The sequence below is a fragment of the Bos taurus genome, chromosome 5 (assembly GCF_002263795.3).
Source record: "Bos taurus isolate L1 Dominette 01449 registration number 42190680 breed Hereford chromosome 5, ARS-UCD2.0, whole genome shotgun sequence".
Classification (NCBI taxonomy): Eukaryota; Metazoa; Chordata; class Mammalia; order Artiodactyla; family Bovidae; genus Bos; species Bos taurus.
The window spans coordinates 118,610,381-118,681,620 of NC_037332.1; the positions used below are offsets into that span (position 1 = coordinate 118,610,381).

The 71,240-nt window shown below is 54.6% G+C and overlaps 2 long non-coding RNA genes across 2 annotated transcripts; one reads left to right on the forward strand and one right to left on the reverse strand.

The window, feature by feature from the left end:
• Positions 1–23,797: 23,797 nt before the first annotated feature.
• On the reverse strand, positions 23,798–28,268 carry LOC112446789 (uncharacterized). The gene is made up of 3 exons (XR_009494725.1): positions 27,997–28,268; positions 26,382–26,569; positions 23,798–26,006 (listed from the first exon to the last, which is right to left on the reverse strand). It is a non-coding gene; the product is annotated as an uncharacterized lncRNA (long non-coding RNA).
• A 1,397-nt stretch (positions 28,269–29,665) lies between these two features.
• On the forward strand, positions 29,666–35,361 carry LOC104972417 (uncharacterized). Its single transcript, XR_009494726.1, has 4 exons — positions 29,666–29,888; positions 30,477–30,599; positions 32,992–33,190; positions 33,995–35,361. It is a non-coding gene; the product is annotated as an uncharacterized lncRNA (long non-coding RNA).
• Positions 35,362–71,240: the final 35,879 nt, after the last annotated feature.

A 71,240-nucleotide genomic window follows, 5' to 3' on the forward strand; every position in this document is an offset into this window, starting at 1 on the left:
ATTCATTAATGTGTGTAAGGGCAGGGGATGTGGAGACTTAGCAACAAACATTGGCTCAACAAATGAAAAACCCTTCACCAACACAATTTCTAATTAGCCCACTATACTTATAGTTTTCTAACTTTTCTAAGGAACCTGTTTTTAGAGGGCTTAAAGCATCTCGTGCCTCTCACGGTTGGGAGGCTGTGAGCAATCACATGTGGCCAGACGAGCCTGTCAGGCAGGCTAGAGAAACTTCAGAGGAGTTTGTAGGTTAAAACACTCGTCACACCCAAGAGTTTTTATTGACTGGAGCTCTAGGTTAACTCCTTCTCCGAAAGAGGTGGTGGGGGACAGCCCCCCGTAAAGTCAGAGGTGTAGGTAAGAGCACAAAGTAGTAAAGTAGGCAGGCTCTGGTTATGGGGGTAGACGCTCGAGGATTTCCAGGGGGACTCCTGAGGCTCGATCCCGCCTTTGCGTATGTCGAGCCTCCTTCCTCATGACCTTTGTCACGGGCGGAGTACCTCACTCTGGCCCCCAACAATCCATGGAACGCTTCCCTGGTCTTTTCCCTCCAGGCGTTCCCTTCTCCGCTTCTTCTGAGTCCAGAGCCAGTCTGCTCCCCCAGCCTTGGTGACCTCACTCTTTCCTTTCTGGGCCAACCGGCCCTCCCTTCTTCCTTCACGTTTGTGACTCGCAAGACCGGCCAGCACCGCTGATGTCCATGACCCCTCCTGGCCTCTCCAGCTCCCCCCTGATTTGGGGTTAGTGACACCCTGAAAACTCCTGGTAATGTCCTCACCAGACGCCTCCCCAGCTGGGCCCAGCACAGAAAGGAAACCGGGGCTTTGTTAAAAACTGGGACAAAGTGCCAGTGGAGATGCTGACGTGGACAGGTGGTCCCTCCTCGCACGGGCGCGGTACCGCCTGCCCTCCTGGGCCTGGGGGCTCCCTACACTCAGCTGGGGGCAGGGAGAGGCCAGAGCTGCCCACCTGGGGGGCTCAGGGCCAGTCTGGCGGCGTCCCCCTTTGTCCTCACTGAAGGGGAGCTGGAGCATGCAGCCCAGCCAGGGCCCAGGGCCAGGACAGGAGCTGGGGACGGCCCCGGAGGGACTCGGGCCCTAGTGCCCAAGGCCTGCCCCGGAGTTGCTGTGCTTACAGCCCCGCGGGGTTCCGCTTATTATCAGGGATGTTTATAGGTAACCCTGAAATTAAGCACTTCATTTACAAAGGTCTTATTTCAGGATCTTGTATATTCATACAAATAATAAAAAGCAAATACTGGTGAGGGACTTCGGGTTGTGTGGCCACTTCGCCCCGGGACCTCGTGCCAGCTTCCTTCTCTGGGCCTTGGTGATGCTGCGCCTAGGAGCCCGGGGCCTTGGCAAATAACCTGGCACCTCTGAGCGGCATCTTCTATCAGCCAGCCGGGATCAGTACTGCCCGGCATCTCTTGGGCGGTGATGAGGTTCACGGCCCAGGACTGACGGGACTCCAGCGGGGAAATCAGGCCCCAGGCGGCTCCTGGTTCCTGTCCCTCCTGAGGGAGGAAGTCCAGCCCAAGTCAGGTCAAGGGCCGGTGGCCAGGGGAGCTGGGGCTGGCTTTGTCCACAGGGCAGGAGTTGGGTAGCCACGATGGCCCTGGTGTCCAGCCAACGGGCCACCTGCCCTGTTAGCCCAGGTGCCCAGCTAAGACTGACCATTGCTGGGGGTGACTTGGAGATCCCTGGTAACCAGCGGGCAGCTCTAATTCAGATTCAGGGCAGACGGTCATGAATTTTTCCCAAATGCAAATTGTATTAAAAATACCCATCCCTCTGGGAGGGCTCTGTAATAAGGCCATGAATCACGCCAGGATGCAGCATTCCAGGTGCAAAGCAAATATCTTGCTTGTTGGACAGAGAGAGGAAGAGTGTTCAGCTTGGGGAGGGCCCAGGGCCCACCCCACCCCAGCTGTGGCCCTCGGCCCAGGTAGATGCACTGCCCGTCCTGAGGAAGGGGCTCACACTCCCACTCCAGTGTCAGAGGGCCTCCCCGGACACCCCCTGATTCTAGATCTCCCCTCCAACGCTGTGCTGTCTCTCCTGGCAGCTGTTCATTCATTCATTCATCCCCTCCCAATTCTCCAGTGCTTCCTACAGACACAGCACCTGCTCACTGCTGGGCCCTGATCAGGAAAACCTGGTCAGTGTGGCCCTGATCCAGTGAAAGAAACCCAGCCTGTGGGAGGGAGGTCAGGGAAGCCTGCCTGGAGGAGGTGGCGGCTTAGCTGGAGACGAGGCGCTCCAGGGATGAGCTGTGGAGAGCAGGGAGGCAGCAGCCAGGCCTGTAGAGGTCAGAGGGTGGACACGGCCTGGCCACTGATCAGAGGGGGCCATCAGGCTGGTAAATTTCTGATGCTTCCTTCAAACTGCAGGACCTTTTAGTCAAATCAACACCCCCACCCCCCTCCACCCCCCTGCTGGAAGCCAGGACACAAAGCTGAAGGAGGAGGAGCCTCTTAGGGTGAGGCGCTCTTCCCTGGCTGGGCCGAGGCTGCCCTGGAGTCCTGGAACACCGGAGTCCCTGCACTAGGGGGCCCTGCGAGGGGGTCTCGGTGGCCCCTGCAGTGCCTTCCAGTCTGATCCCAGCCTGGAGGGGTGAGGGGTGCCCTGAGCAGGGGTGTGCTCTCTGGGTCTTATCCCATGCCTGCCTGGGAGGGGGACCAGCTCTTCCACCCCCCAGCATCCAGAGAGTCCTAGGGCAGAAGGCTCCCAGCTGGCCAGCCCCGGCCACACACCCACGCACCCACACACAAGCGCACACACACACCCCGGGAGTCCTGGCTGGGGAGCAACCCGCCCTCCTCCAGATGTCAGGCCCCTGCACCCTGGGCCCACCCCCCTGCTGTGCAGCAGGCCCACATCCAAGGTCGAGGACCAGGCGGGGATGCCCACCCACCCTGGGGTGTCCCCACCGCAGCTCACCATCGGGTGCAGCCACTGTGACCCCTGGGCAGAGCCTGACAGGAGGATGTCAGGCTATCCTTTCACTGGTGGGGAAACCGAGGCTCAGAGAGGCTGAGGAGCTTGTCCAAGGTCACACAGCAGCTCTCAGAGCAGGAAGGACTCAGAGTCCTAGGGCACCCAGGTACTGGGGCAGCAGCAACCCCAGGGCCCTGCAGGCGGCGGGGGATTCTGGTTTACGCCTAAGGGGCAAGAGAGACAGCCCTGCAGTCATCCAGGGAAGCCAGGGAGTCGTTTAGGGAGACTCAGTCGGGCCTCTCTTGGGTTGGGGGACTCAGAGTCCTGCCTGGGTCTCCTGCCCCCAGCTCCCCAGGCCCCTCCCACATCTCCCAGGCCCCTCCCCCAACTCCCCAGGCCCCTCCTCAACACCCGAGGCCCCTCCCACATCTTCAGGTCCCTCCCCCAACTCCCAAGGCCCCACCCACATCTCCTAGACCCCTCCCCCAGCTCCCCAGGCCTCTCTGATCCGGGATCACAGATAGGTTGACCCCTGCTTAGCTTCTCTTCCTCTCTGAGGTTGGGGACAAGCCAGGTCTGGCCACAGACAGGAGGTCTGGGCCCCAGAAACTCTGGACATGCAGAATCCAAGCAGGGTCCCCCTGCCCCTCCCTCCTCTCTCTGTGGCTCCGCTTCCTGGACACAGCAGTCCCCCCACCCTTGGGGGGCTCCCTCAGGCACCCCCTCGGCCTCCTTGAAGCCTGTGTGGGTGGAATGGTCACCCAGGTTTGGGACGAACGAGCAAGCCGGTGCCAGTACTGGCCAGGGTTCAGTCCTGCCGCATGGGTGCTGCCCTCGCGCTCTGAGCCCTGCCCTCTCCCCTCTCTCTCTCTCTCCCCTGCTCCTTTCCACCCCCACCTCCATCACAGGGACTGTCTTCAGCCCTCCTAATGCCATCTCTTGTCTCCTCTGTCATCTCTGGTTAATTAATTAATTGCTTTTCTCATACTTTTCAGGACACTCAAACTGCTTGGTGATACGTGATGATGAGAGATGTGAAGATAAACACCCAGCACAGCCCTGCCCCAGCCCTGTGTCTCCATGGATCCAGGAGGAGCCAGGGGCTCAGGAGAGCCCCTGCTGGTCACCTGGCACTGACTTCTGGGCAGGAAGACACCAGAGCCCATCATCCGGGAGGCCATAGCACCTGGGGTTGGGGCTCTGTGGCTTAGGCGTGGAGGAGTCACTGTGCCTAGCCTGGGGCCAGCGTGCGGTCAGCTGTGGTCAGTACTTCTGCTTGAACAAAAGGAAGAGTGAGCAGATGGATGGATGGATGAGTAACTGAACCAGGGGTTGACGAGGCCACGCCCAGTAACAGTCCTGATCAACAGGTGAAAGTGAAAGTCCTAGTTGCTCAGTCTTGTCTGACTCTGCGACCCCATGAACTGTGGCCCGCCAGGCTCCTCTGTCCATCAGATTCTCCAGGCAAGAATACTGGAGTAAGTTGCCATTTCCTTCTCCAGGGAATCTTCCCAACCCAGGGATCGAACCCAGGTCTCCCGCATTGCAGGCAGACGCTTTACCTACTGAGCCACCAGGGCAGCCCTGTCAACAGCCAGAGGTTCTAATCTCACCAAACCAGACCTGGGCATCTGACCTCTGCTATTTCTCACCGGTCAAACGAGGTGTGATTTCAGAGGTACCAGTAAGGCCACACGCTCCAGAATGTGTCCCTCCTCTGTGGTCACTTGCGTCTGAAACCACCATGACTGGGAAAATCTACCCTAAAAACGCAGCCGTCTGTGGGACCAGGGTTACCAGGCACTGAGAGCAGGGCGAGCTCCAGAACAAGGCACAGCCTCCTGGTCACCAAGCTGGTGAGCGAGGGGGAAGGCGTCTGGGTCCGGCCCGACGAGGCCCTCGGCGCGTCCACCCCTGGAGAAGGCGAGGCAGCACCGGTGGGGTGAACAGGCCACCCAGCACTGAGGGCCTGGTATCCAAGCTCTCAAGTCCTGATTCCCCGGGCGGAGGGAAGTGTCCCCAGAACCCCTTCCCACAGCTGCCCAGAGGGCAGCACACCCCCTGGGCTCCAGCTTGCCCAGCTCTGCGGCCCCACCCTTGTGGCCCCGGGGGAGGTGCCTGCTTGGGAGGAATCGTGCAAAGTCTGTGCTGAGGTCCCACCTCCCAGAACCCCATCTGGGAGCCCATTTGAAATGGGGTCGTGGCAGATGTACCATTTAGATGGTTTCCACGGATGGGGCAGGCGGGTGTGACGGGGTCCTCACAAGACAGGGGAGAGGACACGGGCTCGGGGAAGGAAGACAGGATCAATGCAGGCAGGGCTTGGAGGGGTCCTTGTGCTGGCCAGGGCTCCACGGGTGGCCGACAGGCAGGGAGGCTGGCCTGGGGCAGAGTCCCCTCCGCACCTCCAGGGACTGGCCCCGCCGGCCCATCCGTCTCCGGCTCCGGCCTCCAGGATGGGAGAGGATGGAAGAACGCTGCGGGAGCTGCTGCGTGTTGGATCGTTCGAGGGTGGCCGTGGGCAGCTCTCCCCGCACCATCCAAGCTCACCCCACGGGGCCCACCCCCAGGGTGCTCGGGGCCTGGGCTCTGCCAGGGCCCCGGGGACACTGCCGCACCCTCGCTGGAGGTCAGCAAGGATGCCAGTGCAAGTGCCTTCCTCGCTTTCAGATGGGGCTCCCTCCTGGGCAGCCTCCCTCCAATTCCCCTCTTCCCTCCTCCAGTCCCGTTTTAAATGGAATCCTAGATAATCAGAGCGTGAGGCCATCAGCCCAGCTTGGGAAGTGCAGCTCTGTGGAGGGGGACGTCACTGATGGAGCCCGCCTCCCACCGGGGAGCGGAGAGGCTGCCCTGCCGCCCAGCAGCCCCGCGTCCCACTCCAGCCTCATTGTAATGGGCACTGGTGTCCCCAGAGCCGAGAAACTGGGCCGAGGAAGCGCCACATGGCTGGAAGATGGGTTTCGCCCATTTCTGCTTCTTGGGCAGCTCCATCGGTGGGGCCGGATTGATGCCTACCAGCCCCCGGGAGGGAGGTCTCATCTAGTCTTCAGGAGGCGCAGCTCTGGGAGAAGGTGGGACCCAGCTGGCAACCTGCCTGTCCAGGAGGCCGGTCCTCCCCACTGAAGTGGAGGGGCTGGGACGCGAAGGCAGCCTCGGATTCCCCGGTTCGAGGGTGGGGGTCTCCACTGGTTCTGCTTATTCTGTGGGTCTGGGAGGATGAGCCTGGAGATCACACCTCTTTAACTGATGACCAGATTTGTGGCCAAAGGCGCCGAGCCTGTTGGCAGGTCGGCGGCCCTTTAAGTGGGATGGTCAGCAGGATCACTGTGGCCGTCCATGTGGCCCGCACCTGCCTGGTGTGCCTGGTGCTGTCCTGAACGCCCCCATCCATGAGGCAGGCACTGCTGGGGACACTGAGGCAGGTGGCTAAGACATCCCGGCCAGAGGGGCTGGACCAAGGTCTCGGCCCAGGCAGGCTGACCCCTAAGCCCATGCGCCCCAACGCTGAGCCTTCCTGCCCTGGGAAGCTTGCCCCACACGCAGGGCCCCCCAGCCCTGACCTCCACCTCCAGCCAGAACTGGGTTTGGCTCTAAGCTTCTGAAGGAGACCGTGCTGCACTCTGCGTCCCTGGGCTGGCCCAGGGTGGGGCCCGTCTCTGTGCACCAGGCGGCCACCTCACACCAGACCCGGCGCCTGGTGGGCGGGGAGACTGATCAGACGGCACCAGAGACGTCGGTGGGAAGCAGGGCTCCTGACCCCTCCTGACCCCTCCTCCCTGGGCGGCTCAGGAGGTGAGGCAGCGCAGAGTGTCCCCAGCACCACAAACCTGCAGCCCATCTTCAAAAGGGGGACTTGAGCCACGCTCGAGAGGGCCCCCATTGGTTCAGAGCTCTGCTGTCGGCCAGGAATTCTTAACCGTTTTACCTTTAAACTTGAAAGCGAGAGCACTCGGGCACGCACGTGAGCTGCAGAGACCAGCGCAGGGTGTGCGCCCACCGCCCCACCGCGCTGTTCCCGGAGCGGGTGAGCGACGCTCAAGGCTCCAGGCACCACGTGTCAGGTCTCAGCAGGAGTCGGTGTGTGTGCTGGGGGCACACTAGGGCTGCACCTGGGTGGCAGGAGCGGGAGGGGAGGGTACCAAGAGGCCCCAAAGGCCACGCTTTCTGAAACCAGAGCCTGCGTCAAACACAGGAGGAAGGCAGAGTTCTGATTAACAGCGACAACCAGGGGCCCCATCACATCCTCTCTGGTGCCCGTGTTGTGCGCAGATCAGGAAGCGAGCTGAAGAAGGCTGAGGCGCTTCGTGTCTCGTCGCCCCACCTGATGGACACAAACCGGGAAACCAGATTGTGTAGCCGCAGAGACTGCAAGGCAGTGCAGGCCAGTGAAACTCAGGCTGTAAGATTTCAGCCCTTCTTACCTAGAATGCCATTAAATGCAAGTAGAAACAGCAAGCAAGTGGGGAGAGAGGCCATGAAAAAAATGAAAAGCTTTCCATCTCTGTATCTTTAAAGGGATTTTTTTTTTCTTCGTGCTTTTGAACAAGATCCCTGCGTTCTCAGCTCACACGGGGCTCTGCAAATTCTCCCTTCCATTGAAACCGAGTCCCCTAAACTGAGCTCCCCTGCTGAGTTTATGATTAATCTCCCTACCTACAACTTTATTCCTTTTCTTGTCCTGTTCCTCTTCCCCTCAGGATGGAGGAGGATCAAGAAAGGGGGGAATGAAACCAAGCAAGACACTGCAGGGCCTTCCCAGGTACAAAGACCCCTCTGAGGCCCCTGTGTCTTATTTGTAGAAAATAAGGCTTTAGTCTCCCGGGCCCTCCCCGAGTTCCAGAGAGCAGTTGTTCAGTTGCTCAGTTGTGTCCAACTCTTTGTGACCCCATGGACTGCAGCACATCAGGCCTCCCTGTCCTTCGCTATCTGAGTTTGCCCAAACTCATGTCCATCAAGCCGGTGATGCCATCCAACCCTCTCATCCTCTGTCGCCCCCTTCTCCTCCTGCCTTCACTCTTTCCCAGCATCAAGGTCTTTTCCAATGAGTCACTCTTCCCTCCAGAAAAAGAGTTCGAGGCCACATCATTCCTCTTGAAGGACCCTAGTTAAAACTTGTTGCTTATCTTTCAGTTGTTCTATAGAAATTAAGACCCTCCCTACTCAGTGGAGGTTGGTGGCTACCTGCTCACCACAAGAACTAGACCCCAGACCGGTTGGGGCCAGAAGAAGGATGATGATTGAGGTTCCAGAAACATCACCTGTTACCTCACCCCCAGCCGTCAGAAGAAGGTCCACAAGCACCCTATGACCTTCTTCCCTAACACTGTCTCTGACAACCCCTGCCTGGAAGCATCCGGAAGCTCGGGCCCGTCCAACATGGAGCTGCCTCTGCTCCTCGCTCAGCACCTGCACACACACCCCTGCGTGCATGCGTGCGCACTCAGTCGTGTCTGACTCTGTGACCCTGTGGACTGTCCCCTGCCAGGCTCCTCTGTCCAGGGGATTTCCCAGACGAGAATACTGGAGAGGGTTGCCACTTCCTTCTCCAGGGGGTCTTCCCAACCCAGGGATGGAACTCTCATCTTTGGCCTCTCCCACACTGGCAGGCAGATTCTTTATCACTGCACTGCCTGGAAAAGCCAAACATACCCTGGCTTTGCTGCAAACGCCTGCTGGCAAGGCGTGGCTTTCTGCACCACGGGCACAGGCACTCTTGAGGGGTGCCTCACGGCCACGCTTTCCACCCCTGGTGAGTGGCTTGGTGCTGACCTGAGGATGGGGCGAACTATTTAGCATGTGTGAGGCAGCCTACACTGACACTTTTCAAAGGGAAATTTGGCCGGTGAAGAAGGAGAGACGAGAGGGGAGCGTGTCTTGGGAAGGAGAAGAGCTAGATGACAACTGCAAGGGGTTCTGACCCGTCGGGAACCTCCTGTTCTAAGGAAAGAGTCTGAGTTGGTCACCCTGCTCCCTGTGGTTCCAGCCAGGTCTCCCCACCGCGGAGGCCTGGATGGAGGCGGGTCGACCAGTTGGACGAGTGTGCAGATGTCCTGGGCAGAGATCTCCAGACAGAGGTTGTGGTCTTGAGGATGGAGATGAGCTCAGGCACATGCTGTTCTGAGGGCTGTTAGAAGCGGACCCTGAGCCCCTGTGTCTGGAGAGCGGTCACCAGGTTATGTTAGCACTCCACTGCTGAAGACTTTATTTTCCTTGTTGCATAAAAAGGGAGAGAAATGCCAGGTTTCCAGCAGTGGAGGAAGCAGAAAGATGTGGATATCCCTGCAATCCAGCACCCCCACTCCTCAAACTGCAGACGGGATAATGGGCCAAGATGAGGCGCATGATCAGACGTCTCTGGCGGGCACTTCGGCGTGTGGAGCATCAATCCAGTGTGCCCCCAGATGCCCCCCTCAGCGGGAAATTAAATAATGCTGAGTGACAGCTGACAGGCTCATCGCCCTGGAGCGGCCCCACCCTCCGAAGGCAGGAATCGGAGTCTCCAGCTGGGGTGGAAGAGCCAATTTACAGCCCATCCGTCAGGGTTCTGACACCTCGCTCTCCACTTGCCATTTTGTTAATGAGGAATCGCTCTCAAACCCTAAGAGGATGTTTCCCTCAAGAGGAACTTCCATGTCTCGGTGAAATTAAAACAACTCTGATGGGGATGCAGAGAGAATGCTTAATCGGCCTTTTCACCTTTAATGGCTTCAGGGGGTGCAACCAGAGGACCGTTCATCATCACACGCTCGGAGTCGGAGGAGGGCCGCCATTTCAGTGTGGATGTGCTCGGTGTCTGGAGCCTCAGAGTGTAAGGAGGGGCCCCAGAACTTGTGTGTTGGAGCCCAGGACCCTGAGCCTCCAGGACATGCCAGCAGGGATCCTAGACCTGCTTGAGGGCACATACCCACACCACATCTCAGCTGGCGGGCTGCCCCACTGCCCGCTCACCTCCCCTAGTCCTGGGCCGCCAGCTGGGCTGGACACTTGCTTCCTCGCAGCAGGTGTTTCTGTGATTTATCCTCCCACCTGTGGAGCGTGGTCACCTGATACTTTGGCCACCTGATGCGAAGAACTGACTCATTGGAAAAGCTCCTGATGCTGGGAAAGATTGAAGGCGGGAGGAGAAGGGGACAACAGAGGATGAGGTGGTTGGATGGCATCACCAACTCGATGGACACAAGTTTGGGTAAACTCCGGGAGTTGGTGAGGGACAGGGAGGCCTGGCGTGCTGCAGTCCGTGGGGTCGCAAAGAGTCAGACACGACTGAGCAACTGGACTAAACTGTGGAGTGTGAGTCCTGGTGTGAGTGCAGGAGGGAGTGTGTAAAGGATGGGCTGAATGAAGTCAACGGCAAGGACGGCTGGTGCCCTCACTGGCCTCACAGGCAGTGGGGGAGCAGGTGGGAGCCTCAGGAGCACTCCAGACCCATGGCTGACTCACCCAGTGGCCCTGGCCTTGCTTGCCGTCCTGCCTTCGCTAACTTTTCATGAACAAAGCCCTTGTTACCAGCACAGAGATTTCCCTGCAGCCTCCAGGATCTTGAGAGAAAGAAAATCTTGGTTCACCTGGGGGATTCATGGAGAGTGGGATGGAGGGGTAGCAAGGGGATCAGGGCCAGGGCCCCAGCCACACCCCTCCCCCAGGGCCCCTGTGCACCCCCCACTCACCCTCAGCACAACACCTCCATCTCCTCGTGGGCAGGGAAGGCTGCAGGAGCCACCTCGGCCATGTCAGGTTCCGGGGGCTGCTGGCCCAGAGCACAGGCCAGGCTTGAGCACCAACCCAGACGCTCCCGGCCTGGAGGCTGGAGTCCAGCCTCCAGGCGTGGGCCGGGCTGCGCCTCCTGAGGTTCCCAGAAGGATCTGCTCCAGCTTCTGGCCAGCTCCTGGGCCCCGGGGTGACTGGTGTGTCCCTGGCCGTCCTGCTGTGTGTAGGACGTCCGGCCCCTCCTCTTCCCTCTGTAAGCACCTGTCTCCTGGTCAAATTTTCCCTTTTCATCCAGACCCCAGTCCTACTGGATTGAGGCCCATCCCGACAACTTCATCTAAATTTGACTTTCTGCAAAGACCTTCCTCCCAAATGAGTCATGTTCAAGGTGTGGGGGGGTTAGGACTGCAGCATCTTCTCGGGGGAGCTGGGGGGGGCATGATTAAACCACAGCAAAGGACACCTGTGTGTCTTTGGAGGTCTTCCTCTTGTGGGCTTTACCTTTTTGCATTTAAAAGCCTTTTCTCAGTCCTGAAAAGGCACCTCTAGATTTCAGTGTACTGACTTAGTTTATATGTTTTAGTCTTAATATCCAGTGCTTACAAATTACAGATGAGAACAACATAGAAAGTGGATACATCTCACAGAGTGCAGATATGAAAGGGTATGGGGCCCAGACCCACTGCCAGCAGCTAGTAAGATGTGGACAGGCCTATAGAGGCCCTGCCCACAGGGCACGCAGGATGGTGGGAGTCTGAGCTCTCGTTTCTATCACCCATCTGGGACCTACACGCATACCTGGGGATGAAACAGGTCCCGCCTGGGGTCTCGGGAACATCCCTCGTGGGACCATGGCTTCCTCTGTTACCCCAAGGCCCCAGGAGCCCCGGTCTCTCCAGCTAAAGACCAGAGAAACCAGGCTGCTGCTTAGAACCCATGTTGGCCCCCTGCCTGCCCTCACGAGGCTCCATCACCATTTGTAAGATCACCACCCCCAACCCCCAGCTTTGCTCCTCTTCCGATGAACTGGAGCTGTGGGAGCACCATCCCCACACAGACTCCCAGCTGGGAATCCTCCAGGGGAGTGGAAGCAGCTCGGGTGGTTTGTAGGAGTTTGGGTGATCCTGAGAGATGCTGAGAGAGCAGAGACTGAGGGTGGGGAGAAAAGCGGTCTGCGAAGGAGTCTCAACCAAGACCCCAGACAGATTCTGGGGCTGCAGCTCTTTGCCAAGGAGGGGCGATGGCCAACCCCATCCCCTTCTCCCAGGCCTGTGAAGATGCAGCGGGGAAGAGCAGAGGGAGGGGCTTGAGGTCGCCTCTTGCACCTGCAGCAGCATCCGCTCACCACCAGGCGTGAACAGCCACGGGGAAGTTTGTTCTCCATGTAGAGAACCTCCCTGGCCGTTTGTAATGGCGGCCATCAACCCGCGATTTCAAATCTGAAAGTTAAATCATAGCCAATTGTCACAGTGGTCGTTGCCAAGGCACCGGAGCTGCACAATGGGTTTGTTCTAGGAAATGGCTCATTGGCGAAAATATTTTCTGCTCAGCTGAGAGCTCTGCTGCAGGGAATACAGCGCATGAATTTGAAACACAAATTCAGGGCATTCGTGTGCAAAGCCTGACCTTTCCCTGCAGCGCGCTTCGCAGGCGCGTCCGGCCACGTGCCTTCCCGTGAGCCTCCTGGAGCTCCTCCTGGCCATGTTGCTAACTTCAGCGCTCGCAGCTGGCTGCCCACGCCAGCACCTGTCACCTGGATGTTTGTGAGAAAATAGAAGGAGGTGCTGTGGCGGGAGGAGCAGCGCCCACTGAGAGCGTACACACACCGGGAGCCGTGATGGGATGGAGTCCGATGGGGGTGTTTGCAGATGCAGCCCCTTGAGGGGCTTGAGATGAGACCACGCTGGGCGATCCAGGTGAGCTGGAAATCCAACGCACATCCTGATGCGACAGGAGAGACCTGGGGGTGGGTGACCGTGTGAGGACAGAGGCAGAGACTGAGGGACGCGGCCCCAAGCCAGGGGACCCTGGAGGCCTGGATGCGGGAGGAGGCAGAGAGGAGCCACCCCTGGAGACGAGAGCTGCTTTGATGGGGCCGCCGAGAAACAGCGTGTGACAGCCTCCTCCTCCTGATGCCCGGCCTCGCACCACGACCCTGCCCCTGCTGTGGGTCAGACGGAACCTGGACCCAGAGAGGAAAACCTCGAGCAGCTGATTGGATGAAACATCAGGCACCACATCCAGAAAGAAACCGCTGGGTTCCAGACCCAGGAGCCGTTTCTGCCTGGGAGCGCAGAAACAGCAAAGCTCCAAAGGCTGCAGGTGCCGTGAAGCTTCCCAGTCCTGGTTCCTGGGGGACCCGCCACACCGCTCCCGGCCAACAGCCGCTCCCAGGGCCAGCCTCAGGGACAGTCTCTGGCCTGCTGTTCCTTCTGCCCAGGCTTTGCCCTCCCCGCATCCTGTCCCTGACCACTGAGGAGCCTCAGGAGAGGGGTCTGTGGAGCCGGGCTGCCCAGCGTGGGGAGGGGAGTCAGTGCCCATGTGGCAGGACACTCACAGCCCTGGCAGCAAAGAGTGGGCACTGACTCTGCCCCGGCCTCCCCCTGTGGATGGACGAGGTCATCCGTGAGGCGGCGTAACCGATGATGGTGCATCCACCCCCAGCTGTCCAAGCCTGGGTGCTAGAACCAAATACCGCTGGCTGGGGTGGGGCAGGGGGCTCAGAGTGTCTGGAGGCTGGGAGGCTGAGATGAGGGTCCAGTGTGGCCGGTTTTGGTGAGGACCCTCTTCCAGGTGCAGACCTGCCTTCTTCCATCTTCAAGGGGCAGGAGAGCGGATGAGCTCCATGGAGCTCCTTAGAAGGACCCTGCCCCCCCTCATGGGACCCCAGTCTCATGACCCAGTCACCTCCCATACCATGCCCCCCAAGGCCATCACACTGGGAGGGAGGCTTTCAACATACGGCTTCCGGGAGGACGCAGACGCAAGGCCCCCCTCAGTGCCACGTGTTTGGTGACGGGCGCAGGGAGCTTTAGACTCTGAAAGTGAGTCGCTCGGTCATGTCCAGTTCTTTGTGACCCCACGGACTGTACCCTGGCAGGCTTCTCTGTCCATGGAATTCTCCAGAGAAGAATACTGGACTGGGTATATCCAACCCAGGGATTGAACCCAGATCTCCCACAATGCAGGTGGATTCTTCACCATCTGTGCCACCAGGGAAGCCCAAGAATCCTGGAGTGAGTAGCCTCTCCCTTCTGCAGATCTTCCCAACCCAGGGATCGAACTGAGGCCTCCTGCATTGCAAGCGATTCTTTACCAGCTACACCACCAGGGAAGCCCTTGTAGATTCTACTTGTGGACAAACCACAGCCCAGACTCCTTCCTTCTCTCCCCAAACCCAGCCCACTCCTCAGAGCAGCATTTCCAGCCCAGAACAGCCTAACGGAGGGAGCGTGTGAGGACACAGCTGCGTTAGCACGGTGGAGCTCATAGGAGGTCAGGCCCTCCATGTTCACAGCCTTGTGTAATCACACGAGAACCCCAGAAGGAAAGTACATGATTCCCACATTTCACAGATGAGAGCCTGAAGCCCAGGGACTGAAAGCCCGTCCTCCAGACTCGGAGGTGGGGGCGGTGGTGGAATAGCCTGACTCCCAACCCTCCACGAGCAGCACCCAGGCAACAAAGCCGATGGAAGTCCCCACCTTCTCTGCTTCCCCCGGCTCATTTTCAGAATCTCCCAGCGCCCACAAGATTCCTGAAGCCCGTGAGCTGCCAAGAAGGGTGTTGGCTGACTATGATCAGAGGTCATTTTGCATAAAACCAACTGTGTCAGATGGGAAGCTGCAATTTGAATTAGATATTTCCGATTGGGCCTGAACCTCTGCAAATAAGAAGTTCTTGAAGAAGGGAGGGGTTCCCTGGGGCTGCAAGGATCCCCAGAGTGAGGAGAAACCAGGATTTCCGGGGGTGCTGGTGAACCTGTCTTGGTTAAAAGGCACCGCTTTAGGAGCAAGCCCAGAGCTTCTGGATTTTCCCACGTCTCCATCTAAGTGATTATCTAACCAGAGGGGCAACCCTGATGCCCAGAGCACCTCCAGGGAGGCTCAGCTTAACCTTCGCCAACGAAAACTAGGCAGCAGCTGGCCAGAGCAGAGCGCCCAGGCTGTGTGCTAAGAAAACACGGTTCCCACCCCCTCTGCCACCTCGTCCCCTAAGGGGACTTCAGTAAGATGGCAGCTTCCGAAATAAGGTCACCTCTGGCCTGTCCTGGAGCTATGCAGAAGTGACAGGGTAGCCAGGAGCCCCTCTGGGGTCCACGCGGGGTAGATCTCTTTCTGTCTATGCAGACATGACTCAGACGGTTGACCCCAGAACATGCAGCAGGAGTGTCCTTCCCTCCATCAAACCCTGCGAGGCCCAGCACCCTCACCCCTCGCGAACCGGCCTGGGTGGACACAGCCCTGGACTTTGTGCTGAGGCTCTGTCCTCACCTCCCCAGATCGGAACCTAGCCCGGGCTTCCAGGAGAAAGAGAACATTTGGACTCACAAAGTCTGTTCTCTCCTTCTTGGAAAGATGGGAAAATAAGATCTACACGCAAAGCAACAATGAAGTGCCTGGGGGCAGCGGAGGTTCCCCATCTCCCTGATGATCTCAACGACCCGAGACCTGGCCGGGGGTCTCCCTACAGACAACGAGAGTGAATTTTGGCATCCTTTGCCCCCACCCGTCTAACTTCAGGCTGGCCGGGTGGCGGCTGGCATCTCTCAGGTCACAATCCGTGAACCCCAGGACTTCCTCTCCACCTCTGCAGCCCAATGTCTATCTTTCTTTTCTTGGGCTGAGGTTTCTGACAATCGCAACACTGGGGATGGAGTGTCAATGATGTTCCCAATTAATCTTGCAGACTTGGGAGGGCTCCAGGCACCGGGTGGGTCCCCCGAGACCATTTGAAACAATTTTGTGTGGGGAAAGCACTGAGAACAAACCCTATAAACACTGCTCGTGGAAACACTCGGTCTCTGTAGGAGGAACATTACCCGCTTAGAAAAGAAGCCGCCCTCGTGAGCTCACAGGTCTGTGAAGGATGCCCACATTTCCGGGACTTTCTTCTGCTCAGCTGTTGAAGTTTTGAACAAAGTCCACGGCTCGTGTGATGCTGACATTTACATAACAAACCAAGCCAGGCAGCCTTCCCCTCTGTCCATGGCTGGGAAAGCATCCTTAGACGCATGTGCGGGCAGCGCGTGCAAACATCTGGGCGGACGTTTCCAGGCAGAGCTCCATTGCCGGCCCTGGGACTCTCGGACAGGGGGCGCAGGGCCAGCGTGGCAGCCTGCCCCGCCGTGCCCTCTGACAGCGTCCACCGGCAGGACGTGTGGGGGCGTTAGTGTTGAGCACACGCAGGGCCGTGCTGGTCAGTCCGTGGTCACGTGGCTGGGTCTCACCCCCATGTGGCACCGCAGAGTGCTGAGCCACTCATGATGCTGCAGAAGGAAACCCGCGGATGAGGCTCCCGGTCTCCCTGCAGACCTCGGCGGGCCGGCTGCACGGCCCCAACCATGGGCTGCTCCCACCTGCCCAAGCGCCTCACTCCCTCACGGCGCCCTCTCGACCTGGCGTGCCCCCTGCACGCTGGCCCTCCCCCTCACCTCCCGTGCCTGTGGGCTCTGGACGCAGGGTGGAAAGGGGACAAGACTCCCTGGGCACCAGCATGGTGGATGGGTGTGACGCACGTAACTCTGCTAGGCTCTGCAGATGAGCAGGGTTGATGGTTCCTGTACCAGTGCCATGAGGGCAGACATCTGAAGGACCCCCCCAACACAGACACACACACACACTCTTATACACACATACACACACATTTACACACATACACACACACACACTCTTATACACACATACATACACATGTATACACACATACACACACACATACACATGCACACATACACTCATACACACATACGTACACACATACACTTATACACATACACACATACACTTATACACACACACTTACACACACATATACACACATACATACACACATACACTTACACACATATACGCACACACATGCACGTACACACACACTTACACACAAGCACACTTACACAGAGATACACATGCAGGTACACATACATGCATACATGCACACACATGCATATACACACATACACACATACACTCATATATACACATACACACACAGATACACACATACACATGTACACACGTATACACATACATAGACTCATATATACACATGCATACACACACATACACACACGCACACACATATACACACACTTACACACACATATACATGCACACACATCACACACACACATGCACATACACACATACACATACAGATATACTCATACACACATATGCACACACATGTACACACATATACATGTGTGCGCACACACGCGCGCACACACATTCATATATCCACATGCATGCACACATGCACTTACATACATGCATGCATGCACAAACATATATACACACATGTACACACATGCACACAGACACACAGGGACATACACATACATACACATGTACACACACACATAGAGACTCATATATACACATGCATACATGCATATACACACATGCATACACACACTCACTCATATACATGCACACACACATACATACATACACATATACGCACACATGTGTACATACATATACACATACATACATATTACACACATACACTCCTTCAAGTGTCGTCTGCACATCTCCAGATACCTGGGCACACAGATCCAGATCCCAGTGACACCCCTCCTACAGGTGGGACCACTGCGAGGGGCAGGTGGGAAAGCGGGTCTGCAGCTGGCCGCTCGCATCTTGCCCACAGCGGGTCTTTGGGTGGAATGCCCTCCTTCTGGAGACCAGTGTGGTTTCAGTTTTGTCTTGTTTTTTTATTGTTTCCCTAACAGTTTGTATTGTGTCCATCTGGGAAGATTTGTTGTCTGATTCATCGGGAGGGTCCTGAGGCTTAGATGGTTGGGGACCCACCTTTCCTGCTGGGCCCTGGTCAAGGTTGCGTCTCCATCAGACGTCGCTGGGTCTCCTCTTAAGGCGGTTGGTTCCACACCCGAGCCCCATTGCAGATGCCCAGGAACGGGAGCCACGCCCTGGGGACCAGCCCAGCATCGTCCCAAATCCTCAGCCAGGTTCGTTCCTTCGTCCTCTCATCCTGAGTGGACCTCGCCGTCCATGGACCTGCAACCAGCCTGGACCCAGACACCCTGCAGACCCCGCTCAGCGGTCACGCTGTCGCTGATGACGTCAGATCTTCCACAGAGAATATGCGCGTTTCCTTCCCAAGTCCCGGCACAAAGCCCCAGACTCTGCTCGCCATGCCTCCACCATGGACACGACTCTGTCCTTCGGGGGTCCTGCGGGGCCCTTGGAGAACCTGCAGCCTGGCAGAGCAGACACAGCTGAGGCACTCGGGGAGCATCTGCTGGATTTGCTTCCGCATCAGAGACATCTGTCTGGTAGGATAACGCCTGGACCACACCTCAGATCCTCTGCCAGAGAGAAGGAGATGTCAGAGGCCAGCCTGACAGCCGGGAGACATGGTCTCCGTTGGCCGGGCCAGCGGCCCTTTGCTCTTCCTTGGATGGAGCCTGCATCCTGGCCCACCCCTGCCAGTCCCCAGGGCTTCCCACCATCACCCCCACGTCAGACCTCACAGTTCTGTTATTTTTTATGACAGATTGACTCTCTCCATTCTGTGCCTTTTCAGGGCTTTGTCTCCTGCACAGAAAAGCTGTCTGGGGAGCTGGTCAAAGCCCCTTCGGATCCCAAGGGGCAAGTACACACAGGTATGGGTTTTCACCATTTGGTGCTGAAAACATCGCTGCTCAGAAGTTGATGTGTGCCGTCAGCCTCAGACAGCAGCCGCGTGACCCAGACGTTTTCCACCCGCTGAGCTACTGGCGACGTTTGACATCCAAAGAGAAAGAGGCTCCTCCCGCCTCTGCTGCTGCTGGGGGCAGGGATCTGGGTGTCGGGCTTTATTTCCAGGGAAGGATCCCAGGGCCCAGGGGCATCCAGAACGGGCCTCTCCTCTTAGCTGCCAGGCAGGGGGACTGATCCTGGCTGATTCTCCCAACACTTGAAACAGATTAGGGTTCTCAGCTGGTTTCTGGTCTTTGCAGTGAAAACCCAGCACACAGGCTTTGCCAGCAGGAGGCTGTGTGAACGAGCCCCCCTCCCCACGACGAGGCAGTGATGCCGCCCTCGGTCGCGGTCCTTACGGGCCATCTGACACACGTGAGTGCTGGGTCGCTTCAGTAGCGTCCAACTCTTTGCGACCTCATGGACTGTAGCCCACCAGGCTCCTCTGTCCATGGGATGACCCAGGCAAGAATACTGGAGTGAGTTGCCACTTCCTTCTCCGGGGGATCTTCCTGACCCAGGGATCAAACCTGGGTCTCCGACACTGCGGCCAGATTCTTTAGTGTCTGAACCACTCCGGTGGATTCATTTAGTGTATCAAAGCACAGAAAAGATGTTGAAACTGTAGATGCAGGTGTGGGAAATGAGAGGCAGCCACATCACCAGGACCGAGGGGACACAAAAACAGTAAGACAGAGAACAAAACTCCCAGCTGGCCACCAGCACCGTCATTCCTGCTTTTGACGAGAGGAATATGCTTTCTTCATGGGATATTGTGTTTTCAGTGAGTCTAGTAATGAAATTTTTAAAAACCCAGTGATAGTGATCCAAATTTTGGCTAGGAAGCCTATTATTAAAATTGATAACAGCAGCCTAATGCATTCTAAGTCATGGGTACCGGAGATGATAAATCTTGGAAATTTGCATTGTATAAAAATGTTTTAGTCAATGGTTTTGTAGTCATGAAGATTATCTGACTCTCTGATTGGCGGCTACAGTGCAGAAGACTAAAGATGAGCACTGTCGGATGCCTACAGACCTCCGGGGAAGTGTTTGAAATGGAGAACGGCTTTCTTGTTCAGCTCTTGAGCATTTACTTTAATGACTTAGTACCATTTACCGTTTGGAATCTGCAGCCCCACGGGCACAGAGGCAGTGCCAGGCATGAAGCCACGGGCCCCGCCCTCCTGCCCACCTTCTCCACCACAGGAGATGAGCAGGGGGTGGAGGCTGATGGTGTGAGGGAGGGTTCCCATCGGCAACTTTCCACCGTCCGTGCCTGGGAGTCTTTGTGCGCTCACCTGCCCCTCCGTGAGTCCCCGCAGGGCCTGGGCGCTCGGCCTTCGCAGACCCGCTTGGTGTGTGTTCTGTTCTCTGCTCCGGCCGCAGTGGGTGCCCTTCCTCGGAACGAAAGGCTGAGATCCCCTTCCTTGGGTTCTCCTACTGGAGGACACACAGTTTTCCTAATTGCTGTCACCAGGCCACAAAGGTGACATTGTCTGTGATGACCAGTGTCTGAAAGTCCGTCAGAAAAGGCGAAACTCCAGGACGAGGAGAGCAGCTCACTTTATCCAGACTGCAGGTGGTCCTAGGATGAGAGGAAGGTGAGGGTGCAGGCGCCTCTGCCTCGCCTCTTCCTGGCCCGGGCGCAGAATCGCAGCTGATGCTCATCCTTCCGAGGCCAGCTGGCCGGGACGCACACCTTTCCCATGCTGGCAGCCTCCGCTCCTTCCTCCAGGGCCGGCCCAAGGAGCCTTCAGAGGCTGCTAGGATGCACCCTTGATACACAAGCCCACCTGGTGATGTCCGTTTTCACCTGATTCTCCCTGGAAGGACCTCCCCCAGAGGACACAGAAATGTCTCCAACATCCCTGGGCTGGTGTGTGCGTGCCCACAGCACATTTTAACCCAGGCTGCACATCCCCGCCCCAGATGGCCTGCCCTTGGCCCAGCCCTGTTGGCGTGTCCTCCCCAGCAACTGCTGGCATCTTGCTTTCTTTGACCTCACCCACGACAATCATAATTATGGAGGGTTTGGTGCTGACCTGTTTGGTCCTTGTGTCCTGGTCTCTGACTTAAGTGTGGATTCCTGGGAGTGGGCACAGATCTCTCCTGAATTTCAGTGCCAGCATCCAACTCAGGGCACAGCTAAGAGGTGGGGTGACTGCTTACGAGCATAGGGATTCTTCTCCAGGGTGAAAATGTTCTGGAATTAGATAGTAGTAATGATAGCCCAACAGGGAAGCCTGGCACACTATAGTCCATGGGGTCACGAAGAGTGGACACAGCTTAGGGACTGAACACAACAAGATATCCCACCTCTGTGAATGTGCTAAAACCGCTGAATTGTATGCTTCGGTGAATTTTAACATTAGTTCATTCATTCAGTCATGTCCAACTCTTTGTGACCCCATGGACTGCAGCACACTAGGCCCCCTGTCCATCACCAACTCCCAGAGCTTGCTCAAACTCATGTCCATTGAGTCCGTGATGCCATCGAACCATCTCATCCTCTGTCGTCCCCTTCTCCCGCCTTCAATCTTTCCCAGCATCAGGGTCTTTTCAAATGAGTCAGTTCTCTGCATCAGGTGGCCAAAGTATCGGAGCTTCAACTTCAGGATCAGTCCCTTCACTGAATATTCAGGACTGATTTCCTTTAGGATGGACTGGTTGGATCTCCTTGCAGTCCAAGGGACCCTCAAGAGTCTTCTCCAACACCACAGCTTGAAAGCATCAATTCTTCAGTGCTCAGCCTTCTTTACGGTCCAACTCTCACAAACATACATGACTAATGGAAAAACCATAGCTTTGACTATATAGAACTTTGTTGGCAAAGTAATGTCTCTGTTTTTTAATATGCTGTCTAGGTTGGTCATAGCTTTTCTTCCAAGGACCAACCATCTGCAGTGATTTTGGAGCCCAAGAAAATAAAGTCTCTCACTGTTTCCATTGTTTCCCCATCTATTTGCCATGAAGTGATGGGACTGGATGCCATGATCTTAGTTTTCAGAATTTTGAGTTTTAAGCCAGCTTTTTCACTCTCCTTTTTCACTTTCATCAAGAGGCTCTTTAGTTCTTCTTCGCTTTCTGCCATAAGGGTGGTGTCATCTGCATATCTGAGGTGATTGATATTTCTCCCGGCAAGCTTGATTCCAGCTTGTGCTTCTTCCAGCCCAGCGTTTCTCATGATGTACTTTGCATAGAATTAAATAAGCAGGGTGACAATATACAGCCTTGATGTACTCCTTTTCCTATTTGGAACCAGTCTGTTGTTCCATGTCCAGTTCTAGCTGCTGCTTCTTGACCTGCATACAGATTTTTCAGGAGGTAGGTAAGGTGGTCTTGTATTCCCATCTCTTTAAGAACTTTTCCACAGTTTGTTGTGATCCACACAGTCAAAGGCTTTGGCATAGTCAATAAAGCAGAAGTAGATGTTTTTCCAGAACTCTCTTGCTTTTCCAATGATCCAAAGGGTGTTGGCAATTTGATTTCTGGTTCCTCTTTCTTTTCTAAATCCAGCTTGAAGTTCTTGGTTCATGTAGATTTGAAGCCTGGCTTGGAGAATTTTGTGCATTATTTTGCTAGTGTGTGAGATGAGTGCAATTCTGCAGTAATTTGAACATTCTTTGGCATTGACTTTCTTTGGGATTGGAATGAAAACTGACCTTTTCCAGTCCTGTGGCCACTGCTGAGTTTTCCAAATGTGCTGGCATATTGAGTACAGCACTTTCACGGCATCATCTTTTAGGATTTGAAATAGCTCAACTGGAATTCCATCACCTCCACTAGCTTTGTTCGTAGTGATGCTTTCTAAGGCCCACCTGACTTCCCATTCCGGGATGTCTGGCTCTAGGTCAGTGATCACACCACTGTGGTTATCTGGGTCATGAAGATCTTTTATGTACAGTTCTTCTGTGTATTCTTGCCACCTCTTCTTGATATTTTCTGCTTCTGTTAGAGCCATACCATTCCTGCCCTTTACTGAGCCCATCTTTGCATGAAATGTTCCCTTGGCATATTTATACTACTAGATCTACCCTTTGAAATTGGTGAAATGAGCTCTTCAAACAGAAAGGAAATGGCAAGTGAAGGAAACTTGGAGCATTAAGAAGAGCAGAAATGTGGGCACATAGAACTTTATGAATTTGAGTTGATTAAACAAAAACAATAAATCTGTCAATAGTCAAACTATGACATTAAAAGTGATGAAGATAAAAGGACCTATAATAGTGAGGATTCCACACTTTACTTCAAGCTATAAAATGCTGATACAGGTCGAGTCACAAATGTGCATTGAAACACCCAGAGAAACTACCATAAAACTATACAAAAAGATACCCTAACACCACCATAAATCAATCTGGAATTCTGGAATTAATCTGGAAGTTCTAAATATGATCAAATGACTTAGAGGAAAGTTTTAAGAGAGAATGAGATATAAAGGAACAAATAGAAAATATCAAAGTGGCGCTTAAATGCCAACTGTTCAATAATTACATTAAATGCAAATGGTTTAAATATACACATAAAGAAATGGAGATTTTCAGCGTGAGTAAAAAGAAAACACAGTTCGACTATACACTGACTCCAGAAATTCTATATTCAATGGCGTAGAGAAGCCTGAGTAAGAGGGTGGAGAAGTGCACACCACGCACCGTGCGAGCAGCAGCTGGGTGCGAGCAGCAGCTGGGGAAATGGTGACGTCACAGCTAGGAAAACTACCAGCAATAATGAGTGGCACCAAACGATATAGGGATCAGTCTATCAAAGACTTGACAATCCTAGGCGTGTGCACACCAAGCAGAAAAGCCTCAAGATACAGGAGGCAAGAATGACCACATCCCATAGAACAAAGTTTAAAGAACTGACGTCGTAAGAATGTGCTCTTTGGCCATAAAGGGGTCAAACTAAAAATCAATAACACAAAGTTTTTAATGGTTAGAAATTAAACAATAGAATTCTAAATAATCTATAAGTTAAAGAGGAAGTCTCAAAATAAATTTAAAAAGACATAGATCCACAGGAGACAGAAACACAACAGGACAGAAGCTGTGAGGCAGTTAAACCAGTGCTGAGAATGAGGTTTGTAAGATCGGACGCTTACGTAAGAACCGACAGTCTCAAGTCAGCAGCTGAGAATGAGGTTTGTAACGTCGGACGCTTACGTAAGAACCGACAGTCTCAAGCCAGCAGCTGAGAATGAGGTTTGTAAGATCAGATGCTTACGTAAGAACCGACAGTCTCAAGTCAGCAGCTGAGAATGAGGTTTGTAAGATCGGACGCTTACGTAAGAACCGACAGTCTCAAGTCAGCAGCTGAGAATGAGGTTTGTAAGATCGGACGCTTACGTAAGAACCAACAGTCTCAAGTCAGCAGCTGAAACTACCTTAAGGATCTAGAAAAAGAAGCAAACTAAAGCCAAAAGAAGCAGAAGGAAATAATAAGTGGAGAAACCAATGGAATTAAATAGGAAAACAATAGAGAAAACCAATTACACAAAAATCTGGTTCTTTAATGATATTAACGAAATTGATCAATTTTTATCAAGATTGAAAAAAAATACAAGAGTACAAATGTAAAGAATAATCAATATTATAAGTGCAGTAGAGGATCTCACTACATATTCTATAGCCTTTAAATATATAACAGAGGCAGACTACAAACTACTCTCATACATGCAACAACTTAAAAGATTAACTCCTTGAAGCTGCAAAGTATTAAAATTCAGCCAAGATGAAATAGATAATCTAAACAGTCCTATAGTTCTTAAACATTATTACATTTGTAATTGGAAAGCTCCTGAGAAAGACATCTCCAGGCTCTAACAGTTTCACTGCAGAACTCTACAAAATACTTAAAGAAGAATTAATACCAATTTTATGCAACAATTTTGGAAAAAATAGAAGGAACATGTGGCTCACATCTTACGAGGCCAGTAAGACCTTGATACCAAAACCGGATATGGGCAGAGCAACATCAACAGCAAAACACATGGGCCAACATCTCTCATGAACTTAAGTGCAAAATACTCAACAAAACATTAGCAGGCTGAACTCAGTAAAGTATAAAAACATGTATAAGCCACAATCAAGTGGGATTTCTTCTATGTGTGAAACATCTGGAAATCAATGTTATCTGCCATATAAAGAAGCCAAAGAAAAAAAAAGCACATGATCACATCAGCTGATCCAGAAAAAAACATCTGACAATGTACAACGCCCATTCATGAGAAAAACCCTCAGCAAGTCAGGAATCGAATGGGATACCTATCGATAAGGAGCGTGTACCAAAAGCCTACCCCCAGTGTTATATTTAATGGTGAAATACCGATTGTGTTTCCCTTAAAATTGAGAACAAGACCATCATGTCCTCTCTTGTTACTTTCATTCAACAGAAACATAGTACTGCAAATGTTAGCTACTAAAATAAGGAAAGAGGAAAAAGCCTCAAGGTTGGAAGTTCAGTTCACTTCAGTCGCTCAGTTGTGTCTGACTCTTTGTGACCCCATGGACTGCAGCACGCCAGGCCTCCCTCTCCATCACCAACTCCCAGAGTTTACTCAAACTCATGTCCATCAAGTCAGTGATGCCATCCAACCATCTTATCCTCTGTCGTCCCCTTCTCCTCCCGCCTTCAATCTTTGCCAGCATCAGGGTCTTTTCAAATGAGTCAGTTCTTTGCATCAGGTGGTCAAAATTTTGGAGTTTCAGCTTCAGCATCAGTCCTTCCAATGACTGTTCAGGACTGATTTCCTTTAGGATGGACTGGTTGCATCTCCTTGCAGTCCAAGGGACTCTCAAGAGTCTTCTCCAACACCACAGTTCAAAAGCATCAATTCTTCAGCGTCAGCTTTCTTTATAGTCCAACTCTCACATCCGTACATGACTACTGGAAAAACCATAGCTTTGACTAGATGGACATTTGTCAGCAAAGTAATGTCTCTGCTTTTTAATACACTGACTAGGTTGGTCATAGCTTTCCTTCCAAGGAGCAACCATCTTTTATTTTCATGGCTGCAGTCAGCATCCGCAGTGATTTTGGAGCCCAAAAAATAAAGTCTGCCACTGTTTCCACTGTTTCCCCATCTATTTCCCATGAAGTGATGGGACCAGATGCCATGATCTTTGTTTTCTGAATGTTGAGGTTTAAGTCGGCTTTTTCAATCTCCTCTTTCACTTTCATCAAGAGGCTCTTTAGTTCTTCTTCGCTTTCTGCCATAAGGGTGGTGTCATCTGCATATCTGAGGTGATTGATATTTCTCCCGGCAATCTTGATTCCAGCTTGTGCTTCTTCCAGCCCAGCGTTTCTCATGATGTACTCTGCATAGAAGTTAAATAAGCAGGGGGACGTATACAGCCTTGGCGTGGTCCTTTCCCAATTTGGAACCAGTCTATTGTTCCATGTCCAGTTATAACTGTTGCTTCCTGACCTGCATAAAGGGAGAAATAAAAGTATCTCTGCAGATGACACTAATACTTAAAAATGGAAAAGCCCAAGAAATCTACAAATATGTCTCTAGAACTAGTGAGTTCAAAAAAGTTTTCAAACAGAAGATCAACATAGAAAAATCACTTGAAAATCTCTATACTAACAGAGCATGAGGAAACTGAAATGAAAAACAACAGCATTTACAATCACTCCGAAAATAATTAGACATCTCATTTCAGCAGATATTGAACAAAACATGTATAGGATCTGGATGCTAAAACTGCTTTAAATGCAGATGCAGGTATTCAAAGAAGACTGAAATAAATGAAGAGACAAAGTACGGACTAGACATAATAAAGATGCCAATTTCTCTTACCCTGACTCCACTAATTGATCTTTAGGTTTAATGCCATTCATCAAAATTCCAATAGGGTTTCTTGTATACAGAGTCATAGCAATTCTTTATATGGAGACAAGCAGATCTTAGGATGGTTAAAGTAATCTTGGCGAAGAATAATCTAGTGACGGAAATCTCTCTACCCAGCTTTATGACTTCTTGTATAGCTACAATAAACAAAAGAACCTGGTCTCAGCAAAAGCATAGACACACAGATCAATAAAACAGAACAGAGCGTCCAGAAACAGGCCACACAAATACGCTCAAATGATTTTTGGCAAAGACACAAAAGCAATTAAATAGAGAAAGGATCACCTTTTCAACAAATGGTCTGGAGCAAGTCGACATCCGTGGGCAAAAGTAATGAATCTAAACTTCAAACCTTGCAAAAAGTTAACTCAAAATAGATCATAGCCTTGTACCTAAAGTGAAAATTATAACTCTGTTATCAAAATAATGGGAAAAAAAATTTCAGGCTCTATGGTTAGGCAAATAGTTCTAAAATTTGACACTGAAAGAACTATCCTAAAAGGAAAAACTGATCAACCAAACCTGACCAGAATGTAAAGATGCTCAATTTCATTAGATTTCGGGGAAATCAAAATAAAACCACAATGAGACACCACTATGCACTTCCTGGAAATAAGTGGTAAAGTCAAATGCTGATGTGACTGCAGACAAATAGAAGCACTCCCGATTTGACAGTTTCTTCAAAATCTAAGTATGCAATGACGGAACTACCTAGCGATTACACTCATGAGCATTTATCCCAGAGAAAAAGTAGTATGGTAGCAGATTTATTTGTAATAGCCAGAAAATAAAACAACACACGCCCTTCAATGAGCTAAGGGTTAGACTAACTGCAGTTCATCCAGACTGTGGAAAGGCACTCAGAAATAAAAAAGAACTAGTGATACCCAGCAACATGGATGGATCTCCAGGGAATTATGCTGAGTGAAAACGTTCTCTCCCAGGAGGATTCGTGCGGTATGAGTCCATTAGCATCGTTAGATGGAAAAACTTCAGAAACAGAGGACAGATTGGTGCCTGCCGGGGGTTCGGAATGGATGGAGATGTAGTAGTTATAAAAAGTCAGCGGAAGGGATCTTTGTGAAGAAGTGTTCAGTGTCTGCACAGTGGTAATGAAAACACATACCTATCCGGGTGATAAAACGCATACGGAGCTAAACACACACGTGGAAATACAAGCCAGCCTGGGGAAACTGGATGCCTTTGGTGACCTATATTGATATCAATATAGTACATTATGGTTTTGTAGAACACTACCCTTGAGGGAGACTGGGCAAAGGGTACAAGGGTTCTCTATCTTAAAACTGCATGAAAATCTACATTATCTTAATAAAAATATTTGTGTGTAAATTTTTACAGTTATCATCAGAATCACCCGCCACCTCAAGTAGTCTCAGATTCAGCGTGCTGAGCACAGAATATGGTGAAAGGCAGGGGAGAGTCGTGCTGGGCCAGGGCTGCGGCGTGGAGACCTGCGTGTTGGCGGGGATGAGGTGCAACAAAATCGTGTGTCCAGGAGTCCTATCAGTGGTGATGTGTCCCCTTCGCCCTCTGAGACTTTTACCTGGGGGCAAGTTTGTCCTGATGGCGCCAGGGGAGGGTCTCCGCTAGAGTCAGGGTCTGGGAGTCCAGGTGGAAATTTGAAATGGACTCTCCCCATTGGCCCCACTTGGTCAGCAGCTGTCCTGAACAGAAGAGTGGCATCTGTCACCGTGGAGCTCACAGGCTGGTCCCCACATCCTCAGGAGAGAAGGAGCCGCTGCCTTGTATGATGAGAAGCCCAAGCCCACAGCTCGGGACTCCCAGTGCTCCTGGTGGGAACCGAGTCCTCCCGGGTCCACATGTGCCTGTGATGGGTGACAATCTGAGTCTCCTCTGTGCAAGCCCCACCTCCTGCCACTTCCATCAAAATTCCCAGTGGCCCCCCTGCCCCAGCGGGCTCCTTCCAGAACTGACCGAGATGCCCTGCTGGCTGTGAGGAGGGGACGGCAGCCCAGGCTGAGCCGGCTCCTCTGCACCTTCTTCCCTGGGCAGGATGGAGTGCTCAGGGTAAAGGAAAGAGCACAGTTAGGAACTCAGAGCAAAAGCAGAAAACCGGCCCCTCCATGAAGCGCTGTGTGTGCATGTACACACGTGTGCTCCTGTGTGTGCGTGTGTGTGCATGTGTGGGCATGTGCCCTTGCATGTGGGTGAGTATGCAGGCCAGTCATCCCCCAACTTCCTCCCGTGTATTCTAAACTAAAATGCGTGGCTGACTCACAGAAGGACCCCAGCGGTGCTGAGTGCAGACCCAGAGCAGCAGCTCAAGTGGTGAGCCTGGCAGGGCCTGTTCCAGCAGGTCTACCCCCACCCCCACTCCAGGGTAGGAATCAGGCCAGGGCCCACCCGGGGCCCCTCCTGCTCGCCCCTGGGGTTGGCGGCCTTCCTGCTCATCCCACCCCCAGCCCCACAGAAAGCCCCTGGGGCTCCAGCGCCACACCCCACCCCATCTGGAGACCCGGCCCCCCATTCATTCTCCACCCTCCACCCCCCTGCCCTGCAACTCCCACACCAAAATGCTCTTTTTGGCCTGGAACATTAGAAGACTTTTGCAAATGCAAATACACTGCAGGGAAGTCTTATCTCATTACAGACTCCTGAACAACTGGGCTTCTCCCCCACAAAATGGAAATTAAGACTTGACAGCAAATATTTCTGATCTGAAGAAAAGTCATCAGAGGGTCTTGTCTGTGAGCTGCATGCGGCCAGACCTGAGAAGACACCTCAGTTCTGGGAGGGGAGGGGAGGACAGCGGAGGGAGGAGGGGACAGGGGAGGCGGGGAGGGGAGGAAAGGTGGGGGAGGGGAGGGGAGGGGAGGGAGGGGAGGGAAGTAGCGTTGGGGAGGGGAGGGAGGGCCGCTGGGGAGGGGGATGCTGTGTCGTTACCCCCGGCCCTCCCTGTTGTCCTGGTCACCATGAGGCCACCCACTGCCCTCCACGGGGGTGCTCCTCCCTGGCCCCCGGAGGTCTGTACTGCAGCGCTCCCTCCGGCCGTCGTCCAGGCAGGTCTCCCTCTGGCCCCCAGATGATTGCCTCCTCTTTAGCCACTTCAGAACCTGCCCTGGGTCCACAAGCCCGGTTCCTGTACGCTCTGTGCACAGGCTCGCTGCCGCCCCCACAACGCTTCTGCAGGAGAGCCCGTGCGAGGCGGGGCCGGGGCCTGAGGAGGCGGGGCCGGGGCCTGGGGAGGCGGGGCCGGGGCCGGGGAGGCGGGGCCGGGGCCGGGGAGGCGGGGCCGGGGCCGGGGAGGCGGGGCCGGGGCCTGGGGAGGCGGGGCCGGGGCCGGGGAGGCGGGGCCGGGGCCGGGGAGGCGGGGCCGGGGCCGGGGAGGCGGGGCCGGGGAGGCGGGGCCGGGGCCCTCAGGGCGCTGGGCCGGGACTGGTCTTCTCTCAGGTCGCTCAGAAAGCTGAAAGGCAGGTGAGTGAGTGAGTGAGTGAGTGAAGTTGCTCAGTCGTGTCTGACTCTTTGCGACCCCATGGACTGTAGCCTACCAGGCTCCTCCCTCCCTCCATGGGATTTTCCAGGCAAGAGTACTGGAGTGGGTTGCCATTTCCTTCTCCAGGGGATCTTCCCGACCCAAGGATCAAACCCTGGTCTCCCGCATTCCAGGCAGAAACAAGGCAGGTAATTTATCCCTAATATCCTACAAGCGAAACCTCCTCAGCATCTTTACCGGGGCCATCTGGGCGTGGAGACCACCACGCCCACCTCGTCTCAGTCTTCAGACTAAATATCTGGAATATTTTTTGAGAGAAAGCATAAAATCGCTTCCTTTATTGAGCTGACTAATTGGAACAAGTCAGAGCCTTTCATGAGACGCGATGCTGAGGGCTCAGCCAAGCCTTCCTCGTCCCCGGGTGACCCATGCTCACAAAACTGGCTGGCTGTCAACACTGGGGATATTTCTTCAGAAAATTCACATTTCATTTTCCTCAGTAAGTCAGTTTTCTGTGATTAGAGAAGAGCGAGGCCAATCATTTTAAGTGTTTTTCTGTCTTTCCACAGGATATTAGAAAGAACATTTGCTCAAAGCATGCAGGCTTTTTTTTTCTCCATAAACATAAAAAGGGGACAGCACAGGAAAATATGAAAAGACCGTGCTTCCTGCCGTTTCAGCGAGGATTTCAGGTTTGTGTCTAATCCCATGAGAATTAGCCTGGAGCCGAGAATCCCACGTGCCCAGCTGGGGGTGACGGGTGCATCTGAGATCCCCCGGGGAGCACCCAAACGCCACCCAGTGAAGGCAGGTTCTTCTAATTAGCAAAATAAGACAGTCGTGAGGGAAAGTCCACAGCGTGAGGGGTAGAGGCAGGAGAGCTGCTGGGCACGCTTGCTGATGGTGGTGGGAGCTGGGCACCCCTGGAGAGACAGTGCAGACGTGCTCTGGTCTCCTTGCCCGCCCCCAAACCCCTCAGTTTCTCTGGAACATTCCAGGCCAGAAGCAGAGGGAGGAAGTTTGGCTGGAAGTTCTGGAGCCAATACTTGGACTAGGCTCCGGCCAGGGAGGCCCCAGGGCATCAGCCCTGCCCTGCTGTGGGCAGGAGGGAGGGGCATCCGCGAGCAGCACCTGGAGGAGGGCGGAACTCTGAGCCCAAGAGAACCTCTGAGAAGGTAACGCGCAGCCTCGGGCTCTGGGGAGAACCCCGAGGCCCTGACTTGGGTCTGATTGTGTGGCGCCCAAGGGTTGGGTGGTTCTGATGGATCAGGCTGGCGGTCCCGGTGTCTCCTGAGGACAGCCTCCCTCTGGGCACGGGCTTTGCCATCCCGTCTTGGAGATGCTGCCTTGGGGCCTCAGGGCTGGGGGGCCTTGCTAGCAACACGGCCTGGGAGGGAGACGATGGATGCAGAGTGCTCTGGCCTGTGGCAAAGGCCCCCTGCCCTCAGCAGGGTTGGCACACCCCTGGCCCCTCTAACCAGAACACTGCCCATGTGTTTCAGCACGGCATGGGCCTTCTCCTGTGTCTGCAATGGGCTCTCATCCCCGACTGCACCCCGGCCCTGTGCTCTACGAATCCTCCCTTACTGCTACTGCTGCTGCTAAGTCGCTTCAGTAGTATCTGACTCTGTGCGACCCCATAGATGGCAGCCCACCAGGCTCCCTTGCCCCTGGGATTCTCCAGGCAAAAACACTGGAGTGGGTTGCCATTTCCTTCTCCAATGCATGAAAGTGAAAAGTGAAAGTGAAGTCGCTCAGTCGTGTCCGACTCTTAGCGACCCCATGGACTACAGCCTACCAAGCTCCTCCATCCATGGGATTTTCCAGGCAAGAGCACTGGAGTGGGTCCTCCCTTGTCTTATGCTAAATCCCATGGAGGAGCGTGTCAGGGACACACGGGAACACCGGGGCAGCCCCCAGGGCTGGGCACGAGCAGGGTTACGCTCTTCTGTCCACGGTCCAGAATGCACCTGTGGCTACGTGACTACCATCCTGACACGTGGGAGCGGGAGTCAGGGACGCAGTCCCTGCACCGCCCGTTTGTCTGCCAACAGCGATGCCCTGCACCTCCCCCCACCCCCGGGGGCTGTATGCTGGGCTCCAGGACTTCAGGCCAGCAGGCGGGGTGACCTCTGGTCCAGGAAGTAGGTACAGGTGAGGCGCTCAGTACATGTCTGTCCCTGGTGTGAATGCATCCATTCAGCCAGCCCCCAGTCCACAGCGTCTCCTGATTCTTACTCTAACCCCTCTGCTCAGAACCGTCTCCATGACCCAAACTTAAAGTGAGAAGATGGACCGCTCAGATCGGCGGTCACAGGACCCAGAGGTCACAGTGTCAATCTCCCACTGTTCGAATGATGAGAAAAGTTGGACCCCGCCCGGGATCACCCTCACACGAGGAGATGCTGGCCTCGGGGGATGTCTCAGGGAGCTGGTCCTGTGCAGCCAGAGCTGGGGGGTGTCTCCCAGCGGGAGTGGCCATGGCACCGTATTAGCCCAAGTAGGGCTTCATCATCCCTTAGCGCTGGATCCTTTATCCCGGGCTTTCCTTGCAGCTCGACACGCCCAAGGGGACAGAAAGGAGCTCATTCCCCAGGCCTGTTTATTGTTTGGTTTTTTGGGCTCAAACTGTTGACAGCTTTTAAGTCCAAATTCCAGTTTTCTCCATCAGTTAGTTCCCTGTACAAAGATGTAAAAGAGGTTTGTAAGACTCTTTGGGGAAATATATTTATATATAAAACATCACCAAAGGACACAAAAGCCCTTGCGGGTAGAAAAGTGAGCAAGCAGAGAGACGCAGCCCATGTGGCCTGAACGTGTGTTGACGCCCACGTGGGATGGGCAGGTGACCATATGCTGGACAAAGGGCTCCTCAAACGGAAAAAAGCAAAACTGATCTTTTGTTGTTCAGTTGCTAAGTCATGTCCGACTCTTTGTGACCCCATGGATGGCAGCACACCAGGCCTCCCTGTCCATCACTGACTCCCGGACCTTCCTCAAACTCGTGTCCGTCGAGTTGGTAATGCCATCCAACCATCTCATCCTCTTTTGTCCCCTTCTCCCCCTGTCCTCACTCTTTCCCAGCATCAGGGTCTTTTCCAATGAGTCGGCTCTTCCCATGAGTCGGCTCATCCCAAAGTATTGGAGTGTCAGCCTCAGCATCGTTCAAATGCACTGAATGGCGTCCCTGGGAAACAAGAGGCTGAGAAGACCTGCGGGAGATGCTGCAGCGCCTGCGGCTGCTACAGGTTGAGACTCAGAGCACCGAAAACCACACAAGGAGGTAAGATGAAGACAGACAGCTGAGCAGAGCACCAGCCGGAGGGGTGGACAGACACAAGGGAAAGAATAAAGGCCAGTGACATTTAAAAATTCTGAACTTGACAGTAATCAGAAAAATAAAAATCCAGGCAGTCCAATATGAAATCGCACAATTTGGACCATCCAAAGTGTAAATGGCAGGACTGTGAGGAGGGGTGGGTGACACCCAGGGAGGCGGGAAATTCACAGGAGCTCCTGCAATCAAATGCACAGGCCAGTGACCCAGAAGCCCTCTTCCAGATGTCCAGGTTGGGGTTGTAACCATGTGCAAAAGGAGAAAGCCAGCAAGAATGCCACTGCAGTGGGCTCTCAGTGGTGAAACCTTTCTTGAAATAACCTAAATATTCATGAGTATGAAGTGGGAATACTATTCAGCAGTCAAGTGAACAAACAAGAGGTGTCTATCAACATGAGTAAGTTTCCAAAACCGTGTTGAGTGAAAATATGCAGAACGACTTGCCCTGCACACTGCCACTGTGTAAGGTGAGAAGAGAGCAGGATGGTGCTCTGTGTTGTTTAGGGACACACGAGAGTCTGGGAGCCCCGATGGAGACCTGACTTGGGAGAGTGGCTGCTTCTGTTAGAAAGAACCTCAGCAGCACAGCACAGAAACCTGCTCATGTAAAAACAGGTTAAACAAAACGGGAAACTACTTTCTCTTGTATACATTGGAAGGCCAAATAGCCAGGGCTAGTATGTGGCTTCATGGTGACGTTAGAGTTATAGGCTCCTGTTATTTCTCTGCCCCACTGTCTTTTGTGAACAGCTTCTGGTATCAAGGTTGCCTCATGTTCCAAGATGGCTGCTGGCGCTCCAGCAATCCCATCTCTACTCCAGGACAATGGCCAGAGGAAGTGGAAGATGAAAGGATACAATCCCTGCCTCAAGTTTACCTCTGGGGTGAGGAGGGACTGGAATTGTGGAGGGGCAGAAGGGGTTTCCTTATAGCTGTAATACTTTGTTTTCAAAAACCATAATCAGAAACAAATACAGATGATCTAAAAATTTGTTAAAGACGATGGTTAATGAAGCATGTTTTTACACTGTTTATTCTCTATGATTGTATTTATGTTTGGTTGAAATAGTTCACAGGAAGAAACATGAAGAAAATAGGAAGTGAATTTAATATATTGGTTTGCATTAATGATATGAATCGATTCGCTGATTTATAATAATGAAGACCAGCTGATCGCTGAGCTCCCGGTCCCCCCTGGGAGGCAGTCAGGCTTGCACGGAAGTGAGTGAGCTCCCCAGTGGGAGCCTGCCCAGCCCCGGGGTTTGCGTGATGACACGTGTGGCCGCCTTTGCAGCCTGCCACGTCACACGTTCTTACAGGCCTTTTCCTGTTCTTTTCCCCACTGAGAGCAGGTTCTCCTGTCCAGCCCATCTGACCGAACGTGGCCCCCAGTTACAGTCGCGTGGATCTCTGATGCTCTAGCTTCCTGGAGCCTGCCACCCGCGGGTGCGAATAACCTGGCCTTGACACACCTGCTCCCAGGCGGTCCCCTGGAGCACTGGGCCAGGCAGCCGTGACGTCAGTGTTCCCGCGAGTTCTGGTCACCTGCTTGGCCCATTCTCCCCGAGTCTGTCCCAGTCCGATCCTGGAGCAGGTGATCATCGGGGTCTGGCCGGCACCCGGGCTGATACCTGGCATACACCTCCACCTGGTAGAGCCAGGTGCACACCTCCACCTGACCACTGGGTAAAGGGCAGGAGGAGCGCGAGCAGAGTGGGCACCAGGTCCCCACGGAGGCTGTCAAGTGAGAAAGAGACAGATTAAGCAGCTGCATTTACGCTCATTTCCTGAACACTCTAATATGAAGGATGGCTTACTAAGTACGTTGTCGACCAGTTGCTCAGTCATGTCCGACTCCTTGTGACCCGTGGACTGCGGCACACCAGTCTTCCCTGTCCTTCGTTACCTCCCAGAAGTTGCTCAAAGTCTTTAGTGGCACCAAAGCACAGGTACCCTTCTGCCCCAAGTCCAGAGGTGCCTGCCGGCTCCAGCATCCAGTTCATCTCTCGCCGCTTGTCCATTATTTGTCTCTTTATCGACCATATATTCCACAGATCTGCTGACTGGCCATTCATTATGCTTTTCTGCCAAAGAGGCTCTTGATTCCTGACTCTTCAAATCATTTCTGAACGTGTTGCTTAAGACGAGCTGCTGGAATCCTGAGTGGCCAGGGAGAGAGCGTTGTTTCAGGGAAGGGAGGGCTGGGCCCTGATGCTCTGGACTCAGGGCCGCCTGGTGGTGGCCACGCAGCCTCTAACCTGCCCGACCCCCACAATGCACCCGCTGCCTCCCCCGTCCTGGGGGCCCGATGCCCGGAAGAGCCAAGGCTGATGGAAGGGAGATGGCATTTTCAGGCCCAGGGATCTTGAGGGAAGCACTGTCCACGTGGGCTTGTCCTGTCACCAGGCACAGCGTGGCACAGTGGGCATCATATGCGGGATGCAGAGTGACGTTTCTCAGACATGCCGGGTCCTGTTGGGCTGTCTGAGCAGCGGCTCCATGGCCATGCAGAGACCAACCGTTCCCAGGGTTCCCACATCGCACACCGGAAAGGGAAGAGGCAGAAAGCCCGGAGCTGACTGGCTGTGGCCACCGCATCCCGGGACCAGCCCCTCCGTGGCTGAGGGAGCCCAGTGCCAAGAAGGGAGAGAGCAGCAGCTGGCTGTGAATATGCCGACGGTAAATAAGGCGACCTGCTGAATTCAGATGCGCAGCGCTCCTTCCAGCTCCCCGACAACCACTGAACGGTAAAATCACCAGTCTTTCCATGGAAGAAATTAGCATTAATGAGATAGCAGTGTATCTGGAGTAACTGACACTTTGATGAATGAGCTGGCGGGATGGGATACGAGGCTCCTGATGGATCATATTCGGGTTGCCTAGGGTGGCATTTAACTGTTCCTCCTGCGTTCCCAGCTTCAGTTATGTGCAATGGAAAACCTCAGGAATGTGGGGCTTTATCTTTCAGGAGGCAGACCCAAGCGTCCTGATCAATCCAGGCTGACAGCAGCTCCACCCGCGGGGAACCAGGGAATCTAGAGCCAGGGGACTGGCCCCCATCCCCCCAGGCTGTGCTCCATCTGCAGGCAAGGGGCCGCCTCCTAATCGGCCTCTCCTCCTCTGGGCCGGGCACACCTCCTGGAGATGAGGCTGGATGTTCCCACGGAAGCGAACACCCAGGTGGACCTCCTAGAGCTCCAGGAGAGCCGGTGTCTGCAGCCCCAGCAGGAGGGCACATGTGTCACCGGGACGGAGCGGCTCCCCCACACCTGGGTCTCCCTCAGGCTCGGCCGTCGGCCTGAACCGCCTTCCGAGAGGCCTCCCAGGCTGGTTCCCTCTCCTCCCGTGGACACAGCCGCCCCGTGGGCTGTTCTGCCTGCCCGAGCCTGGATTCAGGGCCCCACCTCCGGCCACACAGCTGAGCTTCTGCTCCCTCTGCTGCACCCTCCCACTGGCCCCGGCTGGTCCTGCTTCCCTGCGGCCGTCATGGGGTCACGTGACCCCTCCCCGGCCACCGGCCCTGCCCAGCGGGGGTGTCTGTGCCCCGGCCATGTCCCCAGCTTCCAGCACAGCAGCCTGTGGAAATCACTTCCACACACGGGTTACATGCAGCAGGGTCGTCCGTCTCCTGCCTTTTGTCTTTGTCTAAGGAGAAAACCTGGAGAAGGCGATGGCACCCCACTCCCGGACTCTTGCCTGGAAAATCCCATGGACGGGGGAGCCTGGTGGGCTATGGTCTATGGGGTTGCAAAGAGTCGGACACGACTAAGCAACTAACACACACACACACACAAGAAGAAAACCAGTGTGCATGCCTGGGTGTCCCCAGCTCTGAGCACGGTGGGTGTTCGAAGGTGACAGTGAGGAGGCCCCAGCTTGCAAGTTCTGCCGGGAGGGAAAGTCCCCCAGGAGAAGGCTGCCCAGCCTGGAAGGGGAGCAGGGTGCCTGCCTTCATCGCTGAGCATCACGGCGCCTCTCTGATCCTAGGAATGAGAGCCCACAGAAGGGCCGGGGAGCAGGACCCCAGTGAAGAATCATCAAACACTCCCGGAGGAAGGAAAATAAGATCTGAATGTTCGCACAGGAATGCCCGGTTATTGGTTGGAAAGACATACTAAAACAGAAAAAGAACCAACCTCCACAGGTTCCTGTGAAACCCTAAGGCAATGCCAACTAGAATTCCAGTGTGTTTCTGTGCATGAGTGTGTAATTTGGATCAAATAATCTGAAATTCATAGAACAGGATACTTGTCTAAAACTCTGTATATCAAAGCTATGGTTTTTCCAGTGCTCATGTATGGATGTGAAAGTTGGACCATAAAGAAAGCTGAGCCCCAAAGAACTGAAGGTTTCGAACTATGGTGTTGGAGAAGACTCTTGAGAGCTCCTTGGACAACAAGGAAATCAAACCAGTCAATCCTAAAGTAAATAAACCCTGATTTTTTTTTTTTTTTGCCACTTTATGTTTTTTTTAATTGAAGGATAGTTTCTTTACAGAATTTTGTGCTTTTCTGTCATACATGAACAAGAATCAGCCTTGGGCACACCCATGTCCCCTGCCTCCCATCTCCCTCCCCACCCCACCCTCCGCCTGTCGCAGGGCCCCTGTTTGAGTTCCCTGAGTCACACAGCGAATTCCCGTTGCCTGTCTGTCTCACGTGTGGCATTGTGAATTTCCATGTTGGTCTCTCCGTACATCTCCCCTTCCCCCTCCTCCCCTCCCACCGTGTCCACAGGGCTGTTCTGTATGTCTGTTTCTCCACTGCTGCCCTGAAAGTAAATTCATCGGTGTCATCTCCTCAGATTCCATATGTGTGTCAGTATTCGACATTTCTCTTTCTCTTTCTGCCTTCACTCTGTATAGTAGGCTCTAGCTTCATCCACCTCATTAGAACTGACTCAGTTGTGTTCCTTTTTATGGCTGAGTAATATTGCATTGTGTGTATCTATGTACCACTGTCCATTCATCTGTCAGTGGACATCTAGGTCGCTTCCATGTTCTAGCTGTTGTAAACAGCGCTACAGTGAACACTGGGGAACATGCGTCTTTTTCCATTTTGGTTTCCTCAGGCTATGTGCCTAGAACTGGGATTGCTGGGGCATATGGTGGTTTTATTCCTAGCTTTTTAAGGAATGTTCATACCGTCTTCTTAGTGTCTTATCAATTTACATGCCCACCAGCAATGCAAGAGCGTTCCCTTTTCTGCACACCCTCTCCAGCATTTATTGTCTGTGGACTTTTTGACGATGGCCATTCTGACTGGGTGAGGTGGTATCTCACGGTGGTTTTGCATTTATTGTCTGTGGACTTTTTGACGAGGGCCGTTCTGACTGGGTGAGGTGGTATCTCACGGTGGTTTTGATTTGCGTTTCTCTAATAACGAGCGACGCTGAGCGTCTTTTCCTGCGTTTGTTAGCCATCTGTATGTTTTCTTTGGAGAAATGTCTGTTTAGGTCTTTTCCCCACTTCTGGATTGGCTTGTTTACTTTTCTGGTATTTCGTTGTATGAGCTGCTTGTATATTTTTGAAATTAACTCTTTCTCAGTCGTTTCCTTTGCTCTTATCTTCTCCTATTCTGAGAATTGTCTTTTCACCTTGCTTGTGGTTTCCTTTGCTGTGCAAAAGCTTTTAAGTTTAATCAGGTCCCACTTGCTTATTTTTGTTTTTACTTCCATTACTGTACGAGGAGGGTCATAGAGGATCTTGCTTTGATTTATGTCATCGAATGTTCTGCCTATGTTTTCCTCTAACGGTTTTATTGTTTCTGATCTTACACTTAGGTCTTTAATCCATTTTGAGTTTATCTTTGTGTATGGCATTAGAAAGTGTTCCAATTTCATTCTTTTGCACATAGCTATCCAGTTTTCCCATCACCACTTATTTTGCAGGATACAAGGTCAATACACAGAAATCCCTAGCATTCCTATATAGTAACAATGAAAAATCAGAAGGAAAAATTACAGAATCAATCCCATTCACCATTGCAACAAAAAGAATAAAATATCTAGGAATAAACCTACCTAAGGAGACAAAAGAACTATATAGGGAAGATTATCAGACACTGATGAAAAAAAATCCAAGATGACATAAACAGATGGAAGGATAGTCCGTGTTCCTGGGTAGGAAGAATCAATTTTGAGAAAATGACTATACTACCAAATGCAATCTGCAGATTCATGAGATCCATATCAAATTACCAATGGCACTTTTCACAGACCTAGAACAAAAAATTTCCAATTCATATTGAAACACAAAGACCCTGAATAGCCAAAGCAGTCTTGGGAAAGAATGGAGCCGGAAGAATCAACCTTTCTGACTTCAGCTTATACTACAAAGCTACAGTCATCAGGACAGTATGGTACTGGCACAAAAAACAGAAATAAAGACCAATGGAACAAGATAGAGAGCCCAGAGATAAACCCACACATCTACGGGTACCTTATTTTTGACAACGGAGGCAAGAATATACAATGGAGCAAGGATAACCCTGAATATTCATTGGAAGGACTGATGCCAAAGTTGAAGCTCCAATACTCTGGCCACATGATGCGAAGAACTGACTCATTGGAAAAGACCCTGATGTTGGGAAGGATTGACGGCAGGAGAAGGGGACGACAGAGGATGAGATGGTTAGATAGCACCACTGACTCAATGGACATGGATCTCAGCAAACTCTGGGAGATAGTGAAGGACAGGAGAGCCTGGCGTGCTGTGGTCCACGGGGTTTCAGAGTCAGACACGACTCAGTGACTGAACAACAACAATCTAGAAACACTGCAAAAAAGAAGATTGAAGGGGCTCTTGCCTGAGAAGCATTCGAGCTTCTAGAGTGAAAACTGTGGCAGAGGAGTAGCTGGGATGGCTCGGGGTGGAGACGAGGCCGGGGGGAAGGCTGCGTTTCTACACCAGGAAGGAGGTGTTCATACTGAAGCAAATCAGCTGAGCCTCTCACTCATCTCACGTTCAGAAACAAGTAGAAGATGCAGCAAATATCTGCAGACATCTAGCACCGTCTGGGAACCTAATAGCTTCCCTGGTGACATTAGTGGTAAAGAACCTGCTGCCAGTGCCGGAGACATAAGGGAGGCGGCTCCAATCCCTGGGCTGGGAAGATCCCCTGGAGGAGGGCGTGGCCACCCACTCCAGTACTCTTTCCTGGAGAATCCCACGGACAGAGGAGCCTGGGGGGCTACAGTCCATGGAGTCTCAAAGAGTCAGACATGACTGAAGCAATTTATCATGCATCGAATTTTAAAATATAAGAGAATAAAGTCTTAAAGTGAACATGTGTGTGACCTATGGTTTAGGTAATGTTTTTAATGAATATTTAAAGAAAAAGTGATGAAGAAACACGTGACTATGTTTTAACCAATATGTACGTAAGGAGGCTGTGACCCCAAAGAGAAATGACAGGAGAGCAGTCTGAGGCTTCACAGCCAAGATACAGGAAAAGTGAACACCGCTCAGTCATGTCTGACTCTTTGTGACCCCACGGACTGTACGGTCCATGGAATTCTCCAGGCCGGAATACTGCAGTGGATAGCCTTTCCCTTCTCCAGGGGATCTTCCCAACCCAGAGATCGAACCCGGCTCTCCCACGTTGCAGGCAGATTCTTTACCAGCTGAGCCACATGATACATGAAGAGTTTTACAACTGATTATTTAAAAAGACCGGAGAAGGCGATGGCGACCCACCCCAGTACTCTCGCCTGGAAAATCCCATGGACGGAGGAGCCTGGTGGGCTGCAGTCCATGGGGTCGCAAAGAGTCGGACACGACTGAGCGACTTCACTTTCATTTTTTCCTTTCATGCTTTGGAGAAGGAAATGGCAACCCACTCCAGTGTTCTTGCCTGGAGAATCGTAGGGACGGGGGAGCCTCATGGGCTGCTGTCTATGGGGTCACACAGTCGGACACGACTGAAGTGACTTAGCAGCAGCAGCAGCAGCAGGATTTAAAAAGACAAATAAGAGACAATTAGGCAAAGTATATGAACAGGCACTGATTAGAAAGTCCCCAAATGGCCAAAATAGTAGGAAAAGTTACACAAAGTCCCAAGTATCCAGAAAATGCAAATTATTTGAATAAGGAGATATCAATTTTCACCTCTCAGATAGTCTCAGAAAGAGGTAACACCTTCTGGTGGGGATGTGAACGAAAGAGCATTTGCATGTTATTACTGGAGATGTGAATTTTAACTGCTCTTTTGAGAAGCCATCTGGAAATATATATTTAAATTAAAAACACACAAAACCATGGACCCAGCCTTCCCTTCCTGAATATTCATCCCCAGGAAATAAGGGCAACCCCGAGTGGTGCTGGGAGTGGTGTGGACAGCGGGCTGTGTTGGGCAGTGGGAAGCAGACGCGTGCCTGAAACTCAGCTTCCTCACACAGAGCACCAGCCAAGCCAGAGGAATGTGATTACTTCAGAAGTACGGTAGGTTATGCACAATAAAGCTTTCTGTTGTTGTTGTTTCGTCCCTAAGTCGTATCCAACTCTTTGCAGCCCCATGAACTGCAGCACGCTAGGCTTCCCTGTTCTTCACCATCTCCTGGAGTTGGCTCAAACTCAGGTCCATTGAATTGGTGATGCCGTCCAACCCTCTCATCCTCTGCTGCCCCCTTCTCATCCTGCCCTCAGTCTTTCCCAGCACCATGGACTTTTCCAATGAGTAGCTGTTCACATCAGATGGGCAAAGTACTGGAGCTTCAATTTCAGCATCAGTCCTTCCAGTGAACATTAAGGGATGATTTCCTTTAGGATTGATTGGTTGGATCTCCTTGCAGTCCAACCAGAGTCCAAGGGACTCCCAAAAGTCTTCTCCAACACCACAGTTTGAAAGCATCAATTCTTCAGCGCTCAGCCTTCTTTATGGTCTAACTCTCACATCTGTACATGACTACTGGAAAAACCAAAGCTTTGACTACATGGACTTTGTCTGCAAAGTAATGTCTCTGTTTTCTAATACACCATCTAGTTTTGTCATAGGGTTGCTTTCAAGGAGATAGCGTCTTTTAATTTCATGGCTGCAGTCACCACCCACAGTGATTTTGGAGCCCAAGAAAATAAAGTCTATCAATAAAGCTTAGGATGCGTAATGCAATATTTCATTCTTTAAAATGAAGTGGATACACGTGTGTTTGTGTGTGTGTGGTTTGTGTGTGTGTGTGCTATGGTTTGTGTGTTAGTGTGTGTGTGTTGTGCGTTTCTGTGTGGTGTGGTTTGTGTGTTAGTGTGGTGTGCGTGTGTGTGTGTGTGTGTGGTCTGTGTGTTATTGTGTATGTGGTTTGTGTGTGTGTGTGTGTGTGTGATCTGTGTGTTAGTGTGTGAGTACTGTGTGGTTTCTGTGTGTGTCTGTGTATGATGAGATCTGCCAAAGCCCCCTGGGGTCCCCAGAGGCTGTCTGGGGGTGCATTATTCCCAGTGACACTCCATGCCCCCTCCTGTGCAGGGAGCCCCCAGGCTGAGCCCCATCCCCTGGCTTTGCCCCCAAGCTGAGCCCCGTCTCCGGCTTTGGCCCCAGGCTGAGCCCCGTCTCCCAGCTCTGCCCCCAGGCTGAGCCCCGTCTCCTGGCTTTGGCCCAGGCTGAGCTCCTTCCCCTGGCTTTGCCCCAGGCTGAGCCCCGTCTCCTGGCTTTGGCCCAGGCTGAGCTCCTTCCCCTGGCTTTGCCCCAGGCTGAGCCCCGTCTCCAGCTTTGCCCCCAGGCTGAGCCCCTTCCCCTGGCTTTGCCCCAGGCTGAGCCCTGTCTCCAGCTTTGCCCCCAGGCTGAGCCCTGTCTCCTGGCTTTGGCCCAGGCTGAGCTCCTTCCCCTGGCTTTGCCCCAGGCTGAGCCCTGTCTCCAGCTTTGCCCCCAGGCTGAGCCCCGTCTCCTGGCTTTGGCCCAGGCTGAGCTCCTTCCCCTGGCTTTGCCCCAGGCTGAGCCCCGTCTCCAGCTTTGCCCCCAGGCTGAGCCCCTTCCCCTGGCTTTGCCCCAGGCTGAGCCCTGTCTCCAGCTTTGCCCCCAGGCTGAGCCCCATCCCCTGGCTTTGCCCCCAAGCTGAGCCCCGTCTCCGGCTTTGGCCCCAGGCTGAGCCCCGTCTCCCAGCTCTGCCCCCAGGCTGAGCCCCGTCTCCTGGCTTTGGCCCAGGCTGAGCTCCTTCCCCTGGCTTTGCCCCAGGCTGAGCCCCGTCTCCTGGCTTTGGCCCAGGCTGAGCCCCGTCTCCTGGCTTTGGCCCAGGCTGAGCTCCTTCCCCTGGCTTTGCCCCAGGCTGAGCCCCGTCTCCAGCTTTGCCCCCAGGCTGAGCCCCTTCCCCTGGCTTTGCCCCAGGCTGAGCCCTGTCTCCAGCTTTGCCCCCAGGCTGAGCCCCGTCTCCTGGCTTTGGCCCAGGCTGAGCTCCTTCCCCTGGCTTTGCCCCAGGCTGAGCCCCGTCTCCTGGCTTTGGCCCAGGCTGAGCTCCTTCCCCTGGCTTTGCCCCAGGCTGAGCCCTGTCTCCAGCTTTGCCCCCAGGCTGAGCCCCGTCTCCTGGCTTTGGCCCAGGCTGAGCTCCTTCCCCTGGCTTTTCCCCAGGCTGAGCCCCGTCTCCAGCTTTGCCCCCAGGCTGAGCCCCTTCCCCTGGCTTTGCCCCAGGCTGAGCCCCGTCTCCAGCTTTGCCCCCAGGCTGAGCCCCTTCCCCTGGCTTTGCCCCAGGCTGAGCCCTGTCTCCAGCTTTGCCCCCAGGCTGAGCCCCGTCTCCTGGCTTTGGCCCAGGCTGAGCTCCTTCCCCTGGCTTTGCCCCAGGCTGAGCCCCGTCTCCAGCTTTGCCCCCAGGCTGAGCCCCTTCCCCTGGCTTTGCCCCAGGCTGAGCCCTGTCTCCAGCTTTGCCCCTAGGCTGAGCCCCCTCTCCTGGCTCTGCCCGCAGGCTGAACTCACCTCGGAGCCGCCCCAGAAAGAGCCAGTGTCTGGGAGGAGCAGGAAGAGGGTGGGAGGTCAGGGGTTGTGTGGAGGGGCCTGAGAGGGACGCCTGTTTTCCTCGGCCACAGCGGTGGGCGCCCTGGTCCAGGTGGAAAGGGAAGGGGCAGGGTGGTCCCACGGCTCTGCCTGCTCTGAGCTCAGGGACCCAGGATGAGAACTTGCTCAGCACCAACCCGCTCCCTACCTTGGGCACCTGCGGCCCAGAGTGCTCCTCGCCCGCTGGTGAGGGTGGTCAGCATGGGCTCTTCTAAGTCAGGACAGGCTCCTGGGCACCATCCCAGGCCATCTCACGGGACCACGCCCAGGGCGCAGTTGACCAACCGGCTGGCTGGTCAGGGACCAGACCCGCAGGGAGGAGGAGGCTTTGACCTCACCTTGCTCCCAGGAGTCTCCATCCGGCCCGCCGAGTGCCCCTGGCAGGTGGGTGGGCGTTGGAGTCCAGCTGGAGGATGGCAGGCAGGCAGGATGTCCCAGCACCACCCACCCCATCTGTCTGGACACCAGGGTCTCAGCCTGCAGGGCATTCGGAAGCCAGAGGGACTGTGGCTGCATTGGAAGGGCCCAGGACACGCGCTGCAGGGGTCGTGCTGCGGGCCTGCTGCCCCCAACCTCCCGGAGCCTCAGGGCCGTGTCCACCAGACTCGGGAGGCACGCGGTCACGGGAGCAACGAGGCCCCAGGAGACGCCAGCACTTTGAGGGTAACAGGCAGGAAGGCCAGGGGTCTCCAAAGGGAGCAAGTAGGCTGCAAATGTCAGACATTTTTCTCTCTCTCTTAAGTAGCAGGAGGAAGGAAGCTACAAAAGTCAGACGCTTCTCCCTTCTCTACACAAAGTTAAAAGGAGGTTTCTTTTAAGATATGTGTTGCCATGACGACACCTGGTCCACCTGAACTGAACTTTTCTCAAACCTTGAGCTAAGCAATGCCTCTTTCTTTTGGAAATGTTTCTCCTAAGCTATGTTAATGAACTATGCATTTACCCTAGACTCTGTCTCAACAAACCAGTGTGTTTCACTCACACGATTCCTCTCCTAATCTATGGTAATGAGGCTGTGTATTTGCTTGGAAACCTGCTTTTCTTTAAGATTCGTGTCAATCGTTTTATGGCGGGGATGACTCACTTTGTGCCAAGGTTATCTCAAAATGCACGTTGTGGGTGAGGGGCCTGGTGCCACTCTCTGAGTTTTGAGACTTTTCCTCTCTTTAATTAGCAGCCTGCTAGTAGGTATATTGGAGAAGGCAATGGCACCCCACTCCAGTACTCTTGCCTGGAAAATCCCAAGGACGGAGGGGCCTGGTAGGCTGCAGTCCATGGGGTCGCTAAGAGTCGGGCACGACTGAGCGACTTCACTTCACCTCACTAGTAGGTACATAACTTTCTCTTAAAGGCTGCAGGGGGGCAACTCTTTCTACCCCCTTCTGATGTCTATGTCAGAAGCTTTCTCTCTTTTATCCTTTAATAAAACTTTACTACACAAAAGCTCTGAGCGACCAAGCCTCATCACTGGCCCCAGATTGAATTCCTGTCCCACGGAGGCCAAGAATCCCAGCGCCTTTCATGGCTCAGCCTTTCAATGTCCTGTTCTTCACCTTCCATGGGATCACTTCTCCTTCCCTACACCTGTGCAGGTGTCCTTTGAGGATCTCATTTTTAAATGAGGAAAAGGAGTCTTGGTTAAGCAGGCAGGGGTCTGGCATTAAGTGTCACCCCCTGAGGGGCTTCCAGGCTGTGCCCCAAGTGATGCCTCCAGCTCCCTGCAGGGGCCGGGTGGCTAAAGCGAGGAGACTCAGGCTCTGACAGGGCTGGGACCCTGGGCCGTGGCCGAGCAGGCCAGGGCAGGGGTGACGAGGCCAGGGCAGCGCGGGAGCACAGGAGGCATCAGAAGCTGGCTGAGAGCGGGGGCAGCGCGACTTGGATGAGCCTCCTGACCATTTGTCCCTGATTAACGGACGCGACTCAGCGACTGAACTGAACTGAACTGAACTGAAACAGCTGGCAGAGCCCAGGAAGCTTCCCCTGCGCCCTGGCCCGAGACGGGCCGTGTCTGTTCCAGAGTCAGGGAGGCACCAGGTGCTGGGGTCTGGGAACAGCCTGAACCCCCACAGCATCCCCTGCAGTCAGTGCTGTGGCCCCGCTGATCTGGGTCCCCCCCACAGAATGCTCCCTGGAGCCCTGGGTGGTCACAGGCCTCACCTGACCTGAGGCAGCGGGCGGCAGAGTGGCAGGGCCCACGTCCATGTGGGTGCAGGGAGCCCTGGGTTGGTGGCTTTCTGCACCTCCTGCGCTTTGCTGGTTTTCACTCTGCAAACACAGACCCAGGGTCCCCTACAGGGAGCAGCAGCTCAGCCACACGCCTGAGGAGGCAGGGTGAGTGTTCCCAGGAGAGAGCACGCCGACCCTGTGTGTGGTATTCTTATAGTTCTACCAGCTGTTGTCAGGAAGGGAGTCGTGAGCTGACACCCTGATCTTGGACTTTCCGTCTCCAGAACTGGGAGAAGATAAGTTTCTATCATTTAAGCAAAAAAAAAAAAAAAAAAGGAGTTGTGAGAGTTAGAGGAAGTGGCGGGGGTAAAGCACAGGATGACTTCTCAGGAAATGTAACTTCATCATCTTCACTGGCATCCCCACCATCCCCACCATCACCACCATCGCCTTCTCCACCATCACCATCACCACCATCGCCATCATCACCACCATCACCTTCATCACTTTCTCCACCATGCCCACCATCACCACCATCACCATCACCATGATCAACATCCCCACCATCCCCATCCCCACCATCCCCACCATTGCCTTCTCCACCATCACATGCCCATCACTACCATTGCCTTCTCCACCATCACATCCCCATCCCCACCATCCCCACCATCGCCTTCTCCACCATCACATGCCCATCCCCACCATCCCCACCATCCCCATCCCCACCATCGCCTTCTCCACCACCACATCCCCATCCCCACCATCGCCTTCTCCACCATCACATGCCCATCCCCACCATCGCCTTCTCCACCATCACATCCCCATCCCCACCATCCCCACCATCCCCATCCCCACCATCGCCTTCTCCACCACCACATCCCCATCCCCACCATCCCCACCATCGCCTTCTCCACCACCACATCCCCATCCCCACCATCGCCTTCTCCACCATCACATGCCCATCCCCACCATCGCCTTCTCCACCACCGCATCCCCATCCCCACCATCCCCACCATCCCCATCCCCACCATCCCCACCATCGCCTTCTCCACCATCACATGCCCATCCCCACCATCCCCACCATCCCCATCCCCACCATCCCCACCATCCCCATCCCCACCATCCCCACCATCACCTTCTCCACCATCACATCCCCATCCCCACCATCACCACCATCACCTTCTCCACCACCACATCCCCATCCCCACCATCGCCTTCTCCACCATCACATCCCCATCCCCACCATCCCCACCATCACCACCACATCCCCATCCCCACCATCGCCACCATCCCCATCCCCACCATCCCCACCATCGCCTTCTCCACCAGCACATCCCCATCCCCACCATCCCCACCATCCCCACCATCCCCACCATCCCCACCATCCCCACCATCCCCACCATCGCCTTCTCCACCACCACATCCCCATCCCCACCATCCCCACCATCCCCACCATTGCCTTCTCCACCATCACATGCCCATCCCCACCATCCCCACCATCCCCACCATCACCACCATCGCCTTCTCCACCATCACATGCCCATCACCACCATCCCCACCATCCCCATCCCCACCATCCCCACCATCACCTTCTCCACCATCACATCCCCATCCCCACCATCCCCACCATCCCCATCCCCACCATCCCCACCATCGCCTTCTCCACCACCGCATCCCCATCCCCACCATCCCCACCATCCCCATCCCCACTATCCCCACCATCACCTTCTCCACCACCACATCCCCATCCCCACCATCCCCACCATCCCCACCATTGCCTTCTCCACCACCACATCCCCATCCCCACCATCCCCACCATCCCCACCATTGCCTTCTCCACCATCACATGCCCATCCCCACCATCCCCACCATCCCCACCATCCCCACCATTGCCTTCTCCACCACCGCATCCCCATCCCCACCATCCCCACCATCCCCATCCCCACCATCCCCACCATCGCCTTCTCCACCACCGCATCCCCATCCCCACCATCCCCACCATCACCTTCTCCACCACCACATCCCCATCCCCACCATCGCCTTCTCCACCATCACATACCCAACCCCACCATCGTCTTCTCCACCACCGCATCCCCATCCCCACCGTCCGCACCATCGCCACCATTGCCTCTGTCATCACCGTCACCATCGCCCTTGTCGTCTTGACCGCCCCACTGTCAGCATCAGGAGCTGGACCGTCAGGAGCTGGACTGTCAGCACTGATAGCATCACCGCCACCGTTGTCACATCACTGTCACCACGTTTGCCATCATCACCGTCATCGATTCCATTGTTTCCTGGTAACGCTTGCCTGTGCACAGCCTGGGGTCTCCCCGTGGCTTAGTCACCCAGTCAGGACTCAGCCACCGGCCTCCCACATCTAACCCTCATCTGATGCTTTCCCAGACCCGCCCACTTTCCCAGGCCCTTCCCCTTCAGTGGGGAGACTCATTCCACACTCCCACCACCTCTGAAGACTCGTTCTGAGGCTATTGTGGCCCAGATTCAAGCAGAGTCCCAGTTACTGGTGTGTTATCTCAGGCCGCAAGTGAGGGACCCACTCTCACAGTGCATCCAGACAAGCTTAGCGGCATCCCGAAGACAAGCATATGTGAAGTACTTCCATATGGCGTCTCAAGGTTTTCCAACACTCGCGGCAGGAGTGGCCATCCTGGGGTATTCAGACGTCTCTCTTACAAATATAGAAAATTTGCTAACTTAGTGAAAGATTTTATTTCCCATATGTAGAAGTAATGTGAGCAAGATAAACAGGTGGCGTCTCTTGTAAGCCCAAGGCCCACAGATAACCTCGCTGACATTGGCCATAAGAGGAACACGTTTGCCCCGCAGGTGGGAGTGGGCGGCCGCCGCAGGTTGCACCGCGCCCTACACGTGAAGCTGTGGGAGCGTCAGGGGCCGCAGTCCTGCAGGAGCACTGCTGCCTGTGGGGGGCCCGCCACGTCTCCAGTAAATCAGCTTCATCCAGGGGTAAAAAGGCTCCTACAAGCAAGGGTGGGGGGGCGGGGCAAGGGACACTCCAGGCCGCCAGGGAGGCAGGGAGGCTGTGGGTCAGATGGGGTGGCTGTGCTGGCCACTCCCAGGGGAGATGCCCACACGAACCACAGGTGTCTCTGATTCCACCCCTGGCAGCTCAGGATCGATGTCTAGTCTCGTGGATGGCGAGTTCCCCAGGGTCCCCCCCAGGGATCAGCCAGGTCTGGAGAAACTCTCTGAAGCTGAGGAGGTTGCTGTTGTACTTCTGTGGCCCCAAGCCCACCCCACATCGCCTACCTCAGCAGGGCCTTTCGGATTCGTGGATGGACCACGTGGCCACACCCCAGGGCCACGCCCTGCTTCGTGCCCCGAGGATCCTCAGCATCTGTCCATGAGCCCTGTCTGCTTGGGTCTTGAGCTTCAGAGAGCCCGTCTCCCCGGGCAGTGAGTCTCCCAATAGTGGGGTCACGGTCTCTCGGTCGCCTCTGCCCCTCTGGGTCTCAGGGACCTTCTTCCGGCAGAAATGCTGAGGCAAAGAGAAAGGCATGGACGGAGAGGGGTGTCACAGGCAGAGGGTCAGGCTGAGCGGGGTCAGGTCCTGGCAGGGCGGGCAGGCGGGCAGGGAGCTGTCCTGGGGAGGGAGCCCTCACTCCAACCTGGACACCGCCCCTCCCCTGTGCCCAGCAGCGGGCCAGGGTCTCCCCAACACACCGCAGTCCCAGTCAGCCCTGCCCCCACCCCAGCTGGGAGACGCCCCAACCTGCAGTCAGAGGTAAGTCCCTCAGGGCCTCTGTGTGGGGCTGCAGAGACCCTGAGGTCTCCCCAGGTGGGGTCACCCTTTGCAGCTGAGCCCCAGGACGATGTGCTCAGCTCTAAGGGACTTTCCACTTTGCAGGCTCTGCTGGAAGGCGTCCCTGGCTCCGAGTGGGGACTTGGTCGTGCTGAGGATTAATGGACTCCAGCAATCTGCTCTGAAACCCTTGGTGTTGACCCTTCGCGGCAAATGAGTGTCAGAGAAAGACTTTAAGAACTTGCTCTGTAACTTAGAAGCGGTCCAGATAACACCCATTAATCCCTGTTTTCCATAGTTGGCAGAAAGCTCTAAGCACTTCTAATACTTTCTAAATCTGACAGTTTTAATTATTTCCCTGCACCATTATTGATTGGGCAAGTCAACCTGTGACTTTGAAGGCCTTTGTCAATACCCATGGCCAATACCAGAACCAAGCCCTCCTTGGCCACGGTCTGGGGCCAGGGAGCTGGGGTGCTGGGCGGGGGAAGACGGGCCCCCAGAGCTGGAGGGGCCCCCGGTTCTCCAACAGCAGCTCTCTGTCCAGCAGCTCTCTGGACACTCACCGAGCGTGTAAGGCTCACCTGCTGGGCCCCTCGTTCCCGGTGCAAGTGTGGGGGACCCCTCTGAGGGAGTCACTGCCTGCAATGAGCCACCCGCAACCAAAGCAGGGCTGTGACCTTGACCCTCCACTTCTCACGCTGGAACAGAGGGCACCTGAGGACCAGCCTGGACACACACCAGGGACACGCAAGACGGCCAGCAGTGCCACGGATGCTGGTGAACACACGGGCTGCTGTGCACACACGCAGACACTCGTGCACACTCAGACACTTGTGCACTCTCACTCGTGCACACTCACTCATGCACACTCAGACACTCGTGCACTCTCAGACACTCGTGCACACTCTGACACTTGTGCACTCTCAGACACTCATGCACACTCAGACACTCGTGCACACTCTCAGACACTCATGCACACTCTCAGACACTCGTGCACTCTCAGACACTCGTGCACACTTGCAGACACTTGTGCACACTCAGACACTCGTGCACACCCAGACACTCATGCACACTCTCAGACACTCGTGCACTCTCAGACACTCGTGCACACTCTGACACTTGTGCACACTCTCAGACACTCGTGCACGCCCAGACACTCACGCACACTCTCAGACACTCGTGCACTCCCAGACACTCGTGCACACCCAGACACTCATGCACACTCTCAGACACTCGTGCACTCTCAGACACTCGTGCACACTCTGACACTCGTGCACACTCTCAGACACTCGTGCACACTCTCAGACACTCGTGCACACTCAGACACTCATGCACACTCTCAGACACTCGTGCACTCTCAGACACTCGTGCACACTCTGACACTTGTGCACACTCTCAGACACTCGTGCACGCCCAGACACTCACGCACACTCTCAGACACTCGTGCACTCCCAGACACTCGTGCACACCCAGACACTCATGCACACTCTCAGACACTCGTGCACTCTCAGACACTCGTGCACACTCTGACACTCGTGCACACTCTCAGACACTCGTGCACACTCAGACACTCGTGCACTCTCAGACACTCGTGCACACTTGCAGACACTTGTGCACACTCAGACACTCGTGCACACCCAGACACTCATGCACACTCTCAGACACTCGTGCACACTCAGACACTCGTGCACTCTCAGACACTCGTGCACACTTGCAGACACTTGTGCACACTCAGACACTCGTGCACACCCAGACACTCATGCACACTCTCAGACACTTGTGCACTCTCAGACACTCGTGCACACTCTGACACTTGTGCACACTCTCAGACACTCGTGCACGCCCAGACACTCATGCACACTCTCAGACACTCGTGCACTCCCAGACACTCGTGCACACTCAGACACTCATGCACACTCTCAGACACTCGTGCACACTCACTCATGCACACTCAGACACTTGTGCACACTCTCAGACACTTGTGCACACTCAGACACTCGTGCACTCTCAGACACTCGTGCACACTCACTCATGCACACTTGCAGACAATCGTGCACACACTCTCACACTCGTGCACTCAGCAGGTTACTCCATTCAGTGGGCCTGGCTCTGGATCTGCCTGGCTAAGCACTGGGAGATCACCTGCATTTCGGTAAATGAAGGATGCTGTGGCCATCCAGCCCTCAGCCACTGCAGCCGCCCTCCCCTGGGGGTTTCCCCAAGGGGCTCAGGATGGAGAAGAGCAGGACCACCCACCAGTCCTGAGTGGTCAGGATGCAGATCAAAGGAGTGAGTCCCACGAACCTGGACTCCTGCACCTTCCCGCACACAGAAAAGCCCTAAATTCATTAACTTGAGATGTCTGGGTTTGGGGATTAGCGGTCATCTTTTGATGTCTGATCACTTTTTTTCCCCCACAGAAGCTCCTGGGTATCCTGGCTGCCCCTTTATCTCTTTGAAAGAGTCCCTGAGAGCTACCCAAGAGGCCATCTCCTGGGCCATGGTCCCCAGTGATGCCCTGGATAAAACGGTTCTCAGCTTTTAGGTTAGGTTTTTTTTTTTTTTTTGGTTCAGTTGACGGTGGCCACATGTAAACACACCACCCTCCTTGGCAGGTACTCACGGGCATCCAGGAGGCAGCTCTGAACACTACTAACTCCTGGGCAAGGGGTGGGAACGGGGAGCACGGGGCAGGGGACCCCAGGAAGGCCAGCAGAGCCTGTCCTGACCAGGCAATCTACCTGCAGGGGCTCAGAGGCCGGCTTGGGGGCGGGCGTCACAGCAGAGCCGCAGGGGAAGGCTGGCGTGGTGAAAGTCAGCCCTCCTCTGCATCTCCACCTGGGGAAGCGGGGTGTCCTTTCTCTATTTCACCCCACGTGCGGTTCCTCCCCATTCTTCCCTCTGCCCCTCCTCCCCCCTTTCCTGTTTTCTCCTTCCTCTCCTTCTTCTGCTTAAAAATATTCCTACCACTGCTCCAGGTCCGACGATGTCCTGAATTCATCTCCACCCACTTTGTGTCTTTCAAGCCACAAGGAAAACCTCCGATGAGACTAATGGTAAAGAGTGACACCCGCATGCCCTGAGGTCAGCGGGCAGGGACCCAGAAATGTGCAGGCGAAGGCAGGGACGCGCGTGGGTGGACTGGCCCGTCCCCAGGAACATCTGTGACTTGCCCCTGATCTCCTCACGCTGGCGCTCCCGTTGCACACTCTCACGCTGAATCTTAGGATCCTTCCGTGTGCACGGAGCTCTGCCCCTCGGGTCGTGTTGAGCGCACAGGCTCCACAAACAGCAGCTTCCTTGCTGACGGGCGCGGATGTGCGTCTCTGGTTTTCCTTGTAAACGTGCTGCCACAGCGACATTCTGGCCTGGGCCTGGGCTCCCAGGGGCGAGCCTGTCCTGGAGCAAGGAGGAGGCATGTTTCAACTGGAAGGAGTGGTCAGGTTGCCATTGGGAAGGCTGAACCTGTGAATTTTCCCACCATTAAGTGTGGCTCCAGGGCCTTGCGCTCCCCGCTCCTGAATTCCCATCCCCAGCCCACTTCTCCTGTTTCACAGAGTCTCTTTCTCCCATGAATTGCTTATGCGCTTTCTCCCCAGTTCTCTTCTGTGTATCTCCTGATATATTGGGAATATTAATCTTCGGTTTTGCATATATTGCAAACATTTTCTCTATTATTTCTCTTCACATCGCTTCAGATGCCATCTCTATCAGATATTTTAATTTTCATGTTGACAAATCTGTCTTGGATCGCAACATCCGAGTTCTGTATGTGATTTTGTGTCATTTATTGCTTGGAGTAGTTATCTCTTCCCCTGATGTAATGGTCTCAATATAATTTATTAAAACTGTGATTTCAGCGCCATTCGTCAGTGCAACCTTTATCACACGCCAAATTCTTACATATGCTTCGGTCTTTCTCTGGATCTTATTATTCTTTCTTCTGTTATGTTCCTATTTTTACCCTGTGCTAACGCACTATCTTTTGAAGTCACTTCTGCCCAGTTCTGCTTGATATCTGATTGGAAACTTTACTGCACTGTCCTTTACCTATATTATCATGGTAAAAGTGAAGGGAAAGTCTCTAAGTCGTGTCCGACTCTGCAATCCCGTGGACTGCAGCTCTTCCAGCTCCTGTGTCCATGGGAGTCTCCAGGCAAGAATACTGGGGTGGGTTACCATTGCCTGCTCCAGGGGATCTTCCCGACTCAGGGATTGAACCCTCGTCTCTTGCATTGCAGGTGGCTTCTTTTCCAACTGAACCATCAGGGAAGTCTTATCATGGTAAGACTCGCCAACTCTCAGCTTCACATATATTTTAAGATGAAATTTCAAAAGGCATGACATTGGGACTCTGACTGGAATTACATTAACTTTATACAGTCATTTGGGAAGAAATTGTATTCTGACAATAATAAGTTTCCCCAACAAAGGCAGTTTATCTCTCCTGTTAAATGGGCTCTCTTTTATGTGTTTTCAATAATGTTTATAACTTTCTTAAATCTCTGCATTACTTTTCATATAAATATACTTTTTTTCTGGATGATCTGGGTTTTCCATTTTTAGTATGAATGTGTTTTCTTTAATTATTGGAGGCATATAGTAAAGCTCCTGGCTGAGGTATTTTGGTCTGATACTGAGTCACCTTCTCTAAGTCTTGGAATAATTCTGATAGTTGTCACTTCAGTCTATTGGGTTTCCCATTTACTTTCACTCCATCTGCAAATAATTACACCTTTAAAAACGTCTTTCTTTTTAATGCCTACAGCGTGTGTGTAAGTAGCTGTGGTTGCCCCAGTCTTGTTTCTTGGTCATTCCCTACACGCTCCTACATTTAAGGAGCACTATTTTATGTCAGTCTACATTCGAGGCCCTGGAGACGCTGAGAAGAGTGAGTGGCCTGGTGCTTAGATTCTGGGGCGACAGAGCCTAAAGAGGTGTGCTGTGTGGGGATGACCGCTCTCTATGTAAAAGCAGCATAAGGAAGCAGTGACAGGAAGGTCTCTACGTTAGAGGTGGAAACACCACTGATTTTCAGTCTTAACAAAGGTATTTTCTGCAGGTTTATGATCGATTCATATTAATATAAACAAGTTAAAGAAGATACTTTACATTATTAATCCGTCAAACCATTTAAAAATTAGATGGGCATCCAATCTATGGAATACACTTTGTGTTTATCCAGAGGGTAACGGATTTTGTTTTCTCTGTAATCAGTTAATTCATGTAAATCAGTTCCCTAAACTTGAGACGCCTTCTGCTTTGGATGTAAGCCCGGGACGGCAGGGTGCTGGGTACTTACCCTGTCCTGCCCGGAACCCTGTCCCTGTCGTGCAATTTTCATCCTTATTTTTGCTCTTGTGAGAGTGGCTGAACCTCTTTCCCCGTGACGAACGGCAGTTTGCATTCAAGCTCTGTGTTCATGGCCCCGGTTCCCTGTCCTCACGGGAGCTGGTCTCTTTGTGTCAGTGCTTTAAAAGACTGTCTTTGCATCAGGCCCCTATTTTGCATCTGAGATCAGGCGCGTGCCTCCTCCCGGTTTGTCCTACGTGACTGCACTTTGCTTGTGGCCTTTTTGCCGTGCAAAGGTGGTTTTGCTTTTTATACGCTCAAGGCAACCCCCCGCCGTACAGCCAAACTCATCACATTTCTTCTATCTTGTTGGTTTGTCTGTTTTGCTTGTTTTTCAAGAGTTGGGATTTATCCTCACAAACACTGTGAGAAATGGACCCAGCTTTCCAGTGGCTACCCAGTTACTCAGTGGTTCTTCCCTGATGACTCAGCCAGTGCAGGAGACACGGGTTGGATCCCTGAGTCAGGATGATCCCCTGGAACAGGAGACGGCCAGCTACTCCAATATTGTTGCCTGGAGAACGCCGTAGACGAGGAGCCTGGGAGGCTACAGTCCATAGGGTCACAAAAGAGTCACACGACTGAGCGACGAGGCACGCAGCGCCCGCCCAGTTGCTCAGTGCTGCTCACAGAGGCCGTCTTTCCTCCCGCGTTGGGGCTGGGGTCCTTGCCGCCTGCTAAGCCTTCACAGCAGTTGTGTCTATTTCTGGGTTTTCTTTCCTCCCGCACTGGCCTGCCTGTTCCTGCGCTGACCCTTTACTCTTGTAATTACAGAGGGCTCACGGCGTCTGTTTAATATCTGACAGACTAGCCCTCCACCCACGGTGCCTTTATATTAGGGTTTTCTTGGCAGCTTTTTTTTTTTCCTGATAAACTTTGTAACCAACTTGCCTACTTCTAGAAACAAAAACTTCAAACAGAAGCAGAACTTTATGTGACCCTAAGGAAAAAACTGACATTATCAGTAATTAAGATTTTCTACCCTAAAATAGTATCGCCTTGCTATTTTTCAAGGTTACTTCTGTAGGATTGTTTCACACCTTCTTTTGCAAAAGTCATGTTCAATGACTTCATTTAGTCTAGTTGTCAGTGAGTAGTCGCAAAAACGAGATAGCATGGACGCAGGCAGGCTGCTTCTTGCTCTCATCAGAGAGGTGGTGTATAAAGCAAGGACGTTCTCATCAGGTAGGGCTCCCTTTGAAGCCCCTGCTTGCCACCCACCAGCCGCTCCACTGTGGTAAGTTATCCGGCCTCTCTGTGCCTCCAGACCCCCTTCTACAGGTGGGATCATGCCTCCTCATTGTGTTTTCCCTCTGTCTCTTCTCGCCGAGTCATTAACAGGATCTAATTTGCTTCCTAGTCATTGTCGAGTTCACATCCCCGTCCCGAGCCTTTTAAAGTCATGTTTTCAAAGGAGAAACTCTGCAAAGAACACAGTCAAAAATGTGGTCGTTTCCTTCCCAGCATAAAATGTATTCAACCTCCACACTGAAAGTTAAAAATAATAGACGATATTTTATGTTGGCATTTGATGTTCTATTACTTTGAGCCTTATTTCTGCAGGAGCAGGGACATGCATTTACACAATTGGGTTCTTATCTGAAGGAGACGGCGCTTGCGCAAACTTTGGAGGTTTACCTGCCGTTAGTTAACACTTGCCTTTTTTCTAGTATTTCAGGTACTGGCTCACCCTAGATATGGCCAAGAAAGATATTTCAACACGTCTTCCCCTGTCACTCTCTTCTTCTTCCTGCTATTCCCAGATGGGGTTCTTATATGCCTTTAGGAGAGGGGAAGTGAAAAATTAATGGTAGGTTTTATTTAGAATTACTTAGAACATGAAAATACTTACATTAACTGTAACTTAATGGAAAACCTTTCACGTTTCACCCAACAAACACTTGTCTAGAGCCAGCTCGCGCCTCTCCCCTGGCTGCGTGTGGGGATGGGGCATTAACACGGCATGAGTGAGTGAAAGTGAAAGTCGCTCAGTTGTGTCCGATTCTGCGACCCCACGGACTATGCAGTCCCTGGAATTCTCCAGGCCAGAATACTGGAGTGTGTAGCCGTTTCCTTCTCTAGGGATCTTCCCAACCCAGGGATTGAACTCAGGTCTCTTGCATTGCAGGCGGATTCTCTACCAGCTGAGCCACCAGGGAAGCCCAAGAATACTGGAGTGGGTAGCCCATCCCTTCTCCAGTGGATCTTCTGGACCCAGGAACCAAACTGGGGTCTCCTGCATTGCAGGCGGATTCTTGACCAACTGAGCTATGAGACACTTGGGCTCCTAGACGCTGGAGTCCCGGTGGCAAAGGCACAGGAGTTCCGTAGCCCTGTGGCCCAGTCGCCGCCTGTCCGTCAGCCTCAGGCATTATCTCCCCATCCCTCATCTGGCACGCTCTGTCTGCACGACGTCTGGCCTGGGTCTGGCCTCCAGGACCAGCCCTGGGCAAGACAGCCACCTCTGCGCAGACGCTGACAGTAACCCCCCAGGTAAGAAAAGAGCCAGTCTTACTGGGAGTTTGGGCGGACAAGGGTGAGGAAAGCTCAAGAGGAGGCGCCCCGGAGGAGAAGTCGGGCCAGATGGAGGACCAGGCGGGGTGGCCTCTGAGCAGAGGGGCAGCTCACGGCTCGGCCCCTCCCCGGACCAGAGGGAAGCCCGCCTGGCAGACTCCTGGAGGTGGGGAGTGGGGCCCCAACCCTGGCCAGACCTGGAAGGGAGAGAAAGTTGCAGTAAAGAGCCAATTCATCAGGCAGACTGCAAGCCTCACCGCTCAGACCAAAGTGACTCCGGCCAGGCTGATCCAGGGAAGCTCTAGGTCCCTCCTGCTCACGTGTGAGTTCAGGACGTGCTGAGCCCAACCCGTCTTCGCCCACGTGCTTCTGATAAAAGCGCCAGGATTCCAGCACCTCAGGGAGTTGTGCACAGAGGGACCGAGGCAGTGCCATTGGGTGTCCGGGCTGCCGGGCCAAGCAGAAGCAGGATGCTCAGGCCGACAGGTGGGCGGGGGACAGGCAGTCACCTTGGCCCCTGCTTTATCCTTCCCTACCTTCGCTGTCTGCCAGACCACCCAGCCAAGAGAGACCCCAAGTCTTCAACCTGAAAGCTTTTTGCGTGCATGCATGCTAAGTCGCTTCAGTCATGTTCAACTCTGTGCCACCCGACGGACTGCAGCCTGCCAGTCTCCTCTGTGTATGTGATTCTCCAGGTCAAACAGTGGAGTGAGTTGCCATGCCCTCCTCCAGAGGCTGTTTCCGACCCAGGGACCGAAATCGAGTCTCTTCTGTCTCCTGCGTTGGCAGGCAGGTTCTTTACCGCTGATGCCACCTGGGAAGCCCGAACTCTTTGCACCTTTGTGTAAACATTTCTGTTGCACAAACAAACTTCACAGGTGTGATGTTTAAACCTTTAAATAGGGGCGCTTCCTCCAAGCTCACCCCAAATGCTGACGGGTGCCTCCAGGCTGCCTCCTGGCGTCTGAGCGCAGATGTGGTCACCCTCTGTCCCGCCTCCCCGGCTTCTCTCCAACGTGGAGGCTGCGTGCTGGGGGACGGGGGCCCTGGGGTCCCGAGGCCACAGGTGGGGCCAGCTCTGCCCCTTCCCTGGGCACGGTCAGACCATAGCCCCGGTGTTCCAGCCGTGGAAACGGCCCCTTGGGCTGTGATGTGAGTTAACTAGTCAGATACAAGGACTGCCCAGTGCCTGCTTTACCGGTCCTGAAAGATGGCAACCGTCCACTCCAGCTACGCAAAGCTGTCTGCCCCACCAGGGCTGGTCCTGAGTGGTCCCCTCAGCAAAGTTCAAGGCTTCAGAGTCAAAAAGGCTGTGCTGTGCATGTGGACCTGCTATGTGAGCGTGTGCACGCTGGTGTGTATGGGTGTGCGCGTATTTGTACACATAGGATGCGTGTGTTTCCATGGCAACACGCCTACGGATGGATGCACTTAAGCCGGGGATGCCGAGACGCTTGAGGCCGGGGTCTCCCCAGCCTGGAAGCACCACTCGGGGCAATGAAGTGTCCGTATCCTGCTCAGGGTCCCTGTGGGTCGGCCGTGTGTCTGACGTGGCCCTTAAGGCACTTCACCTGTTGGCAAAACTCAGAAATGTCACTTCTCTTTGTTAGAAAATAGAAATCAGATAGGAAGGAGCTCTCTGGCCTGTGGAACACTCTGGGGGTGAGCCCAGCACATCCTTCGTGGGCACAATGGAATCTAGAGCTTGCTGGGGAAGATGGGAAGACAGGGCCATTGACTCAGTGCAGCTCATTCTCCTCGCCCCAGGGTGTCTGGGGCCAGTGGCTGACGCCAGAAGAGACCTGCTCCTGGAAGAGCCTAAGCATGGTGCACAGGTGCGGCAGACACAGGGGAGGGCAGCAGCTCCCAGGGCAGAGCCTGACCACAGGGCACAGGTGCGGGGTGGGGGGCTACACGGGGGAGGGCGGGCAGCCCCCGGGGCGGCAGTTTCAGCAAATCAGCTCTGTTTCCACCCTGGAATCCATGCAGCCTGTGTGTGTGCACATGTATATGTGTGCACTTGTGAGAGATCCTGAGAGACAGAGGCCCGCTGAGTCGTCTTCTCATCTTAAGAGGCTCAGATCCCGGCGTGTAAGTCCAGTTTCACCAGCTGGATTTGAAGTTCACACTGCCAAGTGGCCCCCATCCCCGCCCCACCGGCCTCAGGGCCAGGCCCAACCCCGGGGGGCTCGGGACGCCTGCTGCCCCCTGGGCCTCTGCACACCAGACCCCAGGCTTGGGCAGAGAAGGCCTCCTGGATGGCTGGTGCCTCAAGGCCTCTCCTGGGAAGGAAGGAGTGACAGTTCTCAGGCCTCCAGTGGTCTCCAGGCCGCGATGACGGGCCTCTGCTGTCTACCTGGCTGGGCAGGAGACAGAAGGAGCCCGTTTCCATGCAGGAGGCCAGCGGCTCTGCCTTCTCTCCAGGCCCTGGGTCCCGAGTTGCTGAAGGACAGGACAGTGAATCTGAGATGAGGTACTGAAGCTGGGAAAACTGCTTTAATCGGGGATCCAGCTGACCGAGAAGACGGCAAGTTAGCGCCTCAAAATAGCCATCTCATCAGGGTCTGGATGCCAGGTTCTTTTACAGATCAGGGAGGGGGGAGGTGAGGAAGTAGAGTAAAAGGGCATCAATCTCGCCAGCATCTCCAGGAATGGCCCACCTCAGTCAGGAGGTGTGTTCCTTCCTTCCTTCCGGCCATCCACAGGTGGTCTGGGTTCTGAACGAGGCGCTTCAGTGTACAGTCAGGCAGAGGGGCAGGGCTGTGTGAGGCAGGCCATTCTGTGGGATTATAATAACAAGAGCAACACAAAGAAAGTCAAAGAAACAGTTTCTTCGTGGAGTCCGAACTGGCTTCCTCTCTGCAACACCTCTGGTCTCCGGCTGAGAGCCGGCTGGTCCTGGGGCGATGGTCGGCCCCTCAGTGGACAAGCCGAGAGGTGCACTTCCGGGAGCTCAGGGGCCGCAGAGGTCCAGGCCGTGTCCAGCTCGGCTGGGCCCTGGGCAGGCCCTTGACCAGCGCCCTCTGTTAGTGGGCAGTGGAGAAAGGGGCCAGGGGTGAGCCCTGCATGCTCACTCCCGGGACCCCGTGAGCGGGGGTGGAAATGCCCGCCTGTCCCAGAGCCGTCAGGAGCAGAGGGTGGGCAGGGCCCTTCCCTTCTCTTAGGGAAAGCCACTGGGGGCCCCGGTCAGCGTGTCCCTGACTCCCCGCCCCATGATGAGGCCCAGCCCCCAGGACAGAGGTCCTGTCTGGTCCCTCCGAAGGCCCAGGTAGCTGTGCTGGGTCCAGATTCGGGAGAGCCTCAGCCGTCCCGGAAGCGAGACGTCCCAGGGCGTGGGACGCACGCCGGCCGTGGCCGTCTGCTCCCATCGGCTTCGGCGGACACTGCTGTGGTCTACACGCGTCCCCGGAGCTGAGGTTCTCAGAGGGAGGAGAGGAGACGGTGCTCAGCCCACGCGGAGGGGCTCCTCCTCCGGCCCGAGGACGCCCTGGGGCTGGCCCGGGGCAGGCAGGGGCCCCAGAGAGTCGCCCTGGGCGTGGGACGTACCTGCTGGAGGAGGGGCCGGCCTGGCGGGCTCCGTGCTGCTCCTCTCCGCACTTCCTGGGGCCTCGGTAACGAGGCGCCACAGCCGGGGGCTGAAGCCCCTTCCCCCCGCAGGCTGAGTCCAAGTGTGCACAGGACTGCTGGCTTCACCCGCAGGGGTGGTCCTTCCCGGCTCCTCCAGCCTCCCTGCTGGCATCCCCTGGCTTGTGGCCACACCCTCCCATCTCCACCTCCCTCCGCCCAAGCCCCTCCCCGGTCCCCGACAAGGACACCGCGCATGGTGTTCAGGGCTCCTCCTGACCCGACATGGCCTCACCCCAGAGCCTTCACTGGATTACATCTGCAAACCCCATTTTTCAAACAAAGTCACCTCTACAGGTTTCGGGGGGACGTGTCTTTGGGGACCACAACTCAGCTGTGCATCTTGACAGAGCCAGTCAGTCCTGCGTCCCGTCTGCCCCCTGCCTGGAAAGGGCCAAGAGCAGTGTCCCAGGCCAGCTCACGGGGCAGGGACAGTCCCCAGCAATGGGGCTACCGAGCTTCTCTGCTGCGAGCCTTCCCCAGAGGGTTCTGGGTGCTCCGGGAAGTCCCGTCGTCAGGAGCGGGTTTCCAGGGAGTCCTGGGGCTGCGCTGAGCCTTCTTGTCCTCGGGGAAGTTCCCCACTGAGGATCCAGGGGTACGGGGCTCCTGGCATCTGGGGGAGGGGCTCTCGGGGGGTGTGTCCCCCAGATGGTGCGCGTCAGCTCCTGACACGCTAAGGACAGGCTCCCGCCCAGCGCTGGACAGAGACCCATTCAGGACACACCTGGAGAATAGTGCCCTCGGATGGGATTGCCCGCAGGCCACCCCGCAGGTCTGACGGGAGAGAGTTAAGACCTTAAACCCTCAGCCTCAGTGTCAACATTAGCGTTAGATGCTTTGTGTGTTTTACCATCTTGTTTTCAAAGAGTGGCGTAAGGGGAGTCGCTGATTTCCCGCCCAGATCCTCCCGCGATGGCCCCACGGCTCTGGCTCCAGAACATTTTTATTGCTTCTCAGCCTCCCTCTGTCCTGGGATTCTGACAATTGCATTACCCCTGCCGGAGTGCACCCTGATCTTATTGTTCTTTTCTGAGCAGTGCATTCTGTCCTAGAGGTTTGAGAGCTCCTGGCCAGGGTGAGGGCCCAGGGCATCTCCGGGGATCCTTCTTGGCGGGGGCGGTGTAGATTTGGAAGAGCCCTCACCCCACAGTACAGAGACCAGCAGCTCCAAACCTGGGCCAGCCCTCAGTGGAGGGACAGTGGTCGCTTTCCATCTCCTCTTAGAGCCCGAAGAGGCAGCTATCCCTGGACTCCCTTGGCGGTGGGCGGGGAGGCAGTATCCCCACGGCCCATGGGACATTCTCCAGGTGATGTGGTGGGGGCGATTTGCAGATTTCAGGCCGGGGCCTCTGGGGTTGGGCCGCTCCTCCCTTACTTTGACTGTCCTGGATGGAGAGCATCCCATCAGCAGACGCTTTGGTGAAAGCCGGCTTCGTGATCATTAGGAACAGCCCTTAGGACCTTCCTGCACAGCCAGGGTGGACCCTGCATGCAGGCCACAGGGAAGGGCCTCTCCTGGGGGCTGTGGTTCAGACAGGGGCGGCCCTTATCTGTCCCTCTGGGGTTACTGGACAGCGGTTGGGCTGCTGCAGGCATTTGTCACCATGGTCACCACAGGGCTGGGTGCTCTCTCTCAGATGCAGACCGTCCACAGGGCTGGTCACTCAGCTGGTGCTGGTCTGGGTCAGGGCGGTGGGCTGCAGCTCCGGGGCCCACACGCACCTCTCCTTCCCCTCCTTGAGCGCAGAGGTGGCCGGTCTGGTCCTCTTTCTCTGCCTCCTGCTGGCGCTTCACCTTCTGCCCTTCTTGGGGCTTCCCCAAGTATAAGCAGCATGTGGGAGACAGGAAGCCTTAGGGGTGGTCTTCCCCGGGAGGCCGTTGTCTCTACTTGGCCCGGGGATTACTGTCCCCTCTGGGACCAAGAACCGCTCACTGACCGCACAGCACGGGAAAGCTCTTTTCTATCTAACCGCGGCCTGTTAGCCATACACACCATGCGGACAGGCTTGTGTGGGTGTGTGCATGCACAAGTTCACACGCAGGCACAGATATACATGTGCACACGCATGACACGCACACATACTCGCATGCACGCACACATACACAGAAACACATACACATATGTAGACACGCACACACAGAGAGACATACATGCACACTCACTCATACACACGCATGCACACGGAAACACACATGTAGACAAGGACACGAGGAAACATGCACACGTACACGCATGTACACATGCATACACACAGAAACACATGTGGACAAGCACACACGAGGAAACACACGTGCACACATACACACGCGTACACATGCAAACACAGGGAAACACACTCACACACACGTGTACACAAGCACACATGAGGAAAAACGCGTGCACACACACGTAGGTGCCCACAGGTGCACACCGGGGTCAGGAAGGCCAGTGCAGGAGCCCGGCGTCCCGGGTTCGGGCAGGCAGCCACCATTCACTGTGACCCCAGGGGCCGGTGCCGTAAAGCAGAGGTCTGATGCTGGCACCCAGGGGAGCCTTGGGGGTGGGGGGCGGGGGGCGTGGGGTGGGGAGGTGTCAAGGGTTGAGGGTGGGGGAGGGGTGAGTCTGCACGCTGCCCACTGGTGGTTTTCCAGAGCCTGCCCCTGGACGACCCTAGCCACCGAGTGACCCTGGAACTATGACTCGGGGGACGTTCCTGTCCCCCAGGCTGGCGCTGCTGCTCCAGGAAAAGTCAATCCCCACCCCCACACCCCCCCCCGCCGCCCCCCACCTGCTCTGCTCCGGGGCCCCTGCCCCTCCCCTAGGCGACCTCAGGTCCTGGAGGTGCCTTACGGCCTTGGCTCTCTTGCCATCTCCCCAGGGCTGTTTCCTCCCTTGTTTGCACATCTGCGCCATCCTTCATCCACCCTCTGGGAAGGCCCCCCTCACCTGTCCACGCCTGGAATTTAGTCGCACGCCTCCCGTCTCGCCTTCCCTCACCATGTTTCTCTCGTAGCCCCCACTGACCACGGGCTACAGAACCGCAGGCTCTCTGCTTTACTCCTTTCACGACCTGCCCCTCCTCTGGAAGGGAACCCTCCCCGTGCGCTGGGTTTGGCCCTTTATGCTCTCTGCTGGGCCCCCAGCCCGAGCAGGGCTGGTGAGACCTCTGGAGGTGGGGAGGAAGGAGGGGGCAGGGCAAGAGAAGCTAAGGCTGGTGGGCACCTGGGGACCAGGGCACCGCTCAGACACTGCTGTTAGAGGCGCGGGTCCCTGGACCCGACACAGCCCAGGCCTCGGTGCCAACGGTGGGTTGGTCCCTGCCTGCCCGACCCGGAGCCCGGCCCAGGATCGAGAGCCTCGGTGAACCAGCCACTCTGCCAGCCGACCGTCTGGGATGGGAGGGGTGGGCATGCTCCCCGGGCGCAGAGGATAACTTTGTAAAGCGGAATCTAATTAAAGAGCAGACAACGTTTAAAGCCAGTTTGAAGTGAATGAATGCCCTCCCCCACCATGCATTTTAACAGCCAGGATGCTGTACCTTCCAAATCCACTTTACCCTGGTTGGAACAGCTCCACTCCGAGGAAATGGCTTAATCGGATTCCTCAGTCCCTCCCAGACTGGAGGGGGGTGGCATGCTTATTTTCCAGGCTTGCCAGACTGTATGGAAACAGACAGCTGTACCTGCACCAGCGTGGCGTCTGTGTTTTGGGCCAGGATCGAACATAATCGCCTATTTTAGGGTGCCTGGCCAGACTCCTCTCCCCGCATCCCGAGTGCCAAGTCTTTGCGCTTGCAGTTGATGCTAGAGTTAGCAGTTGTTCTCCTGTGAGGCTGTGATTTCAAGCCTTAGATTTTTGCAGAGAACTGAGAGGCTTGAAGATGCTGCCTTTGTGGGTGGTGAATCTGCCTGTACGTCTCACGCCACGTGGGTTCCTCCCGGGTGGGCTTGGCTGCTGGGAGTGGTGAGTGGATAAGAGCTCTCCTTTCAGGGGGCCCCAGGAAGAGCGTTTCACAGCCACTGTCTCGCTGAACACCTGCAGCGATCTTTCGTGAGCATCACCTCTACAAACAGATGTACAGACTGAGATTTTGGAGAAGTGAGGTAAATGGCTGAGTGCAAGGAACTGCTCTGTGGGATTCTAACATTTCTTATTTTACTTATTTATTTGTCTGCATGGGATTTTGGTTGTGGCTTGTGGGCTCACTTGCCCCCTGCACGTGGGATTTTAGTTCCCAGACCAGGGATCGAACCTGCGTCCCCTGCATTAGAAGGCAGATTCTTGAGCCCTGGGCCACTAGTGCAGTCTTAGAGCTCTAATCTCACTGGCCTTAACCATCTGCTCCACTACCTGCTAGAAAGGGCAGGGGCTCCGTGACAGGTGTGTGGTTTGAAGTGACTTGTTTCCTCAATTCTAGATAATAAATCCACTGATGCCGCGCACACGATACACTGCTGGATGGTGACCGTCTTTCTAGGGAGAGTCCCCTGTGCCGTCAGCACTGAGGAGGGCTGGCCTGGCTTGCCTGTGGCTGGGAGCCCGTGTGCAGAGGCTGACACATCTATGGGTCCCAGGCAAAGGGCTCAGAGCCGAGCGATCTGCAGTGATGGGGGCAGATGACACCTGAGGATATGAAGCTCCTCTGCCCGAAGAGGAGGGTGGATTTGACCAGTCGGCCCTAGTTGGTTACCATCTCCATCTGGGGCAACAGAGGATAACCCAAAGGCCACATCCAGGCCTCTGCTTGTTATTAATAAAACTTTATTGGCAAACAACCTTGTCTGTTTGTTTAATCATTGTCTATGGCTTCTTATGCACTGAAGCAGCAGAGCTGAGTAGGTGTCACATGGCCCGTGAAGCCTAAAATATTTACATCCTGCCTCTTTATAGAATTATCTGATCTTTATAGAATTAACAGATGAGGCTGGATGGCATTACCAACTCAATGGACATGAGTTTGAGCAAACTCCAGGAGATGGTGAAGGACAGGGAAGCCTGGTTCATGGGGTCTCGGTGCTGGGCATGACTTAGCTACTGAAAACCAATATAGAATTAACCATTACTACCCTTTAATATGTGGTCTTCCCTGGTGGCTCAGTGGCAAAGAATCTGCCTGCAATGCAGGAGATGCAGTTTCAATCGCTGGTTTGGGAAGATCCCCGGGAGAAGGAAATGGCTACCCAGTCCAGTATTCTTGGCTGGGAAATCCCAGGGACAGAGAAGCCTGGCGGGCTAAAGTCCATGGGGTTGCAAAGAGTCAGACACGACTTAGCAACTAAACAGCACTCATTTAATATGTACTTTACAAAACAAGTGTGTCAACCCCTTGTATCCAGTGGGTACTTAGCATCTTAAGAGAAAAGGCCACACCTGTCAGCCTTGGGTCCCCAGACCCACCCCAGGTAAACGGTGATTGAGTAAAGGCTAAGCTGATCTCCTGAATCAGGAAACTAAAGAGCAGAGGGTCCTTCCAGGGAGGATCAGCTCGTCTCTCCTGGGTTAGAACGCAGCAGCAGCAGGCCTCAGTGATGCCCCTCACCTGCCCAGGTGGTGAGAGCAGCTCCCCTCCGCCCCGGGTCAGGTCCAGAAGGTCAGCCCGGCTCCTGAACTGTCCCGCAGGGCCTGATCCCACATGGCCTGACTCTGCCCAGTCCCTCCAGGGCTCCCAGGGCAAAGCGAGAAGGAGGTGACCCAGGGGCTGCACACAGGGAGCTGCGGGGGAGGCAGGGAGAAGGTAGCCACCCTCCAGACCCCTGCACCCGTGAGCACAGCGTCTGCATAGGTGTCATAGAACAGGTAAACCTGCAGGGCTCAGGCTGACGGAGAGCACGACCAGCCCTCCTGGGACCCGTGTGACCTGATGCTCGCCCAGAATTTCCCAGAACACGGGGTCCCCGCTCTTGTTCTTCGGGGACCCCCTCTAGTTTAAGGTCATAGACATGCTACAGTGATGAAGACCCCCTCTGTCCATAAAGCACCCAGGGAATCGAGTTTCCACCAGCGTTCAGGACAGGGCTTTAGACAGTCTCTGCCTGTTGTTTAATTACTTGATTGTGTTTGATTTTATTCACAAAATAATTAGCCTACTAAGCATCTAATCACTGCTAAAGCACGCACTACCCAGATCAGCTGGCTGCACCTCCTGGAGATGAGCAAACATTGTTGCTGGGTCTCTGGATGCAATAACAGTTTGAAATGAGTTATTTTCTTTCAATAAGGTGGCTCCGGATTTATCTGGGCCCTCCTAGCAGACCACGCATTGTATGAGCCTCCTTACATCTTCAGTCACCAGTTTCCTTTGAAAGACAACAATGTTTCCAATTGAAAGTGACTCAGAAAACAATAACTCCCTGCTCAAGGTCAAAGCTCCCCTCTAATCCCAAGTAAACAGGGTGAATCTTTTATCTCCAGCTGCTGGGAGATTAGGGCAGCCTCATTCCCTTCCCTTTATTAAAGGTGTGGATCCCAGTGTCTGCGGCAGATACGGGCAGGAAGGCTAATTAGAGAGATGGGCAGATAAATTGGATGGTTTATAATTTATCTAATCGTGAAGTCAACTTTGCCCCGGGCCTGCCGAGTGTACTGGGAGCGATTTCTATCTGCAGTGTGCTCTGATGATCCGGGAAAGGGAGCCTCCGCCGGCTGCTCCCTGGAGGGTGGCTCCAGAAAGCTTCTGTCTGCAGCTGAGAGGATGTCGTGTCTCCATCCGACTGACTGCAGAGAGGATGGCAGCCGTGTCCTGGGGTCTGACCTTGGGCCCACGACCTGGCCTCGTGGAGGCCTGCTTTAAAACACGTGGTGGAGATTTCGTGGAAAAATGTGTCTCAAGTGTTTTGCAGGCTACCTGACACCATCCTGGCCACCCAGCTACCCTGGGGAGGAAGTAGTGGTGCCCTGCCCCTCAGGACCCCCTTCTTGTTCCCTGCTGGAAGCATGGGCTGGGGGCCGGCCCACCCTTGAGAGGGAGGCGTCACTCAGGGGCTGGAGGGGGCTTATTTGTCTGGAAGGTAAGACCCCAGGACCAGCAGGCTACAGCCGTGGGCCGCCCCCACACCCTGGTGCCCTGCAAGGATTCAGAACAAGCTGAGCCCATGGATTTGGAGACTGCAGTGTTTCTCTTTCTCCTAGAAGAGAAATGATGCACCCTCACCCCACCCCCAGCCCAGCCCCCAGCCCGGCCCCAGGCAAGCAGAGCACAGTGGCTGCTTGCATGTTGAGGGGGAGCTGTTCCCTTGAGAAGATAAATCACTCTGATAGACCTGTTTTTATAATCTGCCAATTGTGTAAAACCCTTTTCAATTTTGGGGGAGAAAAGCCAGAGCTGTTGAAAAATCAATCAGGAGATGAGGTCTCTTTGGAAGGAGGAATTATCAAGGGCCAGATGACAGCCTTTAGAGACACGGCAGCCCGGACATGGGGAGGGGCTCCAGGCAGGGAGGGGTCCCTGGCATCCTAGGCAGCCAGGCAGGGGAGCGGGGAGGGGCAGGTCAAGCTGGACAGCTCCCGGTGGAGGCCGGAAGCGCCAGAGACACAGGGAGAGTCTCGTCAGGACCCCAGAAGGGCCAGAACATTGGCTGCCAGGACAGGCGAGGGGTGGACTGGTCCTGGGGAGCTCTGCACCCAACTTTTGGGTCTGGCTTACCTGCCGCACCTTGGTGTGGGCGCATCTGGGGGGGTGGAGGGTGAGGGGAGGCAGGAAAATGGCAGTGGGCTGGCGTCTGCTTCTCCCCTCCCAGGCGCCAGGGAGGGTCTCTGTCTCTCTGCCTGGCTGCGTGGGAGACGCTTGTGCTTCGGCATCTGGTCTGTGATGGGGATGAGAGCCCACAGCAGCTGGCTTACTCCACCCAGGCCTTGGAGGAGGGGGGCAGGGTGGGGAGGTTGGGCGGGCTCGGCCCTGAGTGGCCTGTGGCCCACTGGGCAGAGCACAGCTCATGAGCACCCCCCCTGCCCCGGGGGCCCCCCAGCCTCCTGTGCTCGGGGCTGGGCACCCCCGTGTATCCCAGGAGGTGGCGGAGGGGAGGCGTCACCTGTCTGCTGTTGGCTGTCCTCACTGGAGCCCCAGGTGTCCCCGCCCAGACCCTGCCTCGGTGGGCGCGTCCCCTTCTGGGCCGGCCTTCTGCCCTGGGTAGGCGCAGGTGGGGTGCAGCTGTGCCCGCCCCAACCTCAGTCCTTGGACCTCCGGGCCCAGCAGGGCCGCCCTCCCCGTCCCGACAAGGCCTCGGCTGCCCCAGGTCAGCCTCCCCTCCCCCTCCTATGTGACGTCCAGCAGGACACGTGGCCGCCCCGTGCCTCAGTTTCCCCATCTGTAAATGAGGGTAGAGCTCGCTCCCCATGTGGGCAAGATGACATGGGCAAGCGTACGTCGGAGTAAAGCGCCCGGCACCTGAGGGCTTCACATGCTGCCGCCGCGGAGTGGCTCTGCGTGTCCGACTCTCTGCGACCCCATGGACCGCAGCCCTGCGTATTGTGCCCTCTGCCCATGGGGCTCTCCAGGCACGAATACTGGAGTGGGTTGGTATTTCCTTCTCCAGGGATCTTCCTGACTTGCTTTACATGATTACAAACCAAAGGTAAATTGACGTGAAAGACGATTTTAAAAGCAAAAGATGAAAGGAACGAATTGAAGTATGTGTTAACCTGGAAGTTGAACTGTATGGAAGGAGCTCTCACGTGACTTCTAGACAGTAAGTGATGGGTCATCCTTGGTGGGAAAAAGACTGGGCCTGAGAGTGATGTAGCCCTGCTTTCAGTACAGAGACTGTCAGCAAAGCCTCTGTGCTGGCGTCCTGGTGACGATAGGTGAAAAGATGCGGCCCTTTCAGTATTGGGGGAATAGAGATGCTCAGTTAAAACACATTAAATACGTGAGATACAGGATGTCAAATGACCCCCACCCACCAAGAAAAAGCTGGTTGGTTTAAGGGAAAACCCGAGAATAGACCTATTACTCAAAAATTGGTGATGAAGGGGCAGGACGGGCACTTAGCCCGATCTTCTTGCACAAGGAGAGTCGAGGAGGAAAGCGCTGCTTCTGGAGGGCGCAGCTGTGACGCGAGGAGAGAGGACGGGAGCGGACCCAGCCTCTGCAGCGCCTCGGGCAGTCGGTCCAGGCAGTGACCAAGGAGCTCCGGGGGGGCTGGGAGAGTCTGGGGACGCTGGCCCATCTTTCTGTAGATTTCACGAGTGTGTGTGTGTGTGTGTGTGTGTGTGTGCATACACAATCATGAGATTAATGCTGCCCACCCCGCTCACCTTACCTCCAGCAGCCGCACGCTGTCTGGCCACCACGGCTTTGTGGAAGGTGCCCAGCAGGACAACCACCCGCCAAGCAGCGCTGGGACAGAGGAGCCCAGGTCTCTGCGTGCTGCCGGGGCAGACGTGTGCAGCCCTCCTCCCTGTCCATCCTTCCAGGCAGACCCTGAGGAGGGGGCGGGCAGGGCGCCCGTCAGCACCTCCTATGCCTGTGTGATTATTCACACCCCCACCCAGGGGCATCGCGCGCAGGCACCGTCTGTTGTGAGCGGCACACGTGGACCCAACTGTCCAAGAAACAGTGTCTGGGGCTTCCCTGGCGGCCCAGGGCTCAGGGCAACGCTTGCACTG